Raw genomic sequence first — 60201 nt, forward strand, 5'->3', positions numbered from 1 at the left:
AATGACAAAAATATCCTCAATTTTTGTAAAATCATTTTGGCCCATTGTTTACTAATTTGAGAGTATTTTTGTCATTATAGTCTTTGTTTAAGAGAGATTTGTTTTCACGAAATGATCAAAATAATTGATAGTGGACAAACTCGAGGACCAATTGTATCGATTTCAAATCATAAGAACAAAAAAGAGAAGTTATACCAATCTCAGAGACCATTTTGGTTAAAAAGCCTTAAGGAAATTTTATTTAAACCCATTAACCTCTTTTCACACCCAACTTAGAAATTTTGTCCCATAAACTTACCATTTTACCCTCAAATACAAAATTTACAAACTTGAAAAAATTACACAAAACACATAAACATGCCCAACCACCTACCCTAGCAACAACCGGACTTGATTCTGGTCGTCATTCCAGAAACTGTCGCCACCGACTTACTCTTTATCTCGTTGTTGTTCAATTATTCGTGCCCAATTCCATGGGGCTGGATTTTGGTCTGAATAGTATCTCCTTAAACCTTAATGAACTAATTAAAAAAACCCAGCAAATAGTAGCTCAAAAGACCGGTGCAGTCTTGCAAATCCTGAAATTAAGATGAAGTTCCATATGTGGACAAGTTAAAAAGCTATATATGCTTTCAAGGATGACAAAGCTTGTAGTCATTTGAAATTGGGTGAAGAGAGAATTGATGAGAAACCAAAATTTGAGAGAGAGAGAGTGGTTGATTTCAACATCATAGCCCCTATATTTCTTATGAACCCAACCCAGCTCTGGCGACACATTCTCCTGATGTCGTCGAAGAGCACAACCGCCCTCCACTATATTTTTGTTGTTCTTCTCCACCCTTCAGCAATCCCTTTTCCGATTTCCGGAAACCCACCAGGCAGCCAATTGTGGCATTCAGGGCCATTTCGACCCACCCATTCGCCAATTGATAATATCTTTCTACACCCATCTTTTCTTTAGGGCATAATTGAATATAAAATTTAACAAAAAATTAATGGGTGTAGAAATAAGTTTATTGGGTCCAAATAAAATTTCCCAAAGCCTTTTCACACTTTATTTTCTCTTCTTAAACATTCTTTTGCCTTGAATTTGAATAGACAAAGGAGAATCAAATGATACAAATTATATTATGTACTAAAAAAGTAAAATGAGTGGAGATCATCCCCCAACATATACTCGCACACGCAAGGGGCAGAACGGCGGATGGAGAACTTGTGTTATGCAACAAGCCAATGTGGATGGAATCCATCCACAGACCGGGTACTTCTATTCATGGCACATTTTGGTTTTAGTAGAGGTGATTTTTGATCGAATCGAATTGGAAGCAGATTTTCCAAACCAAAATATTTCAAATACTAAAAGGTTGAATACAGGTCTAACTCCTTCTTGTGCTAAATATGTTGTCATTTCCGAAGAAACTAGAGTTTACATCTCTTTTCCATTTCCATTCAAGAGTTCTTTTGTATTTCCATGCCCCTTCAAGACCCTAAAAAATGGACAACTTCCTTTTTTAAGGAACACATACAAGATTCGCCATTAAAAAAAGGATAATGGTAACCCCACCATTAACTACTTCATTTATGAATTTCATGGTAATAGAAATACATCTCCTACCAAGACAGAATTCGTAACTTGCTATTCTCTTGCCTAGGAGGTAAAAATTTACCTTCATGGAAAGGAAAATTCATCCAGATCGATGTGAGAATCCAACTATATTGCATTGCCAAAATCCATGTTGTAAATTTGAAAGACGTTGACCCCCTTGCTTCTCTCATGTTACAATCCTCTTTCCTTTATATCCAGCGAGCCTAGGTAACTTCATGAGTTTGGCTAATTGCTAGATTGAATGGTTTAGTTTTATTTGGATCAATCTTTATTTGCAAATTAGAGTTCCATTGCAGCATGGATTACTTTTATTAGATGCTATAGAACAGTGCATGTTAGAGCACTCTTTTGAGAATGACTGGTTTTAATTAGGATCTTTCCACTGATAATTAAATAACAGTATATATTTGATCCTAAAAAAGGCGCACAGAACAACATACTAAGCAAAAGCACAAAACAAGCGAAATCATGTCAAACGCGGGTCATCAGAAAATGATAAACACACATTCTTTTTAACTTCTCATGTACTCTTGTTGAATCATGTTCATTGATTTTGTTGATTTATTCAATTTGATTGCCAAATATTAAGGAGAGATGAGAGAAGTTAAAAGAGATGTGTAAAAATCCACATATCAATAAGTGGAGTAGGAAGACCATATATGCCCGTCACAATTACTCTTAAAGCTGTTAGAACTTAAGCCCAAAGGAAGAGCCCAACCCAAAAGACTAGCCTGATAGGTGGGAGAGCCCAAGGACTTAAATATAACTACACAATTGCTTGTGTAGCCGATGTGGGATCGTAACAAAAGCTAGAAATTGTTTCGCTATTGACGCTTCAATCCGTCCAACAATCAACTTAACTGTTTCTTTTTTTTATTTTTTATTTTATTTTTAAAGGACCAGCTCAAGTCACGACAATCCATCATTCTAGAGGTCAAGAAGACTCACAAATGTATTTCAGATTTTTCCTAATCACATATTAGGTCACCATGGTCCATATCTCTATCTATATGTAGGTTAAGGATTTTATTATGAAAAGATCCTTTTTTGGTGTCCATATAACATTTGTTAACAATTCAACATCAATATGACTCCATACGCGATAAAGATAGGTAAAGATAGGTCAATTAAGTGCTACCTTAAAAAAAAAGCAAAATAACTTAATAATTGTTTTCACAGATGGCTTAAAAGTGTCAGGCCTGGTTTGGTACTGAGGCGATTCTGAAAAAGTGGGTATAAAAAAAAGCCGGAGTTTTTTTGTGTTTGGTAAACATTCAGCTTTAGGTTTTTTTTCACAGTTTTGGGTGAAAAATGCCAAAAACACAAAGTTGCAAAATCCAGCTTTGAAAAACTAGTTTTTTTTTTTATATCTGTTTTACATAAAAGTTTACCAAACACTATAATACTGTTTTTTTTTCTTTCCAAAAACACTTTTACAAAAAAGTTCACCAAACACTCTACTACTTTATTTCATAGCTTATTCTCACAGCACAGCAGAAACATCTTTTTTTTCAAAGTACAGCAATATCAAACCAACCCTTATAATCCCTAACTTGAAGATAAGAAAGTGTCTTCTTTTACAAGTTAGGGACCAAAATGTTACTTGCTCTAAACAAGAATGTGTAAAGTCTAATCATCCCCATTTCTAACACAACTGATATTGAGAGTTTGGAAATTGAACAAAACGATCAAATGCTGTAATGAATGCTATTAATTAATTAATCATCTGAAGTACAGACCACTTATGACTTGGGATAACTTTTTCCTATTCATTTGTAGCTGGTTTGGATTTTGTTTATTTGGTTGCCTTCTTTCAGGCTTTTTTCTTTTGGGAACAATGATAGGAGAGGCTTAGAAAGCAAATAATATATTTACACTTGAAGGGTGACTTGTATGGTAAGGGTGTGTCGTTCGGTGACGTCTCATGCCAATACTACAAGAACATGCATTGGTCTTTCGCCACATGTCTTTGTATCATTAGCACAAGACGTTACTGTGATGCTGTATCCATATCATACAAGTTGCTCTCTTGCACTTGGTACACAACCCTGGAACCGGCACTATTTGTATCCACTTTGTCATCTACATATACCACCACAAAATTGAACACTCTCGGGCTTTCTCAGTCAATCCTTTAGATCTCTTCTCCTTAGCATCTAATAAACATGTGCCATACTATCATTACTCATTAGCCAACACCCTGTCAATAATGATGAAAACACGTCTACATAATTTCACATATACAACCTTACCTAGCTGCTATCAATCAACGAACACCCATATTCTCCGTGATACACGCCTCCATAATCTTCCTCAGTAAGATTATATGTCCATTTCAACTTTCTAAAGAATCTTTTGGCTTTTTCTTTCATGATTTACGTAACATAATCATGTTCATAACTTTAAATTGTTTGTATTAGTACAACGCATCAAGAGTCTTTTTGTATTAGTACAACGCATCAAAAGTCTTATCCCATGTCCAAATTTGAAGCCTTTCATTATAGTTTAAAACGCGTCTTGATTTTTTTTTTGGATAACAAAACACGTCTTGGTTCCTTCTATTGTCAGTTAGTTTTGAATTAGATGCTTTAATGCTGCTTCACTTGTTTAACATAATTGACACGTGAGCGGACGAGCTGAGTGTATAAGTAATAATTGCGTATGTATTATTAAGTATAATCAAAGTAGGTAAAAGAAGCTTTGAACCAATTTGAAAAATGGAAGAATACAACAGAAAAAGGTTATCGGTCATTACCATGATCGTGTTACACGTCATGATATAAAACTTGTTAAATAAGAAACGATCATGTACAACTAACAAGTGCTTTCACAAACCATTCATTCATGCGTCTCTTATAATTTAGATGGTTTGATGATAATATTCGTTAACCAAAATTAACATGAAGAGCAAAGCCACTTGTTTCTGCATACCTACAGGCCGCAAACACAAAGATCATCAAGAGAAACTGCAGGATGATCGGTCGTCTCATTCCAGCTCTCGTCGAAGCCGCAAGAGTAGAGGACATCATGATGGTGCAACGGCTCCTGGTGGTGGTCAGGTTGATGGAGGCACCACCACTGCCTCCGCAGCCGCAAGCAGTGATGTTGGTAGCGCAGCTGTTGTAGTGATGACTGCTGCCCACCTGTCTATTATGGATGGCGGTGACAGTGGTAGTGGTCATGGTGGTGGTGATGGCGGTGGTGGCGACGGTGGTTGATGACATTGTAGAGTTGGTGCTTTCTTTGTGCACTTTTGTTCAATTATTGCCTACAATTGCATCACTATTTAAATTTTTTTTTTATTTGTTTGAAAGGAATTTGGGAGGTATCCTTTTGTGTTTATTGTACTAGGATTGTTTACTGCGTGCGATTGTGAAGTTTTGCATTTGAATCATGCATGGTGCCTTCGGTAGCAAATTAATCTGTCTCAAAAGCTTTGTTAGGCTGATCTTCAAACCATCAGTTATTGGTTGCAATTATCGAAGTCTGACGCAGTGTGACATAGAGAAGATCAATCAATGTTAATTTTAAAAAACGAGAAATTTGGGATCCACCACAAAGAAAGAAAAAACCTCAAAATTTATTGATTCATAATTGATAAGATAACAAACCTAAAGCCAAAGAATCTTATATACAGTGTATCTTAACCTAGAAGCCCTTGGAGTCGATGGTTTTTTTTTTTAAACAAACAATATATCTACACGAAAGGAGAGAGATAGTCTCACAATGTGTTAGCAATTATGTTATTCAAATTTGTTTTTAACGAGAATCAAATCTAAGACATCTCACTCACAAGTAAAGAGAAATATCACTAGACCGTAGTACTAAGTGGCAAGTCTATGATTAGAATCAAACAATTAACAAAATAATGACGTCCATAAAACTTAGAACCCTAATAAAACACTAAAAACGATAAAATTTGACTACAAAGCCCATATATCACAGCAAAACAGTGTGCTTAATGCGCGTCGTCATCACTTCAACAACATATCATGTCCCAAATTTGACACCAAAGCAATGTGTTTGTTGCCCAATTTGCGCCTTTCAACTTGATCCTCAATCCAATCCGCCATATGATCTACATCAAAGCTAGATTGCACTATTATACTATTTTGATCACATCTGATGGTTAAGATATGAACATGTATTTGCACTTTAAAAAGGCCTCCCAGAAGAAATAAAACCAAGCTCACCAGCCCAAAACAAACACTAACAGTAAAGGCCCAACAAAACTCAATCCACCAGCGACCAGCAACACATACATAAACCCAACCAAAACGCTTTTGCCTTCATCTCTCTAACTCGGCACCACACACTCTCTCTTAAAGCCCTAATCTTTAACCCTAAAAAATCCCCAAATCTCATCATCTCCTTCTCCCCGCACGTACAGCGATGGCTCTAGTGAGACCCGGATCCGGAAACCAACCCCCAAAGCTCCGATGGGGAGAGCTCGAGGAGGACGACGGTGAAGACCTCGACTTTCTCCTGCCGCCGAGGCAAGTGATTGGGCCCGACGAGGACGGGATCAAGAGGGTGATCGAATACAAGTTCAACGAGAATGGAAATAAGGTCAAGATGACGACCATTACCCGGGTTCGGAGACTCGCCCAGGCCCGGCTCAGTAAGCGGGCCGTGGAGCGCCGCTCCTGGCCCAAGTTCGGGGACGCCGTGCACGAGGACGTCGGTGCTAGGCTCACCGTGGTCTCCACCGAAGAGATCTTCCTCGAGCGCCCCAGGGCTCCTGGTAAGCTTTTGAATTCTTCTTTTCGGGGTTTCGGTATTAGGGTTTTTAATTTCGGATTTTGAGGAAGATTATATGGAATTTGTGTGAAAAACTACATTTGGCTAATTTGGAATATTTCCCATGAGATTTTGATCATATATTCCTCTGTTAGTATTTGCGATAGACATCTATTAATCCTTTAGATTAAATTTTGTCTAAATAAATTTTTGCAATTGGAATAAATGAAGCTAAAATTGAATTGTATTTGTTTTATTTTGTTGTTTGGAGGAAGGAGAGTGGAATTTTAAATGGTCGATACGAATAACCTAACCATTACTCCCTTGCTTTTATCTTGTTTAATGGAAATGTCTGTTTGAGGCAATTGCTATGTCTGAATGAACAATGCTGGCTTGGTGCATGAGTCGGTAGACTGTCTAGCTGACCATCGGGATTGGTTTAAATCTTATAACTTCGTACGGACACGTTTGCATGTCTAGTTATACGATGTAGATTTCTAACCTGAGATTGTGAGTATGTTTAGTTTAAATCTTATAACGTCATCTGGTTCCATGCTCGAATCCCCTAATTAGGTTTGTGGAGAGGTTAAAGGTTGTTTTAGTCAAGAGGCCTACTGTTATTATGGTTACTTTCTCGGATATGATATAGTTCAAATTTGTTGGATCAGTTTGATTTTTGAAGTTACCTTCACTGGCCATGTGATTTTGTTTTGTGGATGATGCATTGTTGACATGGGGGAAAATAGAGGAACTATTTGTTGATGCCCTCATATATCGCATTGCATCTGCGGCTTCTCTGTTATGTCTTTTGTCAGAGATTTGTTTGATTTTCTCTTGATATAGAATAGATTTATTTGCTATCAGTCGATGCCAATTGGTCATGGTAACTGGTATGTTGGGTTTTCTGATTATTATGTTCTGTATATGACTGAACAGGTAGCAAAGCAGAAGAACCAAAGGCTGGAGGAGACCCTCTGTCTCAACTCACAAAAGGAGGGGCTGCTCTCAAACTATGTAGGACTTGTGGTAAGAAGGGTGATCACTGGACTTCACATTGCCCGTATAAGGATCTCGCCCCACCAAATGAAGGATTTAGTGATAAACCTCCTACATCAGAAGTAGTGCCTGGAACTCCTAGCACAGGTAAGTATGTTCCTCCAGTCCAGAGAGGAGGTGGAGACAGAGTTGGAAGTGATATGAGACGAAGGAATGATGAGAACTCTGTTCGTGTCACCAACCTTTCAGAGGACACACGTGAGCCTGACTTGCTTGAACTTTTCCGGCCTTTTGGTGCTGTTAGCCGTGTTTACGTTGCTTTGGATAAGAATACTTCCGTTAGCAGAGGATTTGGTTTCGTCAACTTTGTGAACAGGGAAGATGCCCAGAGAGCAATCAACAAACTGAACGGGTACGGTTATGACAATCTCATCCTCAGGGTTGAATGGGCTACACCGAGGACAAATTAGAGCTTCCCCCACCCCCTCCTTATCGTTTTCTATAAAGATATTCGCATTAGGAATGTTTTGCAGGATTTTGGTCCTATAATGTTCTGTTCAGATGCTTTGTTTAAACCTATGTTCAGGATTTTGGTGCTCTTGCTTGTAAGAGTACTAAATGAGAAATTAATGTTAGTTGTTTTCAGCTTAAAAATTGGTATGCCTGAAAATTTTGATTGTCCTTGAAACATTTTGGAGATGTGCCTGGAGATCGTAGGTTTACGCTGCAACGAAAACCGTTGCTTCTGCTGAATAAACTCGAGGGTTCGAGTTTCGTACACAATTCTTGCATTAGTGAACAAACATTCCATGTAAAAAAAGGAGAATACAAGAAACTCAATAGCATATCATTATTTTTTCACAATAGGCTCCTGCTATCAACATTTTTCTTAGTTATTCTGTAAGCACCAGGTGCCGATTTCTTGTTAGGATAGGATTGTACTGGAGGAAGAAGCGCAAACAGGGAACTGGATCCCAGAAGAGGCAATGGGTCGGAAGCTCGGGGGAGGACTCATGGCCGAGGTAGAAGACAAGAGACATTCAGACAGACGGAGTTGGATTTCCGCTCGATCGGAGCTTGCAGAATCTGCCGGAATTGTTATGTATGGCACGACAGGCAATTTGCTGTACCAGGAACCTTCCATGGTCAGTTGCCCACCGGCCTTATACCGAAGTATCGCCCTGTAAACGAAGGGTATGAGGCCCTCCATCCGAAAAGCGTATGAGAGCCGGAGAGGTGAACTTTTCTTCTGTGGGGGAAAGACTTGGGAGTGGTTATAAGCAAGAGGAGGGATGGATTATGGATAGAGTGTCCGGTAGAATGTCATTTTCTTCACGCCTAAAAGTGACCCAGTGAGGTAAAATGAAAGCTCATCTCGCCCACTGTTGGAATTTGGTGCATTGGTGGATATTCTTTCCACTTCCAATCACTGTTTTCATGAGACTTAAAACTTAGAACCTCTTTTTTTTTTTTTTTTTTGACAAGAAACGATAACGGTATTTTATTGATCATCACAAACAAATACAAAGGTGTCAATTTGATACATTGTTTCATTGATCAACACATTGATCTGAAATGAATTTGCACAAACAAGCGATTAATTAAAAGGAGGCAGATTGTCTGCCCTCCTGTTTGGGGCCCTTCTCATCCCCTCCTATTTTGTGCGGTCACTGTTAAGCCACGTCAAAATAAGAGGGGATGATAAGGGCACCAAAAGAGAATGGCAGACAATTTGTCTCCTAATTAAAAACCCCTAAAACAACTACCACAAATAGGGCTGGACACGAATCGAGACGGGATGGGTCCACCAAATTTTAACACAGGAACCGGACATAACCCGACCCGTTCCTTTTTTTTTTTCTTTCTGTTCTCTCCTTCTTTATATCTCCCGACGAGCTCGTTGGAATGGCGTGATCTACTACCACATGCCACCAAATCTACGACGAGATCGACATCCTCCGACGACGGCGACAAAGTCAACATCACCGACGACACCATGGGACCTGGAAAAGCTTCGCAGCCATGAGACCTGGAAAAGAGGGGTTGGTCTTCGACGAAGTAATCAACAGCGTTAACGACGCCGACTCCTCACTCCCTCTCCCACTCAAACTCGTCCACCGTTTGGTTTTGGAACTCGTCCTGGATGCTGTCTAGCTCTTATCTGCAATCTGAATCATTGTAAATCCCTAATTGCGCGAAGATTCCAGAGAGCTTCAAATGGTCGGGGACGATTTCGCTCCTGAGGCTGTCAAGCATGGAGCAAACCTCGCGGCGGAGGGCGTCGTCTCTCGGATCGACGAGCAATTTTGTGGTGCTGCGGGAGCACTGGGTGCGGAGGAGGGAGATGGCCTACTCGACATCGTTGTTTAATTGGAGCTCCTTGACGGGGAGGTTGTCAAGCAAGGTGGAGAGGTCGAGGGTGAGCTTAGGGAAAATGTTGGCGAGGGATTCTGTCGAGGAGCCACATCCGACTCCCATTTGAAAAGTCCTCGATGAAGGTCTGGATCCTCTGGAGTAGGATGTAGAGCTCATGAAAGCAGAGGAGGGCGGAGAGGGAGAAGATGGTGGTGGAGCTCCTGATGATGTCTTCGAAGATCAATTTGGGGGTGGAAATCGGTTCGGGCTGGGGCCCCGTTTCTTCCAGGAGTTGGACCCGTCCCGCCAGCCCCGTGTTGAATTTTAAAATTTTGGACCCGCCCTGAACTGCTTAGACCCATCCCGATCAGCGGGTTCAGGACCCGTTTGCCCACCCCTAACCACAAGCACAGGTGCACTAGTACAAATTTGTCACAAGACCGATAGATGTAACAAAACCTATACCAGTGCACACACCGATCTTCGCTAATGAACCAGGCCACACAACATCATCGCTAGAGGATGAGACCATATAGAGTTACCTCTGAAAGATGAGACCATAGAATTATCGCTCAAAGACAAGACTACATCATCGGCCAATCGCTGAACAAACTCAAATTTCTTCAGCAAAGACTAAATATTGGTAAAGCACGGACAAAAACAGGAGACTCTTCTGTATTTCTGTACGCAAAGACATTTATTTCTTTGTAGCTTAATCCACATGCAGAGTTGCTGTCTCACTATATTAGTAGTTAGCATTATAGTTTATGAATTGTCCAACAGTGAACTGTGAATGATGGGGACATGGGACTATTATATTATCAATATCTATTAGATATATATGCTCTGTGAAATTAGGTTTAAAATTTTCAGAATCTTTGTTTGATACCGTGTCCTCCTGCCTTTTTAACAAGAGATTTTTCAGTGTGCTTTAGGGTCGTTCGAGTTATTGGATTCTCATCAATGTTTGAATTACTCAAGTAGACATTCTCGCTTCTACTTCGTCCACTGTCGCTTGCACAGTTGCTTTCCTAAAAAAAATGATCTAATACATAAAGTGAAATAATACAATTGGTTGGAAACTTAAAAAATAGATATACATCTTTTCTTAAAACAGGTCATTATGCAAAATGTGGACCTATAATCTAAAGTTTCAATTTCTTCAGGGCGGTACTATCCACATACTTCTTTTTACCTTCTCGTCGGGTGGAATGAATTGAAAATAATCAAATGATACAAATTAATAAGAAATGGTGAGAAATGTAAAAATAAGTGTGTGGATACCATCACCTTAGCACCCTCCCTTTATTCTTGTTTTAGTGAAAAGTTCAATTTCTCTTGTCAATTATTCATGTATTTTATACAGATGACTTAACCAGTTCATAAACATATTTTTCTTTCACAAATTATAAAATTCGAATAAATATTTTTTGGCATCGACAAGTAGTAGGAAATTCGAACGTAAATACTTTTTTAATATCTGTACTGATGAACTACTATACGTTTGTTGAACTTAAAATCTTAGAGAGTCAATTTCAGTCACTGTGTCGATTAACCCCTAGACGTTTAAAAATTAAGAATGAACTGCTAGACTTGTTTAGGCGCCTGCCTAGACCTGCCTAGGCACCCACTTAGATCTTGACTCTCACTTAGACAAAAAATACATCACTATCATTTTGCATTTTTTATATAAATTATAAGAGACTTGTTGAATACTTGGATAAACACTTATCATATTATGTTTCCCCATGTTTTTATTATGTTTAATACTTTGTAATTTATATATCATTCTATTTTAATTTATGTATTCTAATACAATTTTATTTTTATATGATATATAATAAGTTTACTTAAATCTGCCTAGGCGCTAAGCCTCAGTTCGCCACCCAATTAGTGCCTAGTATCTTTTAGAATCTTGATTTCAACACACATTTGTTCTCCACATTCACACGCTATACTTATTTCTGATGGTTAGATCGAATAAAATATATAAAAATACACCAGCGAATAAGATAAATTAGCAAAAAATTTTATACAATAAAAATTAAATTTGATTATTTTCTAAGATTTAGAAAGAAAAAAAAATACCACTAAATCAAAAGCAAGTTAATTTAAGTTGATTGACTAAGAGATAAGTGGCAGAATTATATGAAACTAGCCTTTCTGCATGCGCTCACGCGCGTGCGAAAGACATTTTTTTTAATCACGGCGCGCTACGCGCAACTTGCGCATTTTAGATGTATTTATATGCAAAAATTGGTTCAATATATAGAAACATAAAATAAAGGCGATTATAACCTCTAATAATACATGCAGGAATTTAAAGTATTTTATCTAGAATATGTAAAAAAAAAAAAAGTAATAAATAACATAGAAGATCCTTATAATGTAGTTGCAATTAAAAGCTAAATAAAAAGTATAAAAACAATCCAAGAACTTAAATTGACCTTGATACACTTGACAGCAAAACATATCATAAACTCATATCGTTCTGTCATGTTGAAAATTTAATGCTTTTGGTTAAAATCAAATATTAGCATTATTTGTAATTGAATTGCATTAAAAGTTGAAAAAGGGAATTAAACATTAAAAGAAAGAATATAACATTATGTTGAGGGAAGCAAAATATCTTTGTACACAACATTTCTTGTGAAGACTCCTTCATGATCGTGTAATTCTCATTTCTTTACCAAAACTTTTGTTGTAGACGCTGAAACTCCTCTTGATAAAGCCACGTACAATTGTCTATGACTGAATACGTGATTTGGTAGCTAAATACCCATATTTGGTATTGTCTGCCCTTGTGATTTATTTATGGTCAGTGCAAAACTCAATTTCACTAAAAACAGTTTTCTCATCATTTCAAATGGGAGTCCTGCGCTTTATGTGGTCTTTAAAATATGAACAGGTATACAACTCTAAAATATGAAGACATTAATTCCTGTTCAAATCACTGACGGCAGCTGCGATTCACAAAGGAGAACATCTTAAATAATCTGTCATCCTTTTCGACTAAGGAATTTTTCAAAACTTCGACTTTGTATTCCCAATCTTTATTTACAAATCTGCAAAGAACAAAGAAAATGGGTATTGCTGAATGAACTGCAGTTAGAATGAAAGATTTTGGATGCCAATATGAGAGTTAAAAGATTTTGGAGTGAGAAAAAAAAATGGAATTGTAAACTACTTTGCGAAGAGAAAGAGGGTTTCTTTCCTATTTAAAATTTGGTGATGCAGGAGGTGGAAGTGGGTATGACTCATGTACTTGTGGAACGGATGCTGACATCAGCTATTTGTGGGAAATGTTTTTGCTTCACAACAAACTGATTCAATTCTAGCTTTATAATCTCCGGCAATTTTTCAATTAATAGTTAAGCATGGTGTAGGTTTTGAATTTAATTGGTGATGGGTAAAATGGAAAATGAAGACATCAATACGGTGAATTTGAATCACTGGCGAGACATCTCCAATTTCAGAACGGAAATTTTCACAATTTGCAGTTTAATAAACACTTATTATCCAAGACTTGAAAGTAAATGAACCAAAAAATTAAAAGATAAAGCAATTAAACGTAAAGCAAGTAAATGCTTGCAAAAATTAAAAGATTAGGCAATTAAATGGAGAATTACCCTTGGAACTGAAAAATTACTACAAAAGGTTTGAAAGTTACACAGTTAGATACTAAAAAGGAGAGAGATGAGATGGACTGGGAAGGCAAAATTAAGATCGGCAATGGTTAACAACCTACTCCCTTTAATCTTTGCACTGTATTCCTTGTTGGATTGTTCCAACATTGGGCAAGGCAGGGGGCACTGGTTCTGCCATAATCGCAACTACACAATCCTATCCATCAGAGCGGTTTGATAATGCTTCCATGGTTCTCATGCTCCACGATTTTTTCATTCAATCGTATCCATCAGATCAAGATTCCCAACTACACAATCTGTTCAACCAAAATTTAATCAAAATCTACTCATCTCTATTAATCCCAAAACAAACAAAAGCAAATAAAAGGTTAGATTTTGTTTGCATATAAAATTAAAAGTACCTGCATTAAACATCCACGTTACGAAGCCGAGAAGGGGATTGAGTCAAACCATTGACAAACACGATCATCCACAGAATAGATTATTGACCCGTTGAAATGTATTTTTCGGTGGTTTGGCAGCATAGTAGTTAAACAGAATGACAAATTCATGATAGAAGCCAGTAAATGAACAAATCAAGCCAAATAAAATATATCAAAGAAATAGAACAACTTATAGCAAATATGTTGTTTGAATTCATTCTGAAGACTGGCTTCTCCTTCACATACTCGAAAACAAAACCTATCTAATAATCTAATAATCCAACCACAAAAATGCATATATACTGATTTATATACATTCACAAACGAATATGTACACTGATTAGGGTTTGCATAACCCCTAGAAGAGAAAACAGAAGCTTACACCCCGATTAATTTCCTTTGAACACCTGGAGAGAGGAATCACTGCAAATTCCGCCGTATTCAGAATTGCACACTTTCATTCACAAATCGCAAAGCAAGAAACCGAAAAAACTGAAAGAAAAAGAATCGAGGACACGAACGTTGGTTTCTACCCCCTTTTATCCCACGTTGGAGTGTGGCAATCTCCAAAATCGAGCATCAACTCTTAGTATCAGTTGCAAAACTGAAAATTTTGAATTTGTATATGGGAGTGCATATAAAATACCGGAGTGGAAAGCCTATCAATCATAAAGCGACAAATTGTAGAAACATAAAAGAAAGCAAATATAAGATCACCAACATCTTACATGGAACTTGGAAGCATCAATGGGTGGACTTCTTCTTATCTGCATAATTTTCGTAAAAAAATAACAATGAGAATAGCAAATCAACCATGAATGCTTGGCGTTGGATTCATGGAAGCAAAATTGAGAACGTAAACGAAATCATTTAAACTGAAACGAAATTAAACAATGCCAGTACTCCATGCATGTGTTTTCAATTCCTCTATCCTATTCTTGGATTGCTGTGTGGACCATGATTGGGAGAGGTGGGGTATCATTCGCTCTTGATGAATTGAGTTGGAAAAGAACCCCAATTGATGGAAAAATTTGTAGAACGTGGAGGGTTAATTTTTTGACTTTGAATCTCACTTTCGGCAGTTAAATCTCTTTTCTGCAAAACTTCTTCTGTTTACCCCGGGGGGTTGTATTCAATTGGGATTTTAAGGGATTTTAATTCTTTTAATGAATCTAGGGGTATTCAATCAGGATTTCAAGTGATTCTCTGAAATTTTAGGTGTATTCAATTAGAATTTTAAGATAGTTTATTAAAATCCTTAGAAATCTGGGTGTATTCAATTAGAATTTTAAAGAAGTTTATAACATTCCAGGTGTATTCAATTAGAAATTGATTTTAAAGAATTTGAGAAAGTTGAGGAATTAGAGAGAATTAGAGAGATTTCGTAGTGTATTTTAAGCATCTACAAATCTCACATCTTCCCATGAGATTTCAAGGGAATTGAATCAAAATTTTATATGGAATATCTACAAATCAATTAAACTCCATAAAAATCCATGGATTTATAAATCCATTAAAATCTCTCACATTCTCAATTGAATACACCCCCTACAGCTTAACCCACTGGCTTTAATCCAAATTTTTATGACAAAATTACCCTTGCGAATTTGTTTCTATTATTTTCGGGCAGTTTTGATTTTTTTTTTGTTTTGGGGTCTTTTTTGTCTAAAAATTTTTGGTGAAACCTTGAGACACTAAACTCTCATTCTAGCTTTCTAATATTAAAGATTTGGAGATGCTGCCTTACCCCCACTAATTACTGCAAGCCAAGTGATTCTTTCCCAAGTAAAAATCAACTCCTCAATGGGTAAAATATATATATATATATATATACTTTTTTTAAACAATCGATATTATCTACATTAAGGGGAGGTGATAAGTTTATCCTCATAATGAACTAGCAATAATATGGTTCAAATTTGCCTTTAACGAGAATCAAACATAAAATCTCTCACTTATCATTGAAGAAAAGTACTACTACTAGACCGTGATACTAAGTTGTTTCAATGAGTAAATATTAAAAATTCAAATTTTCATATGCAAAGAGATGCAAAGAGGGTAAATTGGGTAAACCACAGAAAGAATCAGAGGAGGAGCAAAACTCCAAAGTGGCAGATAGACGTTGTTTTCCAAAAAAAAAGAAAAAAAAGAAAAAAAAAGAGAGGTGGCAGATAGACGTGCGCACTCTGAACTCCGCTCGTCAGCTCCGCTAAGGTTATCGTATATAAATCCAACGGGGCCCAAATATACAAAGACCTCTCCAGATTCCTATTTGCGAGAGACAGTCTGTCTCATCTCGCCTCGTGGGCTGCTTCTTGTAACTCTCCTTCTTCTTCTTCCTCCGCATTTTCTTGGGTTCTCAGATATCTGCTTCTTCTGCCCCCCAGAAGCTGCTTTTCCATGGCTTCCATTGTTGAATCTGGCTGGAGGGTACTTTTTTTAACAACCCCTTTGGTTTTATAGCTCAAAGATTTCACTTGGGGTTTATTTATTTATTTGTTTTTTGGACCAAGGTTTGATCTTTTTGTTGGGCATTGGTTGCTTTTGAATTGGAATTGCTGTGTTTGTTTTTACCCGTGTGTGTGAATTTGGTGATAATGCTGGCATGTGGATTATGATTGGTGTGATGGGTTTTTTATTTTTTTTATTTTGTGTGTGTGTGTGTGTGTGTGTGTGGTGGGATTGGTGTAATGATTTGATCTGTATGGTGCATTTGAGTATTGTGGTTATTGAATTTAGTAATGAGATCGCTGGGTTGTTATTTTTTGGATTTCTTTTGAGGAATATGGATTAGGGATGGTGGGGCAGCATTAGGTGTTGAAAGTTGATTTTTGGTGAGGATTTTGGAGATATTTAATTAAGAATATGTTTCTTCGCAAAGAAGCGGGTTGGTGTAATTTATGGTCAAACATTGTGATCATATATTTGAAGCAATGTAATTAGATTCAAGTGTTATTATCTGTTTGTGGGATAACGCAATCATTTGATGCGCCTAGTGCATTTGATTGTCGTTACTGTTTTCAGGGTGGCGGGGTTATTTGGTTTTTGGTTCTCTTTCAGTTGTCAATTTCTGTCCTTTTTCCGTTACAGTGACATTAGGGAAGCATTAGATGTTCAAGATTAATGCTGCGGTGGATTTGGAGGCACATTGTTAAATTGTTAGGATTATGTTCCTTCAAACATAAGTGAGTTTCACGTAGGTTGTGTTCAAACAGTGTTAGCCCATGATGCTTGGATGTGAAGTAATACAGATTGAAGTGGAATTATTCTAACTTCCTTTTCATTAGCTCACTAACTACCTGGAGGTATATGGACAGAGAACTGATACATGGGCAGAGAATTCAAAAGGAGACTCTGTTTCTCTATCTGATTGATCTTGTAATTAGCTGCTATGGAGATCTGACTCAGAAAGTTCTGTTAATCTTTTTTTTTTCCCTTCCTGTGGTTGATGGTGGTTTAGTTTTGTGGGTGTGTGTGTTTGGGGGGGGGGGGGGTGGATTGAGAAATAAACATTTTTTTTCATAGGCGCTGATACATTTTAGGTAGACGGTCCTAAAAATCATCCAACCTGTATGTCATGCAAGTTCAAACTTCATTACTTTTTCTAGTATATATTGGGCTACCGAGAACATGGATTGGGAACTGAGTCTAGGTTAATAGCAACACTGTTCTTAGGTAGGTATCATTGTACTCTAGATGCTAAATGATAGAAATTACTTTAATTCTTTTAACTACCTTTGGTGTTTACTTTTAAACATGGTTCCTTGGTTGTTTGTTGCTTTTATTGCCATGTCTGAATTTTCGAACCATTGGCGAGCGCATGAAAACTATAAGCGTTCCCAAATGAAAGGAAAATGTAACTGATTTCTCTTGGGCAGCTCCTGTGGTCTGCGATGATGAATTTTCCTACTTCATGCACCTAATGGTCTCTACTGTTATCTTATATTTTCTTACTTTTTTGAGATTCTTCTATTTTGACTTTGCAGTATCTGATCACAAATTTCAACGACTTTCAACTGGCATGTCTAGGAAGTTTCTTTCTCCATGAAAGTGTTTTCTTCTTATCTGGACTCCCTTTTATATATCTTGAGAGGGCAGGATGGCTGAGCAAGTTCAAGATTCAGGTTCATCTCTCTTCACTGAGCTCATAGATATGATTTTTTAGATGATGAAGTTTCTTTCCCTTTCTCTAAGATTCATCTGGTTAGTGGCGTTTGTTGGACATGTTTTTCCAGCTCTGTTTAATATAGCTTCCTTAAGGAAGTATTTAGTTTGCAATTATTTGGAGATTGTAGGGACAAATGTGGTCTGGACTGTAATTTTAGCTGAAGTCTAAATGATTGGGGATGGTTGGGGTTGCGTGAAGTTAGAATTGAAGGTGATGGAACAGCGCAGTTGGGTGGAGTTTATGTTGTAGGAAGAAGTATGAGACCAAGGCTTCTTACTGGGCCTTATTGCAGCTGTCTCAGCTTTTGTCCCTTTGGGGAAGGGCTTAGGGGGTAGGTGATGCTCTAAAGGTAGCCCCTTATACAGAGGATGCAGGTCTTAAGAAAATATTGACATTTTATATATGTGAATCTGTGATTAAGAGAAAGGATTATGGTTATTTTTAGTAGGTGTAAGGGGAGGCATTGTATATATTTTGTTTTAGGCATTTAGCTAACAGTGGTCTATGGGTGGGGTGTAATGGGCTATCTCTTTCTTTGATTGGGGTGACTCAGTTTATAGCTAGTTTGGTGAGTGAGCTATTATTGGGTTCAAATAGTCGAAGTGCCACGAAGCAAAATAAAAGTTATGTGTTTTTTGTCTTTGTGGATGGAGTGGAGGAGCCGATGTTCTATAGTGGAGGTAAAGGCACATATGTTAAGAAGGGATGTTTTAAGGAACTAGATGAGCTATTGCTACTAATTTTGCAGATTCATAACAGTTTTCCTTCTCTTTAATGCTTCTTTGTTACCTTCCATTCATACAGCTCGTGTACGAAGGTGCTGTCCCCTTGGCATTTCAGCAAAATCTTATCAAAATAGTGCCATGACTTGATTCTAGTTTTGTGCAGACAAAAAATAACAGCCCTGCAGCTCAGGAGAAATGTATTACTCGCCTAGTCCTGTATCATCTTTGTGTCAATCTGCCAGTTATGATTGCTTCATATCCCGTCTTCAAATTCATGGGCATGCGGAGTAGTCTTCCATTGCCGTCCTGGTATTTTCAGGTTCTTTATATGCTAGAGCATATTTTCTCAGACATCGTGGAGTTTGATGCCGTTATCATATGACCCATTTAGAATTAACAAAGACCGTAAACTTTTCAGTTTCTGAACAATTTAGACTTTTAAAATGCTTAGTTCTGTAATTCTGCATTTGATTTGGCAGGAAAGTAGTTTCCACTCAGATCATTTTCTACTTCATCCTTGAGGATTTTGTATTCTATTGGGGACATAGGGTTCTGCATACAAAATGGCTGTACAAGCATGTGCATAGTGTCCATCATGAGTAAGTGAGAGTTATAAGTAACTTACTCGGTGCTAAGAGTTTTGAATGTTGTCATTTATGAGTTGAATCTTTGCAGGTATGCTACACCATTTGGACTGACTTCTGAATATGCTCACCCCGCCGAGATATTATTCCTTGGCTTTGCCACCATTATTGGTCCTGCCATTACTGGGCCCCACCTAATTACTCTGTGGTTATGGATGGTACTTAGAGTGCTGGAGACTGTCGAGGCACATTGCGGTTACCATTTCCCATGGAGCCTCTCAAACTTTTTACCTTTGTATGGAGGGTGAGTGTGCTTTTTTCACCACTTGGCCATTTTAAGCAATGTGTATACAATGTATTTTTCTCTGTTTGGTCATTTGTAGCTGAAAATGTTTCTGCTTTCATTGTACAGCGCTGATTTTCACGACTACCATCACCGTTTGCTTTACACCAAGTCTGGCAATTATTCATCAACTTTTGTTTACATGGACAGGTACATTTTTAGCATGTGCTGCTTAGGTATCTCTGAACTATTTAGTGAAAAGGAGATGGATCAGTTAGGGAAGAATTTCTTTACCTTTTCTTTAACAGCTGTTTGTTCAATAGTTTAAATAAGTATTTTAACAAGGATAAGTGTTACTAATCTAACAAGAAACCAAATTTTGTTCATTTTAAGAACGTTATTGTTATGACTGACGTGCTCTGTTGCGTATTTATATTTTGCACTTTCCTAATATACCGTCAGGGGTGTGCTTTAAAAATGTTTTAAATTACAAGATGAACTGGCTCTCAACTTCTTTTTCATTGTTCATATTTGTGCGGATGATGTTGTTAGCCCAAAGTCTTACCGAACGGTTAAACATTGAGACCAGTGATGCTTCCAGACTCTGGCCATGAAGTATGACTGGTTTTAACCCAAATGATCAGTCATGTTTTATATCACAAATTAAACCAACAGATGCCACAATGCAGCTGAAAGTACGCTAACCATCTCTTTCTACTATACTTTTCAGGTTATTTGGAACTGATACAGGTTACAGAAAGCTGAAAGCGCTGAAGAAAGCCGGAGTAGAAGATGACGGCAAGGAAATGTGATGTGGGAGCCAGAATTTTTATGAACTAACTGGACATGAGTAAATCGGTTCTTTGATTTATGGGCAGTACTGAAGATGTTTCTGTGTCTGTCCCCGCCTCATCGCGTATTCCACCGCATTTTTGTGTTTGATTTCTTTCTGATTTAGAGCTTATGTTAGTGTGGAATCAGTGGAAATGCTTGATGGACATTTGTGCGCTCCTTTTTCTTACATGAATGAAGAAGCTGCCCTTTTATTCTTTCCTATTCTTTCGGTTCGATTAGGAGCCTCCAAGAAATATGATTTATTGAATCATTCAATGATACTTTGGAGTAATTTATTTTTTGGCAACAGACGCAAATTTTGATGAAAAGATTTCCAATTTCGCGTGTTTAAGAGAACGAGCTATTGTTTCGCCTAGAAATTCTACTGTAACATAAATACGTAAGAGATTTATTATCATACAAAGAATGCACTTATTTCAGTTTGGATTCAATGTGCTCATCATCTGGTAATTTGGAAAACTTTTGTGTATTATATCCTACAGAGCTCCTTAATACACTTGAATTCAATGGTTTGGATGTACGAAGCTTCACTTTAAAAATGGGGATGCCTATTATGTTATTAAGAAATTTAAATCAGTCTTCATGTTTATATAATGGAACTAGATTGGTTAACCCAAATGACTAATAAAGTTATTGAAGCTAAAATACTTATTAGTAGCAACATTGGTTATAAAGTATTTATACCTAGAATCGTTCTTTCAACAACATAACACAAATGACTTTTTATTTTTAAAAGACGTCAATTTTCAATTAGACCATGTTATATCATGACATTAAATAAAATTCACAGACAATATTTGAAACAAGTTGGATTATATCTTTCCTAACCTATATTCACTCTGCATTATCAAGAGTTACAAATAAGGCCACAAAATCTTAATAGACAATAATAAAGAAATACTAAATAAATATAAGCATAATGTATAAAGATATTCTTCAAAATTTTATGGCAGGTTGAACTTTATAGATGCATTGTTAAAAATTTCAATATATTTGACAACAAATTACATAATATTACACATTTGTTTACTAACAATAACATTTAGCACAATGAACATAGTTCCAATCTGCAATTTGGATGTCTTTCAATCTGGCAAAAAAAAAAATAAATAAATAAATTAGAGTTCACGTGGGCAGAATTTGGAGATTCAAACATTTCAACTCGACAACCAGTTCTCTAACTTGCACATCATATTGGTTGATGCAACCAAATCATTCTCTCATACTATTTTTATCTATTAACTTAATACCTTTCTTGGTGAGCCATGCTTTAAATCCCTCACAATCCATCCTCAAGTGCTCAGAATAATTGCAATGAAAACATCTTTTAAAGTGAGGCTTGTTAGGTTTAAGGTCAGAACTAGTGGTGGCAACATTACCCTTATTAGGTTTGGTAGAACTGTTTGCATTCTTCTTGGTTCCAGAAGTTCAACCGGACTTGAAATTCTTTGTTTTGGCTTCCACTTTTCTGAGTTCTGAATATCAGCAACCTTTTTCTTGCCTTTCCCTATCTAAACGAGATTCACTCTCACCCCTATCTGAACGAGATTCACTCACTTTTTTTACTTCTTCATCACCTCCTCCTCTTGGCAACAAATGGAAATGAGTTCATTAACACCCCAAGTCTTATTTTGAGTGTTTTAGCTCACTTGTAACTACTCATAGCATTGAGGTTGTTGGCAAGGTTAACCAACTTGAGGAAATGTAATCTAACACTTCCAATGTCATCATGCTTGGCATGGATGAGTTCTGATAGGTAGACACCAGTCTCGACGTTATTTGACCTCTTGCACTTTTCTTCAATTTTCACCATAAACTCATTTGCCAAACCGCATCTTGGAATGCCCCCTCTTATGTGATCCTCCATAGCATTTTGCATGATCAAAAGTGACGTTTGATTTGCTTTATGCCATTTGACAAATTCCTCTCGCTGTTGACTGTTGCTATCAGTATTCAGAGCTGAAGGTTGTGGCTGTTTGAAGGTAATATGATACTCCAACATGCCCAAATGCATCCCGATTTGCTGCTTCCAAGTTTTGAAATTGTTCTCATCCAACTTTTCAATATTAATGAGATTGAGCAGATGTACAACATGATTTGCAAATCCACAAGTTTGTGAAAATTAAGAGAATCATAGCTACATTGTCACACTAAAGTTAGGGTGGTGCTATCTACACACCAATTTTTACCTCTCACACACCCTTCTCAATTTCCGGCCGTCGGATCGAATGAATTGAAGAAGATCAATAGACAAAAATTAAACGAGGGTGTGTGAAAGGTAAAATGAGATATGTGAATAGCACTACTCTAAAGTTATATAACCAATCACACCTTTGAGCAAATATATATATGAATGAATTACAAGTCTTGCATAGCCAAGTATACAACGCATAAGCAAAAAACATCTTTAGGCAATAACTTTTCACAGAAAAGAAATTTCATGTCAATCATGTCATTATACATTAGTTTATAATGAACCCAATAGACAAATTTTTTTTTTTTGGAAATAAATATACCTATTTATGTATATAAATAAAAAATCAGTCATTTAAGCTATAGGTAAATAACTCATTCATTAGTCGATTAGACAAAACAAAATTAGGTTTCCATTTTTATTCATTTCAACAAGCAACCAATTCATTATCTTGTTGACTAGCCAGAACTCATTGTCCAGTTATCAAGATAATTTTGACTAGACGAAAAGCAATAATCACCGAATAAATGTAAAAAACAAAACACACAAAATTATCGAAAATAAATGCAGCAGCATTTAAACAATACGATTCTGATCTTTAAACAAGTTTAAAGTTTTGATTGACTGACTCTGACACCACATAAAGCATTGCATGGACACCCTAAGCACTATCGAAATTAGTAAAAGCCATTACCCACGCTATATGAATATTAGTTCGTCTATCATAAGTTAACCCTAATCAATATTAGTTCGTACCTGCAGAAGACTCATCAAGAATGAATTCAAACTTTGTGTTGGAAAAATATAAACGAAAGTATTTTAGAGATTTGATTTGATTTGATCTAATTTTCCGTGTCTTGTGTACAAAAATTTAATTTACTTAGTTATTTTGTTTTATTATGTGAGTAATGCCACGTAGATTAAACTAAATGATGTGTCACCAATAATAAATAAGCACGTTAATAACACTTAAGTAACAATATAATCATTAATTTACATGTCATTTAGTTTACTTAATTTAATTTACACGTTTAATCTTCCTAACATTATCCTTTATTATGTAGGTTTCATTATTCTCAAGGAGTTAGGTTTACTTTTTCATTTGGTTTACTTATTCAATTTGGTTTGTATTTTGTACTCTTATACCTCCTCAGGAAGAAGAATAAAATTAAAATTGTATTTGAAAATTGTGACAATGTAAAAGAATACTAAATTTATTCCTCAACCCTTTAAAAAGAAGTGCGCATTTGAACAACGTTAACTGAGAAGAACTACCAAAGACAGTGCATATATTGACTATAACCACCCAACAGTTACACCTAATAGGTTATAACCATCTATTAACATAAAATAAGCTCAATTAATTTGTTTTTTATAAATTCAAAACTAATATCTATTTAATTAATTTTCAACCATCGGATCGGATGAATTGAAAAAAATCAAAGAACAAAAATCAATAAAAAATGTTTAAAAAGTTTAAAAAAAAAAGTATGGATAGCACACCTCACCTCTTTGTTCAATTACTTACTTACACGTCAAAACACATATACATCAACCATAATTTGGTTTCACACGCATTAAGAGTAATACGTTGAACGTAACTTCTAGCTTCTGTCGGTTTTAGGAAAACAGACTCCATTAAAAACGACTACAAACACAAGGCAAGGAAGCTTTCCATTCTGTCGGCTTATTTTCCTTAATTTGCCGAACAAACCTCTTTCTTCCCTTTTTTTTTTCTATAAAAATGTTCCAAAAAAAAAATAAAAAAGCTAGACTTTAAACTTTCGACTCCAAAATAATTAAATAAAAAAATAAAGAAAAAGCTCCACGCAACAAGCAGCGCAGACGGTCTACGTGTTGAGTCTCAGGTTCACCACGACGACGCTCACGTTGTCAGCGCTCTGCCTGGCCAATGCCAACTTCGTCAGCAGCATCGACGCGTCGGAACATGCCTTGTCCGACGCCACCGCCGCCTCCGGCCCTGCGCGCTCGGCCGCAGCAGCGGCCCGTTCTCTTCTCAGGCACATTCTCGCCACCCCGCACGCCGTGTCGTTCGACACCACGTCCCAGAGCCCGTCGCTCGCCAAGATCAGACACTCGTCCTCCACAGTTCGATCCGTGATCGTCACCTCTGGATCGCAGCTCACGTACGGCTTCAAGTAGTTGTCGCCTGCAAAAGAAACGACAATTAATATACTGTCGTAAGAAGGCCGTCCCATCAAGGTTTTTGCTTTTTTTACAGTTTTCCGTACCTAGGGCTCTTGACATTGCCAAAACTCCGAGAACCCGTGGGCCGTCCCAGTATATGACCCGCCCACCCGCCTCCTGGATCCGATTCAACTCATCGGGGCGATCCGGCTGTTACAGTAACAAGAAAAAAAATAATTGACGCAGGTCCATCGAAATAAAGTGGACTCGCATGAATTCCACAGCAACCAAACAGAACATAAACAATGCGATGAAGCCAATTGTAATTGACCAATTGACCTTGTGATCAACAGAGAGGGGAAGGGCCTTGCCGTCGCGGCAAAGCACAGCTCTCGAGTCGCCGCAATTGGCCACGACGATCTTATCGGGAGAGACGACTGCTACGACGGCGGTGGATCCGACAGCCTCGGACTCCGGAGTTTGAAGCTCGCAACGGCAATTGCTCACTCCGACGCCGCCTTCGCGGCTCCACGCCACCACCTCCTTGTCCATCCGCACGAAGCTCCGCTCCATCGCCGTCTTCCATTCCTCCATGTTCTCCACTTCCTCCTTCACCAGCTCATGCATCCGCTCTCTGCATTTCGTCGCCACCTGTAAAAATACAAAACGACGAAATTATTTTTAAAAATGCAATTAATTCAAAAGTCGTTTCAGGGAAAAAGAGACTCTGGAGTCGTTTTAAGTACGTGGGAGCAACCGTGGCCGTCGTAGACACCGAAATAATGCAATTGAGTGGTGGCGTCTCTGATGCGCCGGCAAAACGAGGGGTGTACAGACACAGCGTCCTCCATATCTCTACGGCGGCCGCAGACGGAGGCCAGTCCGTACTTCGGGAGCTCTCTCAAAGCTTCAGGGACGTTCGATGACGAGGACGCTCGGAACTTCGTTGACTTCTTTTGACTCGGGGGGATTTTCTCTTCGTCGGAAGAACCGGAGAACTGCAGGGCGTTTTCCAACTCGCGAGAAGCCGACGACGTCGTACGTGATGCGGCTTTCTTCCGCTTCTCGGAATTGTCCGGTGACTCCGGCGCCGGTGGGGCCACTCCGGAGACGAATTTGCAACGTCGGATCTCCATCCTCCTCCGTCTCGCTGCTCGTGAACTCGCCTCGCAGGGATTTGACGACGCGTCGCTTTCACTCACTACTCCGTACCAGATCTCCGCCATTTCAAAATTGCCAATTCATGAATGCTGGAAAGTCGGAGAATTTTTTAATTTTATTTTTGAAAAATATATTGAGAAAATGTTGCAAGAGTACGCTCGCGCGCTCATGAGTGAAGCTTATAAAGATAGAAGTTCGGTGGGTTCCCGGGCCCACCCCTAGCTTTTTAGGGTTGAAATTTTTTGTATTGTGTCGAAAACATTATTTAATATATTAAATGTTAATATTTTTAATATTAAATTATTTATATTATGACCTTTGTTATACTAAATCGTGTTTTTAATATCTTACTCGATTTACGTAGAGACATGCAACTCTAGCTTCTCTCTTGCCCGAAGTCGTCTGGGGCAGACGGGCAGGGAAAAATGGTGCGTGATGTAGTGCTCTTCTTACTGAGGAGTATTCAATTGCGATTTTGAACGGTTTTAATTATTTTAATAAATTTTAGAGTATTTAATTAAGATTTTAAGTAATTCTTTGAAATTTAAGATGTATTCAATTACAATTTTAAGATAATTTATTAAAATTTTAAGAAATCCGTGTGTATTCAATTAGAATTTTAAAGAAGTTCATAATATTAGGGGGTATTTAATTAGAAATTGATTTTAAAGAATTTTAGAAAGTTGAAGAATTAGGGAACTTGAAGAGATTTCGTAGTGTATTTTAAGCATCCACAAATTTCACCTCTGCCTATAAGATTTCTAGAGAATTGAATAAAATTTTTATATAGAATCTCTACAAATCAATTAAACTCCATAAAAATCTATAAATTTATAAATCGATTAAAATCTTTCAAATTCTCAATTGAATACATACGTAAATTTTTGACCGTCGATCTTGTTATATAGGTTTTATCTTGTCCGTCAAGACCAAACACGTGTACCTAACAATGCGGGAGGGCGGAGATACGTGGGCGAATCAAAATCCGACAGTCAAGAAGGGAGTGAGCTTGACACGTATGTGGTCCACTGCGCGGTCCCCCTAGAGTTTTCAATCCATTTTCCGTTCGACATTTCAGTACGTGTAGCCATGTGTCCTCTTCCATCACGAAATAGGGTTTTGTTTGATTAAAGTTAGTGATGACGCATTTTTTATCCCAAATAGTGGTTCATGTTTTTCGTTTTATATTTCAAACTCATCGACATCTAATCACTTAGTTTTGCGTCTCTAACATTCTTATTAATTTTAAAATTTTTAATTATGAGTAATGTTATTCATATCATATTTTTATACCACATTTCTATACCATTTTAGGTATCATCTGATGTAGAAAGTCATATTATTTGAAAATTTTGCAAAATCCAAGAAAATAACGGAGAAAGACTCCTCGTATACGACACTCATCATTTAATTAACTAAGTTTTCTTAATTATTAATTTATTAAATAATGAACTAAATTTAAAAATCGGATTAATTCAAATAATGTGATTATTCATATCAAATATTATCTACGAAAATATGGTACAAAAATATGGTATGAATAATATTACTTTTTAATTATTGATATTCTTTAAATTTCAGTTTTAAAAGTAGTTTAGAATGCAAAAAATTCCTTAAAAAAAGTGTAAAAGCAAATAAGAGAGAAAAGGATCGGCGATTTCTGGGTCGGGTGCCGGAGCGGTGCGACAGCGGGTTAGAGAGAGAGAGAGAGAGTTGCCGGAGCCGGGCGACGGTGGGGTAGAGAGAGAGAGAGAGAGAGAGAGATGCGGGGTGTCAACTGTCAAGGAAGGTGGGTGGGTGGCGCTGGGCAGGGACAGCAGTAGCGCTGCCTCTCCTCTACGTCCAACCTCACCCAACCTGCTGCAGAGTCATAGCCGGCACCATCCCCCACCATATCCTACGGTCCATGATCACGTCGTCTTCTCCCTGTCATTGTCTTCTTCCCCAACTTTCTTCTCCACGCTTTCCTCAGAGCCGCCATGGCCAATGACTAGCCCCCATCTGTCCTTTATCCCTGTCATGGGCCAATGATTTTCTCTGCAAATTTTTTTACAGTAATCCTATGCTTACCACATTAATATACCACATTAGTGTACCATATTATGTGACATCTAATATAGCTGTCCACATCATCTAAATTAATCATAATTTAATTTAAATTAAAAACCATTTAATAAACCAATAATAAATAAAAAAATCTGGAATTAAATGATGTTTGTGGCATACGAGAAGTCTTCTCCTTCCTTCCTTCCTTAAATGGTTTTTAATTTAAATTAAATTATGATTAATTTAGATGATGTGGATAGCCACATCAGATGCCACATAATATGATATACTAATGTGGTATATTAATGTGGTAAGTATAGCATTACTGATTTTTTTAGGATAATGTTAAGAGACTAAATTTAAAGAGAAAGTTTTGAAAACTAAATAACATTTAAGAATAATTTATTACTTAAACATTATAAACATGTTTATTTATATTAATGATATATTATTTAGTTTATAAATTTAGTTTCCAGATTTAATTTTCATTACTCCTTTTTTATGCTTCTAAACTCAGCGTTTAATAATGAATGCATGTGGTGATTGTTATTTGTTTAGCTTAATGTGGGAGTGGAATATACGTGTCAAATAATAAGTGAAAAGGGCCAATAAAGAACGGCAATACTAGGATAGTCAAAATTTTAAATTAAAATTTATAACCAATTGATGTTGGTGGTTTTTTTTTCTTCAAATAAACGATATTATTTATATTAAAAATAATGAGCTTAATCTTATAAGAGGTCAACTATTGATGTAGATTTGGATGGTTGAATTATTATTTAAGGGAAGCTTTTAAGGGTAGGGATTTCATTTTTTTTTATAAAAATTGGGATTAGTTGTGGGATCTACACCACATCGAACTTTAACAATTTGAATAGTTTATTTTTCAAGTTGTACTCATCCTTGCAAAATATTAGTCAAATCAAAAATATTTTAAGATATCTAATTGGGTTCAAATAAATGAACGAATACTTTGTTATATAAGAAACAATGAAATTTGATCTTGATAATTAAATAGGCAAATGATTTTAGATTGAATTGAATTTTTGCAAGGATGATCTATGAATCGAGACTTACAAAATAGATGATTCAAATCGTTAAAATCCGATGTGGAGGGGACCCCACAAAAAAAAAATAGGGATCCCTTTGCATAAAGGGTTTGATTACTTAAGTGTTTAATATGCTTAGTTTTGTTGATGATATATCATTTAATTTGTAAATTTGATTAGTTGTCGCAATAATTGAAACAATATCATAAATAAAATTATAAAATAACATTTTTATTTAACATTTTTTTAGTACATCAATATTTTTACACTAAAAGGAAGAATAGTTTGACTAAGCCACACAGTGGGCAACCTAATTTTGGTATTGAATTCGTCATCTATAAGATTCAAATCGAAGACATCTCATTTCCAAGTGCGGAAAAATATCACCAGACCATAGTACTGAATGACTATTTAACATATTAAATACAGCAAAAAAAAAAAAATACAATTAACACATAAACCACTCGGCATCCAATATCTTTATTTTCTTGGTTCTTTCTCTCACTCATCTTTCTCTCTATCTCGTCCGATCCTCTCTCTTTTTTCCCTTTTCTTCAATCATCTCCGATCCTCTCTTTTTTTTCCCTTTTCTTCAATCATCTCTTACTTTCTTTCCTTCCCTCTCCTCTTTCTCCCTCTCATGTGATCTCATCTTTTTAGATCTCTTTGTCAGATTAAAAATTTTTAAATCGCAAACCAATCAAGTTTTTTAGTCTTAAAGAAAATTATTTTCAAGAAATGTTTTGTGAAATGATAAAAATTTTCAAATAGAATACTAAACAGACCCTAAATGTCTCTTTCAAGCTAAATCTTAACTAAATCCAACATTGAAAAATTCATTGTAGAAAGAGAAATGCTAAGACTCTTAAAGTGGGACGGTCTATAAACTCTCGTCATCTCATCGTTTAACGTTATTTATTTTGTTTTAAAATATGAAGTGATAGATAACTGCTAAAAATTTCACTTTTAAGAGAGTATTCTTAACATTTTTGTTTGTACAAAGCTATTTATCTCGTAAGAGTTTTTAATGGTTTGTAAATTTTGTTAGACCAGTTGTGTACTTAAATTAACTATGAAGAGCATGAGTTTGTTGTAATAGAAAACAAAAAGAATTATATTATTGAGTAATGTTTGTCATGTTGAATATTAGATTAATTTTGTGGGATTCTTGGTACTGTTATAAAAATTCCCACTTTGTGCCGCTAAATCTTGTCTAGACGCTAGATGATTAGATATTGACCCGGTTAATCCTTAGGCATTTAAAAAGTAAGAATAGTATTTAGATCGGCTTATGCATCATCTAGCCCGATTAGACGCTTATCTAGCCTGTCTAGACCCATTTAGGTACCCATTTAGATCATGACTCTCACATAAACAGAAAATCAATGACTTTTATTTTTCATTTTATTTTTTTAATAAATTATAATAAATTGGTTGAATACTTAGATGAATACTTATTATATGCTTGTTCCTCATGTTTTCAATGTGTTTTAATACTATACATTCTACTGTCATTTTATTTTACAATTTATGTATCTGAATACAATTATGTATTATTTAAGTATAAATAAACACTTATTTATACTATATGTTCCGCTTAGTCTGCCTAGGTTCTCATCTAAGCCCTGCCTGACTGTCTAGACGTTAGACCCCAACTCGCCGTTTGACTAGCGCTTAGCATCTTTTCGAACTTTGTTTGGTATTCAATTGCAACAATGATATCTCCTTCTTAAGAGTGTTGGAGAAAGGGAATTTATTTACAAATCAGTTAATAAATATGTTGTTTTCGTTGAACAACAAATTTTTATCTCACTAAATGGAGTCAGCTATGTGAATCTGTAACACACTTAATTTTGCATCAAGTCTTCCGAAGTATGTTGCTTTCATAAAATGGAAAAATACAAAAATTTAATAAAACAAATCCAAGCGTTTTTTCAGAAGAACAAGGAGGAAATTTCATTAAAACAGAGGTCAAAATAGGATGAATTTGGATGAGCACCACAATTCCAAATGCTGGAGTTTCATGCCAAATACAGAATAAACAACAAAGATAAAACAAAGGCATAAACAGTAAAGAAAAATCAATACTAACCTCTGCGCCGGAAGAAATGGACATCTCAAGCTCGTAATACTAGTGTCGGATCTAGAACACATGAGTTTGCAAATCGCCTTAAATTCGAGACAAACAGAACGACACCAAGAGGAAGGGCATACCAGCCAGCTTAGAACAATTTAGGGTGAGACAGCCCCTATTAAAAAAAGTTAAAAGGAAGACAAAACTCTACAAACGAATGGGGGAGAGCAAAAACGATGTTGAGTAAACTCCTTATTTCCTTAAAGCTAAGAAAAGATATCGGAGAAAAACCCCCAAGACCGAAGACGATCGCTCTGATTTGTTTAATTGGATACGGTGTACGAATGACCTGATAGAGAACGTATATTGTGGGACAAAACAATAGTCTCTAGCAGTATTTTGCTATTGTTACATATACGTTATTAGCAACTTGAGACTTACAACATGAATTCGAACCCAATTGATATTTAATTTAATAAAATTTATCATTTAAAAAAAAACCTACAGTGTCATTTATTATTAATTGACATGTACATTGACACGTCCCGATCTGGAATGTCCAATAAGATTCCGAATCGAGCTGTGTTGGCCGACACCTAGAAGGTGACGAAATCATAAAGTGTGATGATGTGGAAAATTGTGAATAAATTTAAACCTAAGAGTGCCTAAATACTAGAGTGCACGAGTGAGCGAGAATAAACCCTCTTCACACATGACGTTAGAGCATAAGCAAGTACAGAAGAGAGAATTAAGAATCGTACCCATGAAATAATCTCCAATATTAAGAATCGCTACGAATCTTTGATGATAAGAAAGCTCAGCTAATAAAACCTGAAGGGTGAAGACAAGACAAGGGTGAGTGGTCCTGTAAGTAAAATTTTAATAGAAACTATATAAAACATTATAACCCCTCTCTACAACACCTGTGTAATTTCCAAAAGAAAAAAAAATCATAATATACCACAACACAACATCTCATCAATAATTTCAAATAATCATGCAATTAATAACTCATACTACTACGCAAGTAAGAGTCACTTAGGGTGACTTGTACGACTTACCCATATCTCATCACATGTACTAGTTCATCACATATTTCATCACATATGTTAGTTCATCACATATTCATCACATATGCTAGCTCATAACATATTCATCACATATGCTAGCTCGTCACGTATTCATTACATATGTTAGCTCATAACATATTCATTACATATGCTAGCTCGTCATGTATTCATTACATATGCTAGCTCGCCACGTATTCATTACATATGCTAGCTTGTCATGTATTTCATCACATATCTTATCAATCGGGGCTAGCATATACGTCGGAGTCACCTCTAGTGACCTATGCGACTGAAATCATAGCTCATCAATCATTGCTAGCACATAAGCCGAAGCCACCTCTAGTGACCTGTACGACTGAAATCATAGCTCATTAATCATTGCTAACAAATAAGCCTGAGTCACCTTTAGTGACCTGTACAACTGAAATCATCGCTAGCACATAAGCCGGAGTCACCTCTAGTGACCTATACGGCACTACATCTGCACATGAGTCGGAACCATCTGTAGTGGTCTGTACCACAGGCCTGGGTATGAATGTATACGCTCTAGTGCTACAATCACGTGAAAGCTGTACGAGTGATCGCGGGTCACCTACGAGTTGGAACCATCTATAATGATCTTTACGACAGGCCTATACACCTAACTTGGATCCAAGGTGAGCATATAGTGCGGGAGGTGAACATCACGTGAAAAGACTGTGCCCTGGCCACGGGCGGGAGCACTAACATCGGGGTGCAGGTTTATGAGCTTTAAATGCATCTAATACAACATGTACGACTCATAGGCAACCTGTACGACTATGCCGGAGTTGCCTACTATTGCAACATGTACGACAATGTCAGAGTTGCTTAAAACGTAAATGTAGTCATATCATACCCCCATCAATTCAACTAATACCGTATACTTACTTGAACCTACCTAAACTTACCTAAACTTACCTGAACTTACCTGTGTGTCTTGCGTTCACCTTTGCACTTCAGAGCATTCACAATAATTATGTGCAAGGAATATACGTATGGATATGCCATAATGAAATCTAAAATTAAACATTTCATAATATTTCCAATTATATAATACGGTGTACTAACTATTAATCACCAAAACATAAAGTTAAAACGCACATTTTTCACCAATATCCCTCACATTGCTCAATTCCTAAAACAAGGCTATTGTCTCGATTATTTAATTTCATTTCTTATATGGCTGCATCTAACGTCTCGTTAGACTGCCTATGTACCCTAAACAGGAATCAAGCCATTCGTAGTTCACGATAGTATTTCAAAGCATTTACAGTAATTATAAGCAATAATCAATTTATAAACATTTATTGAATTGTCAATCATATATATGTATATATATATAACACACGATAGAATGGAAAAACCCACTCACCTGAGGTCCGCGCTACGATTTTCTAGCACGCAGATCGAGACATCACAAACCATCGTCGCCTATGACCAATTATCAAATTATATCTCAGAATTCGTACCGATAAAATATACAATTCACATAAAACGCATCTCTACACAATTCAATTCGGAAGATCTGCATCACAGATTTCCGATCCGTTGCTTCCAGAAATCCACATTATACTTCTAAAATAACTTCCTAAGGTTTCATTATGATCCAACGGTCAGATCTCCGCCAATTGCCATAATCAAGTAGTAGTCAACATTTTATTTTATGAACTTACAAATCCAATTCGGGAAGATCCGTACGTCGGATTCCCGATCTGTAAATTCTTGTGGTTCTGAAATATTATGTACTATAACATATTAAAGTTTAGTGACAATCCAACGGTCGGATCGTCAATTCATATAGTGACCTATTAACATAACGTAGAAAATTTAGATTCCAATAGTCAACCTATGTCATACAACTACCAAATTGAACTCAAGGCATCTAATTAGCCTAAGAATAACATCGACAACACCCTGACCACGTGCCGCCGCACCAGCCGTCGCGGGGGGTGGTCAGCCACCCCGGCTTGCCAGAAAATTCAACTATTTCTAAAAATTCTCAAAAATTACAGAAATGAAGATCTCAAAGAGTAGAGCAAATACCTGCGGCCAAGGTCAATTTGGCTGGGAAAAGCTCCAATTTTGCTCAAACCCGTCGAAACCCTAGAATTATGTATGATTCGATTCGACCCCCAAACTTATTCCGACGCCTCCACCAATGCTTGGGCTTTGTTTATGGGTTCTAGGGAAGTGTTTTGGTGGTAGTGATCGAGGGTAAGTGTTTCAGAAATGAGTGGATTCTCGACGAAGGGTCATCGGACCTGTGGGTGGTTCTTCGTGAAACATGTGATGAAACTTCATCGATTAAGGCTATAATTGGATGCTGGGACACTATGGTGATGTTCAGGGGTGATGAGAGGTTGGAGGAAGCCGAAATTTGGATGGAAAACCGTCGGAAAACACCTAGGGAAACCGGGTCACCGCACGGGTCAAGTGAAAACCCGGCCCGTTCCTCTCATTTTCCTCCTCCCTCCTTTCTCTCCTTCCCCCTTCTCTGGTTGGTCAGCTCCTCCTCTCTTCCTCTTCTTCCTGATTGGGTAGTAGCCCTTCTCTCTTTCTTTTTCTTTTTCCGTCCCCCTTCCTCTTCTTCCACTTTAAAATAATCTATTAATAAATAATATCAACATTATAAAATATATAAAAATATAATTAGTGACTGAAACAAAACTACTTCTCGAGTTTACAGTTTCGTAACGTAGAGTACTTCAGGAAAACGCTAAAGGATTAATTCATAGACCTCACTATACGCTGATCAATGAAAGTCAATACCCCCGCCTCTACGGGCATTTTCATAAAATCACGCTTTTTAAATTAATAGAAATATAAAATTTAGGACGGGTTGTCACATACATACTAATAAATTTAATTTTTATTAATTTTATAATTATATACTTAACATGTGTCAATTAATAATAAAAAACTTACAAAAATTCAGAATATTTAAACGCTATTATCAACACCTTTGCGAGTGAATGAAAACTGTTATATACACCACGTGTATATTTATTATTGATATATCCTAAGTTGAAAAGCTATATTATGTAAAAGCACTTGTAATCCTTTAAGAGCTCTCAATATTGGAATATGATTCTTTCGGCTTCAAATTTTCTAATTTTTTTTATTTGAAAGGTTATGATTAAACCATGAGCGAGGGAAAAAGAAAAAGAAAATGACAAACTAGGGGACCGGGGGGAAGGAGACTCCGAGTAGAGAATCATACTCTCTTAGTATCAAATAAGAGCAATGTTAGGGAAATTAAATTATAACTAGAGTAAATTTTATAAACTAAATAACAAAAAAATTAATTAAATTATTACTTAATTATTGATTAAGTACTCATTTTTTTTTAATAATACATTATTTAGTTTGTAAATTTTACCTACCAATTTAATATCTTAGTATTACCCTTTAACGTTAGAGTAATGTTATTCATATCATGTTTTTATACCACATTTCTATACCACCTTAGGTGTAATCTGATGTGGACAGCCACATCATTTGAAAAATTTGCAAAACCCAAGGAAAGAAAGGAGAAAGACTCCTCGTATACCACACTCATCATTTAATTAACTAGTTTTTCTTAATTATTAGTTTATTAAATAATGAACTAAATTTAAAAATCTGATTAATTCAAATGATGTAGATGTCCACATCAAATGTTACCTAAGGTGATATGAAAATGTGGTACAAAAACATGATGTGAATAACATTATTCTTACCATGTTTTTGTACCACATTTTCATACCATCTTAGGCAGCATTTGATGCGGACAACCACATCATTTGAATTAATCAGATTTTTAAATTTAGTTCATTAATTAATAAACTAATAATTTAGAAAAACTAGTTAATTAAATGATGATTGTGATATACGAGGAGTCTTTTTCCTTCATTTTCTTAGGTTTTGCAAATTTTTCAAATGATATTGTTGTCCACATCAGATACCATCTAAAGTAGTATAAAAATATAATATAAAAATATAGTATGAATAACATTATTCTTATTATTAACGTTATCACCAAACGTGATTTGTTTAACACATGGTGAAGCACCGTAGGACGACGTGGAGAAGGACATGAGCTTGTTACAAATCCTCAAGTTAATCTCCACGTATAAAACCTCGCTGTCAACCAGTTGTACTTAAATATGCCACGTGATAAAGATGCCAAACTCAACGTACTAACCCTAGTTAGAGGTGGTTTGGGAGTGAGATGCTTAAAAAAAAAAAACCCATGAAAAAAAATGTGAGGATTTTAGGTGTTTGGTAAACTAAAAAAAAAGGCTTATTTTGGAAGCTGTTGTGAGAATAAGCTGAAATCAAAGAAAAAGCTGAAGCGCAGTTTTGGAAAACTGGTTTTTTTTCAAAGCACACAGAGCTACAATGCTCCTTCAATGAAAAAACTCACTATCAGACTGCTTTTTTTTTTCAAAAGCACTTTTACAAAAAAGTTTACCAAACACTCTGCTGATTTTTTTCACAGCCGCTTATTCTCATAGCACAACTGCTTATTCTCATAACCACTTTTTTGCAAAACATAGTAATACTAAACCAGCCCTTAATCGGATGGTTTCCTTCACGCAAAGGAAACGGCCCGGTCCGATCCTATCCGGTCTGGTTATCTCAGAACCCTTCTCCGACATTGAAATCATTAAACCTAATAAAGCAAAACCTACTCGGAGGGTTCTTTCCTTTTTGCTACGTAGGGGGTTTGGACGGAGGACACGTGGAAAGAGAGTCTAAATGGGGGCTTCATGCATGCCATGGTTTCAGTACGTTGCTGCTATGTTCGGACACGTATGTCGGTGATGGTGAAGGAGTTTCGCAAGGGTTTTTGGGTTACGTGGTAGGTGGAAGACAAGTCACACGCGGAGGGTTCTGGGGAGCCGTAGTTTTAAGGGCTCGGGTTGCGTAACATTTGGCGCTGTCTATGTCATGCGCGCAGAGAGTGAAAGAGAGGAGAGCAAGCTTTAGATGCATATCTATTTCTGTTTCTGCAGAGGAACTAGAGTGCCGACACATTTGCAACTCTTCCTCTTCTCTTATAAGCAGGGGATCTTAAATTTGAATCTCGTTGATGAAAAATTTGATATCAAATTAGACTATTCATTGTGTATCTTAGCATAACTCCTCATTCCCTTAGTCTAAAAATATCGATTTACTAAAAAAAAAAAAAAACCTCTATTTGGCATAGCCCAATACAGAATCAGATCCTCTCTGGATCTTCCCCTTCAAAACCCAGGGATCAAGTGATCCGAGCTTTTGAAATTTGATCTGACGGCTAAAATTATTATAACTTTTAAAAGTTTTTACTAACTTCTTTGTTTTTTAGCTATTGAATCAAATTTCAAAAACCTAGATTACCTTCATCCCTGGACTTTGGAGGGGAAAATCCGAAGGATCTGTTTCCGCCCAATACGAGTGACTAATCAGAAATATAAATTTGTCTGCATCTATATTTTTTTTTCTTTTGACAAACAATATGACACTGAGGAGGTAGAAGAGTGAACTAAATCTTACAATAGGCTAACAATAATATCGTTCAATCCAATAAATTAAAGGGAATTTTAATGAAAAGGGCTTGGACTAAGTTTATTTTAACAAAAAACCATGCTATAAACTTTATTTAATAAAAAAGAATTAAATTTTAATAAAAAGGACAAAAAAACTTAATTTTTAACGAAAATGACACAATTTAAAAAAAAAACAAAAAACTTGACGCGCGCGCAGTACATGTACACTGTTTATGAAACTGAACACTGTTTATAAAACTGAACACTATTTATGAAACTGAACGGTACTATACTATTTATTGGTTCAATTTCCTAAATAAGGTCTAGTTTTTTGTATACTTTTATAAAATGATGTCTAGTTCTTGATCATTTTGCATAAATAATGCCTAGTTATTAGGTATAGTTTCATAAATAATGTATAGTAATTGATACAATTTCATTAATAGTGTCTCTTTCTTGGTCCAGTTTCATAAATAGTGTCTAGTTATTGGTCAACTTTCATAAATAATGCCTATTTCTTGGTCATAGTTCATAAATATTGTCTAGTTCTTACTCCAGTTTCATAAATAGTGTATAGTCCAGTGTTCAAACTATGCTTAATTCTTGTTTTCGTTTCATAAATAGTGTCTACTTATTGATCTAGTTTCATAAATGATGTCTACTTAGTGGTCTAATTTCATTAATAGTGTCTACTTATTGGTGAAGTTTTATAAATAGTGTTTAATTCTTGATTCAGTTTCATAAGGTTTGAAACTTAGACCTTTATTGGTCAAGTTTTATAAATAGTGTTTAATTCTCAGTAATTATATTTAAAAAGCTGTTTTCAATTACCAAATTAAAATTTCCTCACTTTTTTCATATACTTACAATAATAAATGTAGCTTTCCATCTAATTTCTTGAGCTTAGGTGTCATATTCGAGAAATTTTTCCTTGTACCCATAACACAAATGATATACCATATGTTATTATATAAGTGTGGTGGAAAATTTTATTTTTTATGTTATTAATTTTTTAACACAAGATTTTCATAACTTGTATGGAGTGTACCATCCCGTGTTATGGGCACATTGAAAAGTTTCTCATCATCATGATTACTATTAGAAAACAACACCACAAAAATAAAACATGAGAATGTAATTCAATTCGAAGTTTTTTTTTAATTCTATACCAAAAAAAAAACTATTAATGTAGCTGAATAATGGGACAAAAGGTAGGAGAAAAAAAATGGATTGGGGGGGTGGTTGGGGGGGGGGGGTACGCGCCCAACGCTAGTGGGTTTGTTATGTTTTTTTTTTTTTTTGGTCTTTTGTCCTTATTATTAAAATAAAGTTAGTTGGTGGTTTTTGATTAAAATGTAAAGATTTGAAGCAATTTTCATTAGTTTTCCTTAAATTAAATTTAAATAATTTCACTTACAAGTAAAAAAGAATACCATTAGATTGTAGTACTAAGTAAAAATCTGCATCTAAAATTTTAATATTTAATAAAGAGCAATGTTGGACTAAATTTGTAAACTAAATAAGGTGTTGTCAATAAAAAATAAGCACATTAAGCAATAATTTAATGCACAAGTTAAGCCAACAACCCATTTTGGAGTTAGGGACGGATTCACCTTATGGCAATGTGGGTTAGCTGCCCCTCTCAATCTCATAAATTCTACATGGAAAGTGCCTCCCTTGAAAACATGAGATGTCCTTGAAAGCTGTCATCTAATTGCTCGACGAATTGTCTCTCCAGACAGTTGATTGGATAACTGCTAGCCTTATGCCTTTGTATGATGGCTATGGACATATGATAGGCTCCCTCATCATAGGTTAGCATATGTTGGCATGTTCGTTCAAACGTAGTTTAGTCGACATGCTTCTTCAAAAACTGTAAATCTCTGTCCACAGGCATGTAATATAACTTGGCAAATAACTTTAAGCCTCCAAAACTCAATAAAATGCCAAGCATGCATTGCCGTCCAATAATTTGGCATTGAATATTTTTAGCACTAAAAATTCAAGTTTTTCATAGCTTTGGCGGAACGACCACTTTAGTTTTTTATTTTTGGAATTTTAAGAGTTGTTCTATGTTTATCTCTGCTTCAATTTTGATAAAATATTACATGCCAAAGACAAAAAATCTCAATAAAAAATAGTTACAAGCTTATGTAGAGAGTCAATTTATATTTTTGTATAAAATCATAGGAAAACTAATTAAAATGGTTTGAAAACTTTGAGTATTAATGATAAAGACAAAATAAAGGGTAAAGTGAATAGTAGAATGTTTGACTTTTTTGTGTAAAAATGTGGTTTTTCGTTAAAGTGAATAGTACAGTGGGCTTTTCGTTAAAACTCCCTAAAATCATTGACTATACAGGTGCAGACATGCCGCATTTTATTAATTTACTAACATTCATGCACATGCTTACGTTTGTGCAAAAAACATTTTTTGAATCACGGCGTACTAAGCATTATTACACATTTTTTGAATCACATTATTACTAGCCACTGTTCTAAAAATCATTGCCTAGCGCTAGGCGGCTAGTCATCACCCCGATGCTTAGGCGTTCGAAAATTAAGAAAGGACACCTAGACCTGCTAAGACGCTCGCCTAGACCGCCTAGCCGGCCTAGGTTGCATTTTGTTTTTTTAATAAATTGTAAGAGACTTGTTGAATACTTAAATGAACACATATTATCTGCTTGTTCTCCATATTTTCATTATGTTCCAATACTTCATAATATATATGTTATTTTATTTTATAGTTTATGATGAAATTATACATATTTTAAGTATAAACAAACACTTATTTACACGAAATATAATAGATTTACTTAAATCCGTCTAGTCCGGCTAGACACCCGCCTAGACTCGGCCGCCTAGGCTCTAGGCCCCAACCCATCGCCCAACTAGCGCCTAGCATTTTTTAGAGCTTTGTTACTAGCCAATTGTGGGGCTAAACCCAACCCCTCTCCCTTAGTGTAGATAATATTGTTTGTTAAAAAAAAAACTCATTTGACAACTAATTGAATACATTATTATGCTCGTGCAAAATATATTTTTTAATCGGCACTATGCCTCTTAAGATGTTTTGAACGTGTTTAAAAATAGAGAAAATAAAATTTAATAAACAAATGATTGAATCACATTATTGTTAGCCCATTGTGAGGTACTAATTATTAAAAAAAATTAAAAAAACTGCACCAAAAAATTAATTATAAAAACAGTGTTTATATGCCGAAAATACCTTTGCGTTATTTGATGCATTATTTTGACTTGTTTTTTGGACATTTTTGTTTTGGGGCATTTTTGTCCCATTATTTTTGGTGAAGCCCATGACCCCAAATGGGGCTGTTGGCTTTATATAGTAGTATAGATTATTTGTTTCTTGAGTTTATATAGGACGGCAACAAGTAATACTTAGGCATATAGTGTTAGGCGGTCAATAATACATAGCAAAAATGATTATAGCGGATATAAGAATAATTCGTTAGATGTGTAAGCACACAAAAAAGACAGTATTAAGAATGAGGATATCCGAAGCCAAATAGGAGTGACTGCAATTGAAGAGAATTAAGATGAGAGAAAATTGGTTAAAATGGTTTGAAAATGTGAGCTGAAGATCTACAGATACTCTGTTTAAATGCAATTACGAGCTAGATGCTTAGAGAAAATGAGTAGAGTAAGACTTAGGAAGATTTATAAAGAAACTTTAAGAAAATACATGAAGTACCTAGAGCTAATTGGAAAACTTAGTATAAAACCAAGCACAATGACGTTCTAGAATTCATACAGTCGACTGCACTTAATGAAATAAGATTTTTTTGTTTGCTAAATTTCTTTCTTGAGTTTGATACGATGCACTACATAGTTTATACACATCATGACCAATAGAATTTATCAAGACATTGACCAAAAAAGATAGTAGAACCGATTACAACCAAATGGACTTGTGTTTATGTTTGAAGCATGTTACATGTAATTAGGTTTTGACACGCCCGGATCCAAACGTTTGTAGGATATCGGGATGGTCACGTGCTGGCCAACACCCGAAGATGATGCAAGTCATTTATGAATGCAAATGCTAAGAACTTGTGACAACATGCAAAAAAAAATTTCATACGAATACTAATATAATAAAATAATATTCAACTGCCAACAATGAATTCACAATGATAATGCATGGCATGCTCAGAGCATATTCTAAATCAGATTACAAGTGGAATGTGCTATTACAATGAAGTCAAGCAGAAGAGATGGCACAAAGTCACTGGTATGGGAATGCCTCATAAGTCGGATTGTAGTCCTATTTCCTATGTCCTGAAGTGAAGCAATTGGAATATGTGTTGAGATGAACACATATCGTTGGAAAAGAACTACTAGAGTACGATATGATGTTTATGAATTGCAGCATGGTAATGAGTGGTGACAATTCAATTCCGCATGAAGATAGTGATGCAATTTGTTGATCACCTACACTAAAATCTTCACCAATCTTTACTAAAAGACGGCTTAACTTCACACCTACATGGAACTCTTTCTGGTACGTCTGGTAAACTTGTGGAATGGTTATGCTCCTAAGTATGCTCTGATACCAATTGTAAGTTTTAATAGTAGAAATGCATACATAAATAGCATGATTTAATGATTACGTTCTATGAGAAATTGATTATGATGCTATACTAAACTTACATTGGAATACCATATTTTCTATCGAATCCATGTTCTTTGTAGGATATCTAATGGATGACGATATACTATTTAGAAGATGTTTTCACACACTTCTTTATATTATAGATGATGAATGACTTTATACTATGAAGATGCTTTTGAGATATATATACCTATGTTTGGAAAGATTATTTTCAGTGGTTTTGTGCTTATCTAGTGGTCACTTATATTGACCTTCCGGTTGGTTGTTGTAAGAGCCTGTGGGTGATTGATATTTGTGAAGGAAGTTTCTGAAGGAAGAGTTCTATGTTCTGCCTTCGGGCGATTATGATACCACTAGTTAGCACACTATATACGATATATGATTTATGAAAGGTTTTATGGCATGCTAGGGTTTTTGGAAAAACCTACTATATATTATGCTATTAGTTTTCATAAAACTCTGGGGGTTAGTATGTTGATAACTGTTTCAGTATTATATATATATCAACTTGGTCCACTCATGTTTGTTTTGCGATCGAGGTGTACAATCCCTGCATCAAGGAAGTTTCACATCGGCATTTTCAAGTCCTCTCGATGCAGGACCCATTCTTTCCTTCATTCAATTTTATATTATTTCTTTTAGTGCTCTAGTTAGTTGTATGATCTGAACATGTCCCCATTTGTATATTAATTATATTTAAGTTTCTTCTATCTTATTCATATTTTAGTTCTCATATTTTCAATAAATGGTTTTTGTCATCCTTGGGTGTCAGCCAGCACGTGACCATTCTGATGTCTCACGGATATCGGGATCGGGACGTGTCAGGTTTGGTCAGAACAAATTTGAATTGTTTAAAATAATGTGATTTGAAAGAAAACAAAATTGTGATACTGCTGCAGTTCCTTCGTGGGCAGGCTAATAATGGTCTTTTGGTGTTGTTGAAGTTTGAGTAGTAAAAGTTGGAAGTAGTTATGCGCGGGGGATGGTGCGTGTGATATGAACCATTCTTAATCAAAGGATTCTACTTTGTTTCTTAGTTTTGTAAGCAATTTAGCATCGGTGAGAAAATTCCGGAAAACTCTCGTACTACCTCCCGCAAGTTCTCTCTTCCCCCTCCTCTCAAAATCTGCCATTGTTTCTCCCTTTTCCGGTTATCTTTGACCTCACGTTTCTAGATTTAGAGGGAATTCACTCATAATCCACAGGAAATCTACGCAAGGCCATTCAAAACCTAATTGAATTATCCGTAGTTCGAGGACTTATATTGGTTTTTCTTGTTATTGCGCGAATCACTTTTAAAATAACTTTTAGATAATAAAAGTACTTTTAATAACATTCCTACATAAGTATTTTTAAACAAACTCATTGGGAGTGATTATAGAATGGCTAATACATCTTTTAGATAACTAAAAGCGGTTCTAGTAACATTCGGCATACAAACTTAAAAGCTAATATAAGTGAAAATTTTACTTTTATAGTTAATTTTTTTGAAGTATTTCTAAAAGAAGTGCTTCCAATAAAAGCAATTAGTCTCATAAATTCTACGAAATCTTCTTAAATCATTTTCGCTAAAGTTAGATTATCTACATTCTACCTATTTAAGCACAAACTTGTTCACATTCTTGATCTCTGTAGCTGATAACTGATTTTGCCATGTTTAATATTTAATTACTAAATGCGACAAATATTTTCGGTTTAGACTGCCATTCATACTGATCTTAACCTAGATTCCTAAAGTCGTACATGAGTCAATGAGACATTTCTAGAACCTCGATTAAATTCGTCATTGACACACTCCGACCCAGAATGTCCACCTGGATTCCGAATCAAGCTGTGTTGGCCAACACCATAAAGGTGACGAAGCCATAAAGTGTAGGGCAATATGAGTAAATTTAAACCTAAAAGTGACTAAATGCAAATGTGTGCATGTGAGCGGGAATAAACTCATTTCACACGTGATGTTAGAGCATAAGTAAAGTACAATAAAAGTATAATGAAAATTATACCATCAAAGGTAATCTCCTATACCAACATTTGTCGAGAACTAAATGCAAGTGTGCGCATGTGGGCGGGAATAAACCCATTTCACACGTGATGTCAGAGCATAAGTAAAGTACAGTAAAAATATAATGAAAATTATATCATCAAAGGTAATCCATTGACACAAAAGCTTTGCCACAAAAACCTGGTGGGGCGAAAAACAAGGATGAGTGGGCCTAAAAATAAAGCTTTCTAAAACCTTTTTGAAAACATAACAACCCCTCACTGTAAACAAGTATAGTTTCCAAATATAACATACTACAAATAGTATGAAAGTTTGGTATTAGAGCCAGGTTTCGATCCTGGGACCTGTGGGTTATGGGCTCACAACGCTTCCGCTGTGCCACTCTTACCTGTAGACACTTTTAGGCTTAAATTTATTCATATTTTTTCACACCATTACACTATATGGCTTTGTCACATTTCTGGTGTCGGCCAACTCATCTCGATTCAGAGTCTAAATAAACATTCCGGATCGGGGTGTGTCAGTCATAAACCCTAAACCACATATGCACGCTGATGAGCTAATGAAAACACTAATTACATGAGATTTCGTCATGATTGTCTCGTGTTTCATGTGCATCGAGAGCGCATATTGTCAAATATCTTTAGCTCTACCAATGACTTTCTAAATTATACAAACTCTTCCACTGCGTTCATATATTTTTTGTAAAATTCAAATTAGTTTTTTAATTTATTTTTATTTTTTGGAGTAATGGTCCCTTAATTAAAAATCTATTACCATTGGTCCCTCAACTTATCAAAACGTCTAAATGGTCATTTTCGTCAACTTCGTCAAAATGAGTTATGTTGGAATGACCATTGCTACAATTGGGTTAAAGTTGAGTGACCAATGCTCCAATTGGGTTAAAATTGAGTGACCAATGCTCCAATTGGGTTAAAGTTGATGGACCATTTCTCCAGTTGGATTAAAGTTGAGGAACCATTGATACAATTTTTCTTGTTTCATTTTCCATATTTGCCCCTTGATTTAGCCTCATGTGCATGACACGCAACTCATTTTGACGGAAGTTCTAACGGAGTTGACGAAAAGGATCATAGATGCACGTTTTGATGAGTTGAGGAACCAATGGTAATGAATTTTAGTTGATGGACCATTGCTCCAATTGAGTTAAAGTTGAGGAACCATTGTTACAATTTACTCTTTTTTTCCTTTTTAAATTCCAAAGTTGAGGAATCATTTTTAAATAAGTCTATGAATTCAGGTGCATTTATCCAATATTTTAAATGATTTTATGAAATTTCCAAAATTTGAAAGAAGTTTTCTTTTTGTTTGTTTTTTGTTTTAACAAAAAATTTGAAAGAAGTTTTGAAAGTTCATAGAAATTCGAGTGTATTTAATTAGGATTTTTAAAAAAATATAAAACTTCTTAGAACCAATAAAAGTTCAGGTGTCTTCAATCAAAAACTAATTTTATAGAATTTTCAAATGTAAAAGATATTGAAGGATTTGGAGGGGTTTCATAGTGTAATTCGGCATGTCCCCTTAAGATTTCAAAGGAATTCATTCATAATCTACATAGAATATATGAAGTCCATTAAAACTCCATCAAACTCGTATTTTCAACTCTTTTAAAACCCTTCAAAACTCAATTGAATACACCCATGGATGGAGGATTTTTACTAATTTTGTTTGTTTGTAGTGCTTCTAAAAAAGAACTTCAAGAAAAACGTTTATAAGCATAAGTATTTTCAAACAAGCCCTTTTGCAGTACTTTTAAAATAACTAAGAGCAAGTCCACTCCTAAGGATTTTGTGCTAGCACCCAGCGCATTTATCCACTCAAGTGAACAGTAATAGACCAAAGCATCTCCACCCTTAACAAAAAATAGCCTAGTCCATTTTATTAAAATATAATTATTTTTTATTATAAAATAATAATTTTATTTTTAATTTCTGAATTTATAAAAAATAAAATAAAATAAAATAATAATAATATCTAAATTTATTAAAAAATTTATGTATTTTTTAAAAGTGAAATTCTTAATTTTTTGGGGGAAAAAACGTGGACCGTTGATCTGTGATCGGACGGTCCATTTTAAAAGTCAAATTTAATTTTTTTTTACGGTTGGAAATCCAATGGCTATGAGCATGCCACGTCGCTGATGGGCTCCGGAGCACAAGTGGGTTGACAGCCCTCTGCAGCCTTGTCGGCTACTCGCGCTCACGCGCGATTGTCTTGCACGCGCCAGCCAAATAGGCCAACTCTTGGATCTGTCAAAATTGGGCTGGTCTGTTGCCTGGCATGGGCTGGAGCAAATTGACTTAGGGCCAATTTGTTTTTTGGACTGAGGGCTGGGACATTTTGTTCCGGATGGACTTGCTCTAAAAGAACTTATAGATAACTAAAAGCGCTTCTAATAACTTTTGACGTAAAAAATAAAAGTTCTTTTAGGTGAACTGATTCTAATATCAGAGCTTTCAATAAAACCACTGATGACCCGAGGTGGTTTTTAGAGAAACATGTCCAAATAGTCTCATAAATTCTTCGAAAACGTCATATATCATTTTCAATAAGGTTAAATTAGCTTTCATTAGTCTTTCCCTAGATAACGCCAAATTTAACAACATTCTCGATCTCCGTCGCTTATAATGGATTGTGCCTTATTTAAGATTTAGTTAACTTTCTTCCAGTTTTTTAGATGCGACAAATTTTTTTTTTTCTGTTGAATCGCATTTTCCTGTTGATCTCAGCCCAGTTGCCCAAGGTCATACGTGAGTCTTCGAGAGTGTCCAAGCATCGATTAAAGCACATGTGCACGTTGACGAACTAAAGATAACACTAATTACGGATACATGATACTTCATCGTGATTGTCTAGTGTTGCATGTGCGTTAAGAGCGCATATTGTTTTAAATGTCTTTAGCTCAATCATTGACCTCCGAAACACCCATAGAATTGATTCATGTTCTCAAATTTTGTCGCTTACATGACGTAGCCCGGAAAATTTATGTACTTTATTTGTCTCAACTTTCCAAATATAACAAATGTTCCTTTTTTATATTCTCTTTTCATTTTTACCTCCAACTAAGCTCTCTTTATTCACAGGTGACCGAGAGTCTGTCATAGTCTCATTGTTGGTACGTACATAATGACTAGGGGCTATTCACAACATGCTTCTTTAGAAAGCACTTATGAACATAAGAGTTTTTAGTAAACATGCTTTTGTTAGAAGAAAATCGATATTGGTTGGAAAAATAAGGTCTAACTGCTCTATTTTAATAACATAAAAAAAACAATAAATAATTTATGCAACCAAATACCAAATTTAATGCATACTCATAATGGAAAACAATGTCAAATGCACATGAATATGTTTTTTTTTTTTTAACAAACATTATCAACACTAAGAAGGTGGGGGAGTAGGCTAAGTCTCACAATGACTTAGCAATAATGTGGTTCAAATTCACCTTAGACAAGAATTGAACCTAAACCTGAAATATTGTCGAGGCATGTTAGACATTATGTCTTTAAGACAATTTTTACAGCCCACGATAGTGCTCATGGTTGATTAGCACTTGTTTCCCAAGATACAACGATCACGTCTTTGTAATAATACCACTCCACATCACAAGGTTCCATTAAATTACGATTGTGTTAAACTCTCTCAGACTCACTTAATCTCTAAGCATGATCTAACTCATATGCACTTGTAATGACTCAGTGTGATGAGGTCTTTAGATAAATGTGGAAGTGACTCTTCATAATAGTTATGTATTTCCTTGAAGAGTTAATAATTGCATATCTTTAATTAAAAGGCAAGGGTTGCACCTACAACCTGTTCGTGAAATCACAACACATCATATATATTTTCCATTCAAATAAAACAATCAAATTCACTATGAATTGAATTTTCCAACAACCCTTCACATGAATGGAAATGAACTCAACACTATGCAAATGACAATGCAGGCATTGGAAATAATTCATTAATGAAAGATACCGCATCAGGATAGGTAGCTTTTGGCCTTGAACCTTTCGTAATGAGTTACTATCGAATTTACTTGGTTAATTAATGGACGCGTATTTGTGTAAACCAAGACAATGTTAATCACACAATAAATTTCCTAACACCTCGTGGTTGCACTTTTATGATGAGTGCTCTAGAGAATTAAGCCCTTTAGAAAATTCTCATAGAAACGGCTCCATTCCTGACTTAAGAGAGGTGACTTCCCATTAAGAGTATTTCCCCACTTGGACCTCTAAGTATTCCAAGCTATAGGAATCACTAAAAGCATAAAACTTAATCTAATCTTGATGGCAGACAACATTGTTATCATCAAGGGACATGGGGATGAGAGTATACAGATCTTTGCAGTGTTATTCCAAGTTGTCATAATTCAGTTGTCTCTTTTTTATCCTAGATCTTTGAATCTCCAATCAACTAGATTGGGTTTCCACTATATATATATGACTACTCTAATTACGGGTTTTTAACTTATTTCCCTCGATGATCCACTAGGTTGACTATCTGTAACATATGACCATCACAAACTTCATATCCATGCATAGAAATTAATTTCTTCCAAGAGTAGTTGTTTTCTAAAGTTAAGTCTTCCAAACATAATTGGGACTTACTAAGTAATTTGCTAACACTTGCGAAATCCCCCACATTTAAGATATTTGTAGGAAATTCTCTATTCTTTCAATACCTTAACATTACTCATTCTATTTTGGCCAAAAAAATTCTATGAGATAATTAGTGAACTAATCAACTATATTTTTATTCTCTCTTTCAAAAAGAAAATTACGTTTTCTGTTCTTCTTAATTAAGGATAAATAAACACTCAAACATAACTAAGCTACACCCCCACAATTCCCTCATATTGTAACTGCTTTCAATGCTATTAACATATCATTCTTCATACTTAACAAGTAGGTTAACTATAAAGATATTGTTGTTGAGTGTCATTGTAATACCTTTTTGTTAAGTGTCATTGTAATACCTTTCCCTTGATTTAAGGGAGTAGACTTGCATAAGTTAAGTTTAGATAGGTTGGCAGCTTTATTCCTTATTTTTTTATTTTCTTGTTGGCTACTTGCAGCAGCTTTATTTTCCTCTTTCTTCCTACTACTTTCTCCCCATTTTCCTGATTTCTTGTCGGCTGCATATAGCAGCTTTCCCTCCCTCTTCTCATATATATCCGGTCTCCCTCTTGTACCAATACACATGAAATACATATGAAAACTTTAAACCAGAAATTCTATATGGTATCAGAGCAGGTTTTGTAACCTGTCTCTGGCCATTCTTCCCGCTGCATCTTTCTTTCAATCGTAAGCCATGGCTGAAGAAGATTCAATAAACATTGAGGGTGACATCTCGCATGCCTCTCTTTCAAATTTCTCAGACGTCGAGGTTAACACCAATCAACGTTTGTGTTCAGTTCTCTTGAATGAGTTTAATTATCTCCCTTGGTCTCGAGCTGTGTCACTAGCTCTCGGAGGCAAAGGGAAATTAGGATTTGTAAATGGAAGTGTGGAAGCTCCAGACATCTCCTCCCCTTCATACGGTGCATGGCTTTGCAAGGATCAACTTGTCATGTCTTTGCTGCTCAACACCATGGAGAAACATGTTGCTGAGATTTTTAGCTACTACAATTCTTCATGTGAGCTTTGGAAAGCATTGCAAGATATGTATGGAAATCAAAACAACTATGCACGTGTCTTTCAACTTAAGAAGGACATAGCCAGTGCCCAACAAGAAGGGAAAGCATTTGTTCAACATCTTGGAAGCCTCAAAGCCATGTGGAATGAGTTGGATGTATACCTTCCACATACCACATATCCTATCATTCTCCTTAAACGAGCCGAGGAAGACAAAATCTACCAACTGTTGGGGAGTTTGAACTCCGAGTACGAGGATCTAAGGAGTCACATCTTGATGAGTCAGGAGCTTCCCACGTTCAACAATGTCTGTGCAACTATCCAACGAGAAGAAGCAAGAAAGAAAGTGATGAATGCTGAGCATAACTCGAGATTGACTGAGACTCGTGCATATGCCTCAAACTACAAGACCTCAGAGGCAAAAGTGTACAAGGGTAAAAATACACACCTGAAATGCAAATATTGCAATTTCGTTGGTCATGTGGAAGACAAGTGTTGGGAACTTCATCCTGAACTCAAGCCTAAGTTCAGCAAAGATGGAAAAATGATACCAAGGTCCTCACAACAATTTCAACCTCCTACAAGGCTCAACTTGCCAATGCTCATCCCTCTACTATCTCACAAGGATCCATGGAGTTCACTACCAACCCATTGTCACTTATCAATGAGTTTGCAGCTTACCTTCAAAGTAAGGAACACGAAGGAGGTTCACAAGCTCGAGGCAATGAAAAGAGCAGTCATACAGCCATGTTGGGATAGTTTGCCGGCTTTCTTGCTGGAAATGAGAAAGTCCCAAAGGATGAAGCACCAGGTATACTCAAAGCTTTCACTACTGCCCTATTAACTAGTACTGAAAATGATTGTTGGGTAATTGATTCAGGAGCCACAGATCATATGACAAACAAAGTCACAAATTTGAATCATTTTAAACGTTTTTAAGTCCCTCACATGTGTCTATTGCAAATGGAAAAAATGTCTTAGTTTTGGGAAAAGGAGAAATAAACTTACTCTCACACAAAACACCTTCCACTGCCTTATATGTACCAACCTTTCCTTTCCAACTTCTGTCAATTGGAAAGATCACAAACACCCTAAATTGCCGTGCCATTTTCTCACCAGATAATGTGATGTTTCAGGATGTTCTCACCATGAAGATGATTGGTGAAGGGGTCTTTATAAATGGACTTTACTACCTGTGCAAGAATACCTGTTTTACTCAGGCCCTTCAAGCTCAATCAAAGTCCGTAGATGAAAACCAACTTTGGCATAAGAGATTAGCTCATCCCTCTGAAGTTATCTTGTCTAAATTATTTCCAAATTTTTGTAAAAATCATGTTACTTGTGATACTTGTCAACTTTCTAAGTTTACTAGACTACCTTTTGATAATTCAATGTCTAGGACAAGTAAACTCTTTGAAATGATGCACACCGATGTATGGGGACCAACAACTGAATCAATAGAAGGGTTCAAGTACTTTGTTCTATTTATCGATGACTTCTCTCGAATGAGTTTTGTGTACCTTATGAAATCAAATAGTGAAGTTCAAACTATTTTCAAAGATTTTCATATGCATGTTAAGACACAATTTCAATCAGACATTAAGGTGTTAAGATCTGATAATGGCACTGAATTTCTATCCAACAACATGCTTCAATACATAAGTTCTCAGGGCATAATACATCAAACCAGCTGTGTAGGGACTCCCCAACAAAATGGAGTAGCCGAGAGAAAAAATAGAGATATCTTGGAGAAGACTCGTGCCCTCATGTTTCATATGCATGTTCCAAAGAAATTTTGGTCATTTGCTATCCTCACTGCCACCTACCTCATCAACCGATTCCCAAGTCGTGTGTTAGGGTTTAAATTTTGGTCATTTGCTATCCTCACTGCCACCTACCTCATCAACCGACTCCCAAGTCGTGTGTTAGGGTTTACATCTCCCTATGAAGTACTCAAGGGTAGGAAAATTAATTTGACACACCTCAAGGTATTTGGATGTGTTTGCTTTGTTTACATTCAAGCCTTGAACCGTGACAAATTAGATGCCAGGGCAACCAAGTGTGTGTTTGTGGGGTATTCTTCCACCCAAAAGGGATACAAGTGCTACAATCCAACCACTAAGAAATGTGTTGTGTCAAGGGATGTGAAGTTTGAAGAAGATTGTCCTTATTTTACTCACAAGGGAAATACTGCAAGTCAGGGGGATGAACTGTTTGAAATCTTTCCACTTCCTCAGAACATTAATAATCCAGTATTGGAAGAGAGTTCAGTTACTGTGATACCAGATATTGAAGAAATACAAACTGACTCAATCACTGATAGTAGTATCCCGGCCAATGAGAGAGACGAGGAGTCTCATTCTGATAATTCACAATCTCCTACAGAGCCTCAAGGGCTTAGAAGAAATCCTCATCGAACTAGAAAACCTCCAACTAGGCTGCAGGACTATGTTACTTATGCCTCACGGTATCCTATCAGTGAAAACATCAGTCTTGGTAAGTTCTCAACATCTCATGCTACATTTCTCTGTGAAATTGATAAACACAATGAACCTAGAAGCTTTCAAGAGGCTTTTCTCCTCCCACAATGGAAACAAGCCATGGCAGATGAGCTTAGTGCTCTAGAAGAAAATAAAACTTGGAGCTTGGTTCAACTACCACCAGGAAAAAAGGCTGTTGGAAGTCGTTGGATTTACAAGATTAAATTCAAGGCTGATGGTTCTATCGAGAGACACAAGGCCAGGCTTGTTGCTCGAGGTTTCACCCAAACCTTTGGGGTAGATTACAAGGAAACATTTGCTCATGTGGCCAAGATGAATTCAGTGAGGGTTCTACTCTCAGTTGCAATCAATTATGGGTGGACTCTTTATCAAATGGATGTGAAGAATGCTTTCCTTCAATGAGAGTTACAAGAAGAAGTGTATATGCAGCCTCCTCCAGGTTTTGATGGTATTAAAGGCAACATGGTTTGTAAGCTACACAAGGCAATCTATGGATTGAAACAATCCCCAAGAGCTTGGTATGCCAAGCTCAGTTCAGTTCTAGAGAAGGCTGGATTCCTACGAAGTAATACTGATTCCTCATTGTTTGTAAGAACTGGCACCAGTGGGAAATTGGTGGTGCTCATCTATGTAGACGATCTCATCATCACAGGAGATAGTGTTGCTGAAATTGAGGCACTAAAAGTCTCGATATGCCAAACATTTGCTATCAAAGATCTGGGGAAACTAAAGTATTTTTTGGGCATAGAAATGGCAACCTCTTCAAAGGGGCTATTTCTACATCAACGGAAATATGTATTGGATCTTCTTCAGGAAGCAAAAATGCTTGATTGCAAACCTGCCATCACTCCCGTGGATTCTAAACTAAGGCTCAACACAGATGGAGAAGCCATGCATAATGTGAGTTACTATCAACGATTGGTGGGCAAACTTATATATCTCACCATCACACGTCTGGATATCACATATGCAGTGAGCCTGGTAAGCCAATTTATGCATTCTCCTACAGTTGATCATCTTAACATGGTTAAGAGAGTTCTGCGTTATCTCAAGGGTTCGATAGGGCAGGGAATCATCATGCGTAACAACAACTCCACTGCCATCAGTGGCTACACTGATGTAGATTGGGCAGGGAATTCTCTTGATAGGAAATCTACCACGGGTTATTGCACGTTTGTTGGTGGAAATCTTGTCACTTGGAAGAGCAAGAAACAACATGTGAACTTATATGGCTTAAAGGGCTTCTTTCAGACTTAGGGTTTACTAGCACTACTCTTATGTCTCTTATGTGCGATAATCAAGCAGCCATGCACATCGCTGCTAACCCTGTGTTCCATGAAAGAACGAAACACATTGAAGTGGACTGTCATTTTGTTAGATCTCAAGTGCAAACTCAAGTCATTCAGACCATCTTCACGCGAAGCAATGATCAACTGGCAGATCTCTTTACCAAGGCTCTGACATCTACTCCATTTCATCGTTTTTTGGGCAAGCTTGGCTCGATTAATCTACTCGATCCAGCTTGAGGGGGAGTGTTGTTGAGTGTCATTGTAATACCTTTTTGTTGAGTGTCATTGTAATACCTTTCCCTTGATTTAAGGGAGTAGACTTGCATAAGTTAAGTTTAGATAGGTTGGCAAATAGGTTGGCAGCTTTATTCCTTATTTTTTTATTTTCTTGTTGGCTGCTTGCAGCAGCTTTATTTTCCTCTTTCTTCCTACTACTTTCTCCCCATTTTCCTGATTTCTTGTCGGCTGCATATAGCAGCTTTCCCTCCCTCTTCTCATATATATCCGGTCTCCCTCTTGTACCAATACACATGAAATACATATGAAAACTTTAAACCAGAAATTCTACAGATATGTTCCATTTATCTTCACTTGTTAGGGATTTTTCCTTGGGACTTATCTAGTTCCCATGATTACCTCACTCTAGAGTACTTAATCCATTCAAGAAGACATCTGCCCTCATAATGCAATGGTCATCTTTCCAAGATAATGCTAACTCATACAAATGAGTTCGAACTCCTATATATGGTCGTTACCATATCAAAAGCCTCATTTTTATCAAAGGTATAAGTGCTTTATTAAAAATACTTGAACTACTTTTTGAAGAAAAAAAAAACATATATAGAACTTCAAATTCTTTTTGTAACATATAAGCATATTGTTAAAGCTGCATTTAGTAATTTTAAAACCACTTAGAGACAAATTCTAACTAGAGTGTACACTGCATCTTTCAAATATTACATGTTATATATGAATCTACATGCACCAAATATGTCGAATGAACAAAAACAATGACCAAAGTAAGTTAAGAAACAAGCAAGCATAAAGGACACACGATATGATGTGGCTCACTCCCAATATTGGACTATGTCCTCAGGGCGTTGTGATGATTCTACTAAGCTAGAGATTTTTCAATGTGACCGGAACGCAAGGTGGTACACCACATGTCACTATACAAATAGTGGGATATGTGTGTTAAAAAGTTAATAAATTAAAAAAATACAATTTTCCTCCACTTATATAAAAACAAGTAGTGTACCATCCGTGTTCCGATCATAATGAATTTTTTTTCCTACTAAGCAGACATGAAAGGCGATTACACTTACAAAGATGAAATAGCATCTTCGAACCTTCTCAGCAATCATTCTATTACGTACATAGATTGTCAACTGTAGAACGAAATGCTCGCACCTTCAATAGAACCATCGCCAAACCTACAAGACAGAAGAAAAACCCCTTGACTTTCAAGACTCGGTATTTCTTCCCCCTCCTAACGAGTGCAGTTACTAACTTAATTGCAATGGAGTCTTTGTAAAAGGATGATAATACCCAAGGTCTTAAATGCCGATAATATCGGCGATATTTCACCGATATTATCGGTTTTTCGCGTTACCGATATTTTAATGGTTATCCAATTAGTTTTCGTCATAATATTACGATATTATCGATAATATCAATAATATCACGATAATATCGATAATATCACGATATTACCGATAATATTGCGAAATTTTGGATATGTGCAAATCAGATAAGAACGCCGGAGCTTCTACCGATAATATTGCGAAATTTTGGATCTGTGCAAATCGAATAAGAACGCCGGAGCTTCTACAGCTTCGGCCGACTGTAAAAGAGCACCCTAGACTCCGATCTAGGTATCAAAATGAAATAGAAGATGAGAGGAATGCTTTTATAACTTCCGTTTGCCGTGAAACGGTCAAAAGTGTTCGGAAAGTTCGTCGACACCCACGACCTCGCCGGAGATGGGTGTGCCTATTCCCGAGCCGATTTCATCCCAAAAACCTTGCAAAAACACAAGATAGAACTTCAATTTCACATCTAAGCTTTGATCTAGAACAGAAAGAGGTAAACCCGAAGCTTACCTAACCGAAGAAATTCAAGAAACTTGCCGGAGGGTTCCTGCGTTCGCCGAGTTGCAGAGACGAGAAGGAGAGGGAGAAAGACGAGGTGGGTGTCTTCCTGAAGCAGGTGCGATGGTGTGCGTGTGTATATGTGGGTCTCGGGGCAGAGAGAAAGGAGAGAGATGAGAGTTTTGAGAGAGAGAGACGGCGCCGACGAGGCGAAAGACGCAGACGAGGAGAAAGACGAGGGAGGAGCAAAAGGCCATGTGGGAGAAAGATCGAGAGACTGAGGTCTCTGTGCGTGTGTGTGGGAGAAAGGAGAAGAGAGATCGAGAGATCTCTGTGTGTGTATGTGTGGGAGAATGGAGAAGGGAGAGAAGAGAAAAGGATCGAGAGAGAAAGACTGAGGTCTCTGTATGTCTGTGTGTGTGATGTTTGTGTGCGTGTGTGGTGGCGTGCCTGTGTGTGTGTGTGTGTGTGTGTGTGTGTGGTTCCTGTCAGGACTCACTCAGGAAGTTGCTGACAACTTTTACAATTACTTTTGACAATTTCAGACCATGGACAAAAATAATGGCGATTTCATTGAAAAGAATCTAAATAATTCAAAACCCAGACAACTTTTACAATTATAACTTGTACAATTTCAGACCATGGATGGTGGTTTCATTCAAAACCGTATGCCACTGTGATATTCTTTCACATTCTCAGAGGTGGAGTATCAGATCATCACACATTTTTTGACCTTTCGAAAATTAAAACCTCTATTACACATTTTCGTTTCTTCTTCTTCCCTTACCCCTTTCAGAGCAATTCCAGATTCATTCTAGAGCTTCAACACAAAAGGTTCCATATTTAAGGTAAGTTTACAAACTTATATTTATATTATTGTAATTTATACAACAACAAAAAAATTTGTGTTGACTTGTATGTTAATTTTTTTAAGTAATTAAGTAATGTTATATAATTATTCCCTAGGATAATTTTAATACGTTTAATGTTATTTATTATTTTATTAATATTAGGTTTTATTATCAAATTGGATTATTATTCATTAATATTAGGTTTTTTTATTATCAAATTGGATTATTATCAAATTGGATTATTCATTAAATTGTATTATTATTAAATTGGATTATTATCAAATTGGATTATTATTCATTAATATTAGGTTTTATTATTCCATATTATTTTTATAATTACTTAAATTTTTACAATCATTTTCTTTACTTCGTATTTAATTATTTTGTATAATAACTTTATTATTTAGGTTCTCTTATATAACCATCATCACTACTATATTTTTTGGCCAAAAAAAATTTGTCTAATTTTCATGAAAAATAAATATAGGTATGTTTAACATGTCTAGTGGAGTTACTAAACGTGATCCAACTTGGGAACATGGAGACCCAATAGACGGAAACAAACATGACACAATTTGCAAATATTGTGGTCGGGTAATGAAGAGTGGCGGAGTGACACGACTTAAATACCATCTTAGTGGATTAGATCCAGCAAAAAATGTCCAACGATGTGATAATGTCCCCCCAGAAGTGAAGGCATTCATCACCACATTATTAAAAAATAAAAAACAGCAGAAGGAAAAGATAACACATGGAATGGAAAATATTCGAGCTGGGCTACGAGGAGAAGTCATTGGCCAAGCAGTTGACAGTGATGATGATGACGATGAGGACGAATGTGATGATGACATGGGACCTGAAGAATGACGCAGTTTGAAACAAGCATTACGTGCCTCCAAACAGTCAACATGGGAAAGAGAACACCTTCATAAAATTCCTAATAGAGCACAAGGTTCCGGGACAAGTGGTGGTGCACAAATGAGACGGGGAGGCAGTGTTAGAGAATCACAACCAACACCACCAATAGCCCCAAGTTTATATAAGTCATCCAAAGCACGTTAAAAGATTGTTTGGAGTTATTTCACTGGAGGTAATGTGAAGGAGGGAATGGGGCGTCTAATTAGCAAGTTCTTTATCTATGAAAATGTCCCTGCTGAGAAGACATCATCACATCATTTCAAAAATATGGTAGTGGGATGTCAACAGGCCGGTGTTGGAGTACAACCTCCCACTCCCTATAAGGTAAGAAACAAATATTTGGATATAGAGTGTAAAGACATTTGCGAGTACGTTAACAAGTTGAGGTCAAAGTGGGAAACTAATGGTTGCACAATCATGTGTGACGAATGGACTGGCCCGACCATATTGTTTATCATAAACTTCATGGTATACTCCAAAGGAAAGATAATTTTTTTAAAGTATGTTGATGCTTCAGACCATATAAAGAACTACAAGTATATTTACAAATTATTGAGGGATGTAATCATGGAGGTGGAAGATCATAATGTTGTCCAAGTCATGACTGACAACGGTTTTGCATTTGTCAAAGCTGGAAAAAGTTAATGAAGCATCATAATGTGTTTTAGGGGTGGGTTCAAAAAATCGAAAACCAAACCGAAAAAAACTGAGGCCGAAAAAAACCGAACCGAAACTGCCAAACTGAACCGAACCGAATCTGGTTGGTTCGGTTTCGGTTTTAAAGGTCCGGAAACCGAACCGAACCGAAAAAAAAAATCATATATAAATACTAAAAAACATGTTGGCCGCGTCAAGGTTTGAACCCCTGACCTGCGGGTTGGGGTAAGGTGCTGCTAGCCAACTTAACTGTAGGCTTTGTGTTGTTATAATTGTACCAGTAATATATTTATAGGTTTCTTATATTTAATGCTTTATAAAATTTCTTAACTTTACAAACCCTAGCCGTCTCACTCCCATTTCATTTCAGATCTCAAACACTTCTTCCGTCCGCTGCTTCCTCAGTCTCTCTCTCTCCCTTTCCCTCTCCTTCCTCTCTTCCTCCAAATCACTTTCTCTCTAGTCTTCTCATGTCCTCTTCACGGATTCCTTCTTCCAAATCATGATTTTCCCTCGCCTCTTTCGAGACCTGACGAAAAGAGGAACTGTTAGAGCTTGCAATGATCATGGCGATTTCGCTGCAGCAAAGGTTGTGGGTTTTATTTATTTGTCAGTTCATGGGTTTTTAATTTTATGATCATGGCGATTTTATGGTTACCCATTTGAAATTTATGTAATTTAAGGTGAAAAAGTTTGTATTTTTCTTTTAATATGTTTCGGAATTTTCTAGATCTATTGTGGACTTGACTAGGAATTTGAATGTGGGCATTGGGCATGCGATATTGGAGTCCGATTATGACATTTAGACGAACCTATTTGCTCTTTTTTTTTGTTTCGATCTGCATCTTAATTTGTTGAATTATTTCATGATTTTGTAAATTTTAAATTTTTAGAATTTTGAATCCTGGCGATGTACTTGAAGAATATATGTTTCTGTATTTGCTTAAGTTTTGAAAATTTGAACTCGATCTGCTTGATCATAAGTAGTTGAATTACTTGAATATATTCGGGATTTTGAGGTGAGAAAATGTATATGTTTGGTTAGTGAGAAAATGCATGAAGGTGAAAGGTTAGTACCTAAAATTGCTGAGTTCAAGTTTTTCGGTTTGTTGTAAAGTTTTAGCAAAGACCCATTGGGATTTTCATATGGTTCTTCCTCTGTGTAGTCTTAAAAAAGCGAATTAAATTCTTTTGCGTCTCTTATTTTGTTTATGATGGAATAGTTATATGATTTGTACTTTTGGAGAAGAAAAAATTGGGAAGAGGCTAGAAAAGTCTTAACTAAAGGATTAGAGATTTGTGATGTAGAAGAGGTAATGGAAGACGATGCTTGGCGGAGCAGGCTCCATTGATATATGAGAACTGGGAGATTTATTCCTTCCATTTACATCATTAAAAAAAAAAAACTGAAAAAAACCGAAACCGAACCGGAAAAAACCGAAACCGAAAAAATGGACCGAACCGAACCGAACCGAAATTTCGGTTCGGTTTCGGTTTTGGCAAAAAACCGAACCGTTTTGAACTGAACCCAGCCCTAATGTGTTTTGGACATCATGTGCAGCACATTGTATTGATCTCATGTATGAGGCAATGGGGAAGAGAGAGAATGTTGCTACTGTGGTAAAAAGAGCTAGAACAATCACAAATTATATTTACAATCACGGTTGGTTGTTGGCAAAGATGCGTGAATTTTGCAAATGAGAAATTATTCGTCCAGCTACCACTCGATTCGCCACCAACTATATTGCATTAGACAGCCTACTTAAGAAGAAAGTAGGGTTGAAGAAACTATTCACTAGTGATGATTGGGCCAACCAAAATTTGAGCCGTTCAAATGCAGGTCGTATGGTGGAAAGTATAGTGTTTGATCATGCTTTTTGGACTCAATCAGAACATGTGTGCCAAGTGTTTGAACATTTTTACAAAGTTTTACGGAT

The 60201-nt window shown here is 36.2% G+C and overlaps 3 protein-coding genes and 1 long non-coding RNA gene across 5 annotated transcripts; 2 read left to right on the forward strand and 2 right to left on the reverse strand.

Annotated features, from left to right (window-relative positions):
* Positions 1-5893: 5893 nt before the first annotated feature.
* LOC126590726 (uncharacterized) lies at positions 5894-7996 on the forward strand. Its single transcript, XM_050256223.1, has 2 exons — positions 5894-6350; positions 7283-7996. Exons 1-2 carry the CDS (start codon positions 5999-6001, stop codon positions 7810-7812), a joined length of 882 nt encoding a protein of 293 aa, XP_050112180.1. The 5' UTR covers positions 5894-5998; the 3' UTR covers positions 7813-7996.
* A 4008-nt stretch (positions 7997-12004) lies between these two features.
* Positions 12005-14818, reverse strand: LOC126588726 (uncharacterized). 2 transcript variants are annotated; one of them, XR_007611575.1, is made up of 3 exons: positions 13746-14818; positions 13442-13640; positions 12005-12762 (listed from the first exon to the last, which is right to left on the reverse strand). It is a non-coding gene; the product is annotated as an uncharacterized LOC126588726 (long non-coding RNA). The 2 variants fall into 2 exon arrangements; XR_007611574.1 differs by lacking the exon at positions 12005-12762 and having other exon boundaries at positions 13303-13640.
* Positions 14819-15979: 1161 nt separating this feature from the next.
* Positions 15980-20575, forward strand: LOC126591318 (methylsterol monooxygenase 2-2-like). The gene is made up of 7 exons (XM_050256969.1): positions 15980-16196; positions 17753-17890; positions 18823-18968; positions 19139-19258; positions 19335-19547; positions 19656-19736; positions 20257-20575. Exons 1-7 carry the CDS (start codon positions 16167-16169, stop codon positions 20336-20338), a joined length of 810 nt encoding a protein of 269 aa, XP_050112926.1. The 5' UTR covers positions 15980-16166; the 3' UTR covers positions 20339-20575.
* A 3495-nt stretch (positions 20576-24070) lies between these two features.
* On the reverse strand, positions 24071-26026 carry LOC126591522 (probable protein phosphatase 2C 24). Its single transcript, XM_050257227.1, has 4 exons — positions 25470-26026; positions 25063-25374; positions 24828-24933; positions 24071-24745 (listed from the first exon to the last, which is right to left on the reverse strand). The coding sequence occupies exons 1-4, from the start codon at positions 25947-25949 to the stop codon at positions 24426-24428; spliced, it is 1218 nt and encodes a 405-aa protein (XP_050113184.1). The 5' UTR covers positions 25950-26026; the 3' UTR covers positions 24071-24425.
* Positions 26027-60201: the final 34175 nt, after the last annotated feature.

Source organism: Malus sylvestris, chromosome 11, assembly GCF_916048215.2.
Source record: "Malus sylvestris chromosome 11, drMalSylv7.2, whole genome shotgun sequence".
Taxonomy (NCBI): Eukaryota; Viridiplantae; Streptophyta; class Magnoliopsida; order Rosales; family Rosaceae; genus Malus; species Malus sylvestris.

Coding starts and splice junctions, on each gene's coding strand:
- LOC126591522 (XM_050257227.1), bottom strand. CDS start 25,949: ATGGCGGAGATCTGGTACGGAGTAGTGAGTGAAAGCGACGCGTCGTCA. Junction 24,934..25,062: donor CCCTCTCTGTTGATCACAAG/GTCAATTGGTCA, acceptor TTACTGTAACAG/CCGGATCGCCCCGATGAGTT. Junction 24,746..24,827: donor GGCAATGTCAAGAGCCCTAG/GTACGGAAAACT, acceptor TTTCTTTTGCAG/GCGACAACTACTTGAAGCCG.
- LOC126591318 (XM_050256969.1), top strand. CDS start 16,167: ATGGCTTCCATTGTTGAATCTGGCTGGAGG. Junction 16,197..17,752: donor TTGTTGAATCTGGCTGGAGG/GTACTTTTTTTA, acceptor TTGACTTTGCAG/TATCTGATCACAAATTTCAA. Junction 19,259..19,334: donor GTGCATAGTGTCCATCATGA/GTAAGTGAGAGT, acceptor GAATCTTTGCAG/GTATGCTACACCATTTGGAC.
- LOC126590726 (XM_050256223.1), top strand. CDS start 5,999: ATGGCTCTAGTGAGACCCGGATCCGGAAACCAACCCCCAAAGCTCCGA. Junction 6,351..7,282: donor CGAGCGCCCCAGGGCTCCTG/GTAAGCTTTTGA, acceptor ATGACTGAACAG/GTAGCAAAGCAGAAGAACCA.